The 66,507-nt window shown below is 45.2% G+C and overlaps 2 protein-coding genes across 4 annotated transcripts in view; one reads left to right on the plus strand and one right to left on the minus strand.

The window, feature by feature from the left end:
* GPRC5A (G protein-coupled receptor class C group 5 member A) overlaps positions 1–18,306 on the plus strand; it is a 21,707-nt gene extending 3,401 nt beyond the window's left edge. For both annotated transcript variants that reach the window (XM_012447701.2, XM_064377692.1), the window contains 3 exons: positions 13,547–14,475; positions 16,745–16,803; positions 17,106–18,306. In XM_012447701.2, coding sequence (XP_012303124.1) covers positions 13,554–14,475; positions 16,745–16,803; positions 17,106–17,198 — 1,074 coding nt within the window. In that variant the 5' untranslated portion in view covers positions 13,547–13,553 and the 3' untranslated portion in view covers positions 17,199–18,306. The remainder of the gene's footprint in view (positions 1–13,546; positions 14,476–16,744; positions 16,804–17,105) is intronic.
* Positions 18,307–47,035: 28,729 nt separating this feature from the next.
* Positions 47,036–60,134, minus strand: GPRC5D (G protein-coupled receptor class C group 5 member D). 2 transcript variants are annotated; one of them, XM_012447607.2, is made up of 5 exons: positions 60,086–60,134; positions 59,125–59,271; positions 56,214–57,153; positions 49,013–49,080; positions 47,036–47,308 (listed from the first exon to the last, which is right to left on the minus strand). In XM_012447607.2, the coding sequence occupies exons 3-5, from the start codon at positions 57,106–57,108 to the stop codon at positions 47,237–47,239; spliced, it is 1,035 nt and encodes a 344-aa protein (XP_012303030.2). In that variant the 5' UTR covers positions 57,109–57,153; positions 59,125–59,271; positions 60,086–60,134; the 3' UTR covers positions 47,036–47,236. The 2 variants fall into 2 exon arrangements, with proteins under 2 accessions (XP_012303030.2, XP_012303031.2); XM_012447608.2 differs by lacking the exon at positions 49,013–49,080 and having other exon boundaries at positions 47,269–47,308.
* Between the last annotated feature and the right edge of the window lie 6,373 nt (positions 60,135–66,507).

Below are 66,507 nucleotides of genomic sequence, written 5' to 3' on the forward strand. Positions count from 1 at the left end.
ATTGGAATAAGATATTTAAATGAAGGGATCTTTGAGAGTTTTAAGATAGTATACTAGCAGAGGACGTCACTTTATTTTCTTATTTTCTGGAAATTTTATTTCTTAGAATTCTGGGCATAAGAGATTTAGAACCATCTGAGTCACGGCACCAAAAAAAAAAAAATATTTAGAAACTTCACTCAAAATATTAAGCTTCATTTTAAAAAAATGATTTCCAGTATTTCATTTTATATTTACATTAATCAAATCTACATGCTTTGTGTAGAAGAAGAGGAAGATGGTAATAATCCCAGGGAACTACCTGGAAGTGCAGAAATCAGGATGAACATTGCAGTTATACTTGTTTTGATCTGTCTGTGATGACTTATTTTCTCTGATTATTACATAGAAACTCAATTCAGTGATGTTATTCAGATGTTATTCATAAGTTATTGCTATGATTAATCACTTTTTTTTTTGAGATGGAGTCTCCCTCTGTCGCCCAGGCTGGAGTGCAATGGCGAGGTCTTGGCTCACTGCAACCTCTGCCTCCTGGGTTCAATGATTCTTCGGCCTCAGCCTCCCAAGTAGCTGGGATTACAGGCACCCGACACCATGCCCAGCAAATTTTGCATTTTTAGTAGAGATGGGGTTTCTCCATGTTGGTCAGGCTGGTCTTGAACTCCTGACCTCAGATGATCTGCCTGCTTCGGACTCCCAAAGTGCTGGGATTACAGGCATGAGCCACCACACCCAGCTGATTAATCACGTTTATGTCATCAGAATTGGGATGGCTACCCAGAATAGGTGATCCTGGAGATTTCCTTGTAGATGCTTTGTATTTATACTAATCCTTTATCAAGGGCAGAGGGATTTCTGTGGGATTTCTCCCTTAGAAGAACTCAGCCTGAGTAGAAATATGAGGATTAGGATCAGCACATATTCATCTTCAAAAAATGTTCCTCCCCATTACTCACACTTGCTAATAAATAACTTGCTTTGGGCAAATATTCAGCACTCAGTCTTAGTCTAAAGCATTTGCTCAGCAACTACTGTGTAGACTATAGAATAGAGGAGATACCAACAAATAGAAGATTTGTCCTATGTTCTTAAGAAGGTCGTTATCTGATAGGCAGCTCAGCACTGATATTAATTTGTAATATATAACACAGATATGGAAAAACTTGAGTGCCAAGAAATATTTAATTGTAAAAACTATGAAGAGATCAACACATTTAGAGTGCAATAGGATTAAGTACAGGTGCGATGGCTCACACCTGTAATCCTAGCACTTTGGGAGGCCGAGGCGGGAGGATCCCTTGAGCCCGGGCATTTGAGACCAGCTTGGCCAATATAGCAAAACCCTGCCTCTACTAAAAATACAAAAAGTAGCCAGGTGTGGTGGTGCACTCTTGTAATCCAAGCTACTCAGGAGGTTGAGACCCAAGAATTGCTTGAACCTGGGAGGCGAGGCTGCAGTGAGCTGAGATTGTGCCATTGCACTCCAGCCCGGGTGACAGAGCAAGACTTTGTCTTAAAAAAAAAAAAAGCTATAGGATTAATAGTAATAATAATAATAATAATTGCCGGGTGCGGTGGCTCATGCCTGTAATCCCAGCATTTTGGGAGGCTGGCTGAGGCGGGCGGATCACGAGGTCAAGAGATTGAGACCATTCTGACCAACGTGATGAAACCCTGACACTACTTAAAATACAAAAATTAGCTGGGCATGGTGGCGCGTGCCTGTAGTCCCAGCTACTGGGGAGGCTGAGGCAGGAGAATTGCTTGAACCCGGGAGGTGGAGGTTGCAGTGATTCAAGATCATGCCGTTGCACTCCAGCCTGGTGACAGAGTGAGACTATGTCTCAAAAACAAAACAAAACAAAAGGCCTGGCTCAGTGGCTAACACCTGTAATCCCAGCACTTTGGAGGCTGAGGTGGGTGGATCACCAGAGGTTGGGAGTTCGAGACCAGCCTGACCAACATGGAGAAACCCCATCTCTACTAAAAATACAAAAATTAGCTGGGTGTGGTGGCGGGCTCCTGTAATCCCAGCTACTCTGGAAGCTGAGGCAGGAGAATTGCTTGAACCCAGGAGTCGGAGGTTGCAGTGAGCCGAGATCACACCACTGTACTCCAGCCTGGGTGACAGAGTGAGACTCCATCTAAAAAAAAAAAAAAAAATTAAAAAACTCATGATAGAAGTTAAATCTTGGGCAAAGTTTTGCAGAAATATGTTAAGCAGATCATAAATAGGAGGGAGAGGATCTTTCTGGTTAGGAGAATAATTCATGCGTTGGGGTAAAGAGCATGAGAAGACCTTAGATGAACCCAAATTCCATAGAGGTGGAGAGGGGAGTTAAGAAGGAAGGAGGAGCGAGGTGGGAGGACCAGTTGGAGAAAGGCCCTTGAAGCTCAAATTGAGGCTGGATCTGTCTGTCATGGAGAAAGGCCCTTGAAGCTCAAATTGAGGCTGGATCTGTCATGACAGACAAAAAGGAGCAAATACAGTTTTTTTTGGTTGAGAACAAGTCTCACTTTGTCACCCAGGCTGGAGCCCAGTGGCGTGATCTCAGCTCACTGCAACCTCCGCCTCCTGCAAGCGATTCTCATGCTTCAGCCTCCTGAGTAGCTGGGACTACAGGTGTGTGCCACCATGCCCAGCTAATTTTTGTATTTTTAGTAGAGATGGTTTCACCATGTTGGCCAGGTTGGTCTCAATCTCTTGACCTTAGGTGATCCACCCGCCTTGGCCTCCCAAAGTGCTGAGATCACAGATATGAGCCACCACGCCCGGCTGATCATTCTTTTTAACCTCTTTTGTGGACTCCTACCTAGCTGAGCTGGTGCTCTGCATGGTTTTCTCCTTGGCTTCCTGTGTGATCTTGTCTCCTCTCAAGGATTCAGATACCACCTCTAGGTGATGACTGCCAGTCTGTGCTTACAGCACAAACCTCTCTTGAGCACCAACCCATATGCCCAAGGTGCAGAGACAGCACAACCCAGTGTCAAGGAGCGTGGCTTTTAAGAGCCATGTAATCTTGGGCGAGTTTTGTAATTTCTCTGTGCCTCATTTCCTCAGCTGTTAAAAGGAGGCATAATAATAGGATTGTTGTGAGGAGTAAATGAAACCACGAATGGCTCGTGCCTGTATCCCAGCACTTTGGGAGACCGAGGCAGGCGGATCACCTGAGCCTCAGGAGTTCAAGCACAGCCTGGGCAACATAGCGAGACGCCACCTCTACAAAAAATACAAAAAGTAGTCAGGTGTGGCGGTGTGCACCTGTCTGTCCCAGCTACTCAGGAGCCTGAGGCAGGAGGATCACCTGAGCCCGGGAAGTCGAAGCTGCTGTGAGCTGTGATTATGCCATTGCATCACTCCAGCCTGGGTGACAGAGAGACCTTGTCTGTCTCAAAAAAAAAAAAAAAAAAAAAAAGAGGGATAAAAAAAGAAAAGAAACCATGTATGGCTCGGAGTACACTCTCAGGAGGACTTGGCTCTTTTGGCTCTTATTATTCCTGGAGCTCCACTTGCAGGTTGCAAATTTATCCAAGACCCAACAAAGCTAAACTTAGCATCTGTCCTTGCAAGCCTGAATTTCTAGGCTGTGGCAATGGTACCACTCAGTTGCCTAAGCCAGAAATCTGGGAGTTAACCTGGGCTTCTCCATTCCCCAAGCCCTGTCTCTTCTACCTTCATAAAAATCTCCTATCATTTCCTGTTCATCTTTCATGCCTCGTCTCCCTGCTCACTTCTCTAAAGCATTAAAAACATTTAAAAAAAACCCCACTAGGTAGAATGGGTCACTGTTTTCCATGCATCCTCAGCATTCCTGGTGTATTCCTCACCCTCTTCATTGTATGTCAGTGTGATAATTATTCCTCCCAAGGGCAGTGGCCACACTTTTATTTTTATTGATTTATTTAATTAATTTTTGGTTGAGAGAGAGAGTCTCACTCTGTTGTCCAGGCTGGAGGGCAGTGGCATGATCGTAGCTCATTGCAGCCTCGAGTTCCTGGGCTCATGCAATCCTCTTGCTTCACCCTCTGGGTAGGTGGATCACAGGTGTGTGCCAGCACACCTGGCTAATTTTTAATTTTTTTTGTACAGCTGGGGGCTCACTTTGCTGCCCAGATTGGTTTCAAACTCCTGGGCTCAAGTGGTCCTCCCATCTCGGCCTCTCAAAGTACTGGGATTATAAGCGTAAGCTACCGCGCCTGGCCAGGGTTGCTTGTTTTGGAGACTTCTCAGCAAGGCAATGCTTGACTATAAGGTGGATTGAATGGAGAGAGCTGGGGTTGGGGGAAAAGCTCTAGCGATGATGACAGTGATTTAGAAATAAAAAGGAGGACTGAATTATGATTGTGACTACTCATAAACAGCTGTTCTTCTGACCATGTGACACTGAACATGTACCTTCCTCTGAGTCAGGTTTCTCACCTATAAAGTGGATTGTAGGAAGTTAAATGAGATAATCGGTGTAAAGTATTATAAATGAGAGAATATGTGTAAAAACATATAATGACGCAGCATAGTGCCTGACTCATAATAGGACTCAGGAGGTGACAGTGGCTGTCATTATTCTTATTCATTATTACATCGTGACTGTTGTTATTACTACTGATTGAATGTAGGAATTCGAGAATAGAGAGAAAATGAAGACGCTTGAAAGTCACACATTTTCAGGGCTGGGCTGGTGTGAAGACACATTTTGATAGAATGAGAGAAATCTCATAGGAAGGAAGACAAAATCAGTTTGTCTTTGCAAAGTTCAGGGTCTCAGGTGATTCATTCTCAGATGCTCTGGGAAAGGCTGCATAGAATCAGCATGGGCAACCTTCCAGGCCTAGGCATAAGCAACTCTAGACACTTTTCCCATCTCTCTGGTTGTGAAGAGGAGTCTCGGGTCAGAAACCCAAGGTGGGAGACTCATCACATGTTGATGTTTGTCCCTGCACAGTGGTCAGTGCTGTGTCAGACAAGGCCACGTCCAGGGTCAGCACTGCTCCAGGAGCCTCTGGCTTTGTCCTTCAGGTGGGCAGTCCCCTGGTGTGCCTCTTCTTCAGGCCCTTCAACCTCACCTCCAGCCCTGGCTTTGAGTTTGGATAGGAGTTTGTGACACATACTCTTAATGACATGAGATGGGGCAAGAATGAGGGTGAGGGGTAGAAAGAAAGAGATCTGGAAGTTGTGTGCATGAAGCTCCCCAGATGGGTGAACAGCGGAGCTGAACATGAGCTCAGACCACCTAGTTCAGCAGTGTGTCCTGCATTTTATAGATGAGAGGAGGCTTTGAGAGGTCAGGTAACTTACGTCCACACAGCCTCTAAGCTGAAACCCCTTCTCCCTAAAGGGGAGGAGGAACAGAGGGCTTGGAGTTGAGCCCAAGAAGTGACCTCCCCCTCCTCCCCTCCTCCTTCTTCCTCTTGTCCTTATTCTTCCTTTGCCTCTCCCTCCCTCCCACTGCTTTTTCTTTCTTTTTTTTTTTTTTCTGAGACAGAGTCTCACTGCCGCCCAGGCTGGGGTGCAGTGGCGTTATCTTGGCTCACTACAACCTCTGCCTCCTGGATTCAAGTGATTCTCATGCATCAGCCTCCCTGAGTAGCTGGGATTACAGGTGTGCACCACCATGCCTGGCTAATTTTTGTGTTTTTAGTAGAGACGGGGTTTCACCATGTTGGCCAGGTTGGTCTCGAACTCCTGACCTCAAGTAATCTGCCCGCCTCGGCTTCCCAAAGTTCTGGGATTGCAGGCGTGAGCCACCGCACCCAGCTCCACTGGTTGATTAAACCTTTCTTTCATACCTAGACTCATTCCAAAAGGGTTTAAGACAGCACCAAGTGATTCCAGGGTCTCAGCTGTGGGCATCCTTGTATTATTGGATGGCTGTGTGTTAACTGTTAGCAGCTGGAAGAAGTGAAGAGGGTCTCATCCTCATCCTCAAAGTCCTTTGTTCATGCCCGAGGCCAGAGGCTACTCATGTTGAAACATTACCATCTTCCTCCGAAGTGCAGGGTTTAGTCACTGAGTACTGGGTGGAGCACATGTCTGGATCCCAGTTAATCCCTCCCTGCTTACCAGAAAAACCTCAGGATCCATGCTCTCCTGGGAGCCACCTGCCGCCAATAAGATAGGAGCAGGGTTCAGACGTGGCTAGGCGCTCCTAATCTCAGACCCAAAGTGCAATTTTTGGCAGCCCGCATGAGAAGGAGGGTGGGAGGAAGGGTGGGTAGAACTAAGGATAGCAGCCTGGGGGCTTGCGAGGAAACCAGGCACAGCCCACCCTACCCTATGTCATGAGCAGCCCGTCCTGCTCATGACTTCCCCTTACCCCACGCACTGGGCACCATTCTCTTGCTGCCTCATCCATTCTGGTTAGGCATTTACTGAGCATCAGGTGCTAGGCAAGTGGCTGGAGAGAGAAAATGTTTAATGACTCAGTCTCTGCCTGCACAGAGCCTTTGAGTCTAGAGGCAGACAGACTTACTGACAGGCTGGATTGTGTAATAAGTGCTACGGAAGGAAAAGCTGAGAGTGAGTGGGAATTTATGAGATGCGTGTCTCATCAGACTTGGGCATAAAAAAAAAGAAAAGAAAAAACCACCCTGGAGGAAAGGACCTTTACGTCAAGTGAAGGGGTGGGGTCCAGTTGGTTTTTTTTTTTTTTTTTTTGAAGACGGAATTTCGCTTTTGTTGCCCAAGCTGGAGTGCAATGGTGCGATCTCAGCTCACTGCAATCTCCGCCTCCCAGAGGTTCAAGTGATTCTCCTGCCTCAGCCTCCTGAGTAGCTTGGATTACAGTTTGTGCGCCACCATGCCTGGCTAATTTTGTATTTTTAGTAGAGATGTGGTTTCTCCATGTTGGTCAGGTTGGTCTTGAACTCCCGACCTCAGGTGATCCGCCCGCCTCGGCCTCCCAAAGTGCTAGGATTACAGGCGTGAGCCACTGTGCCTGGAGGTCTTTATAGGAGCAAGTTCTTTGTTGATGGGACTCTAGATCTCCCTTCCCTTGACTTTGGTTACAAATAACGTCTGAACCACTGCAAGTCTCATTCTCTTTTCTCCTCACTGCTCCAGCCCTTGCTCCTCTCCCAGGCTGTTTCTCTACCTCTGACAGTTCACATTCCCAAACGCTGATCACTTCTCTTGTCCCTCTCAAACGCTGCTTTCTAGAAATCCTTTTCGGTTTTTCAGAAACCTGTCCTTCTCTTCCAGTGTCTTTCCCTTGCCTGGGTCATTCTCTGGGCAACTTGGCACCCTATCAGTGCAGACTTGCTTATTAATAACTCCAGTGAGTTTTATTTTCCTCTGACTAAATTTAAAGTACTCAGAACACTTGTTGAGCAATCCCTATCAGGCTAGGGAAGGGGTAGGGGAGGCCAACAGAGGTGAATTAAGAATGATAATTCCAAACTAATTAGTCATCCAGATTTAAAAAATTTACTAAGAAGGCTTTTTTATAAAAAGACAATTGTGAGAGAATTTGGAAATAGGAATCCTAATTAGATAGTTGATAGTAAAGGATTCTTGTTAGTTATGAAAGTATGGTTAAGAAGGAGTTTTTTTCTTTTAGAGAAACATTCTAGGCTGGACATGGGGGCTCACACCTGTAATCCCAGCACTTTGGGTGGCTGAAGGGCAAGGATCCTTTGAAGTCAGGAGTTCAAGACCAGCCTGGGCAACATAGCAAGACTCCATCTCTACAAAAAATAAAGATTAAAAAATTAGCCAGGTGTGGTGGCATGCACCTATACTTTCAGCTTCTTGGGGGGGCTGAGGTAGGAAGTTACCTTGAGCCCAGGAAGTCAAGGCTCCAGTGAGCCACGATCACACCACTGCACTCCACTGTGGAAGACAGAGCGAGAACCTATCTTGAAAAGAAAAAAAAAATACACGTACTATTTATAGATAAAATTATATGATGTCTGGGACTTGCTTAAACATAGGGAGTGGGGTAGGGAATACAGATGAAGCAAAATTGGCCATACAGTAATAACTTTTGAAATGAAGTGATGGATAGATGAGACACCATTATAAAACTTTCTATAATGACAACATTAGTAAGTTATTTATTTATTTATTTTTATTTATTTATTTTTTTTGGAGATGGAGTTTCGCTCTTGTTACCCAGGCTGGAGTGCAATGGCGCGATCTCGGCTCACCGCAACCTCCGCCTCCTGGGTTCAGGCAATTCTCCTGCCTCAGCCTCCTGAGTAGCTGGGGTTACAGGCACGTGCCACCATGCCCAGCTAATTTTTTTGTATTTTTAGTAGAGACGGAGTTTCACCATGTTGACCAGGATGGTCTCGATCTCTTGACCTCGTGATCCACCCGCCTCGGCCTCCCAAAGTGCTGGGATTACAGGAGTAAGTTATTTTTTTAATTTTTGTTCTTTTTTTTTTAAAATTTTTTTCAAAGATGGGGTTTCACCATATTGGTCAGGCTGGTTTCGAACTCCTGACCTCAGGTGATTCGCCCACCTCAGCCTCCCAAAGTGCTGGGATTACAGGTCTGAGCCACCGTGCCCGGCTTTAATTTTTAATATAAAAAAAAATAGAGACAGGGTCTTGCTCTGTCTCGCAGGCTGAATTGCAGTAATATGATTATAGCTTACTGCAGCCTGAAAATCCTGGGCTCAAGCAATCCTCCTCCCTTAGCCTCGAATAGCTGGGACTACAAGTGTGCACCACCACACCTGGCTACTTTTAAAATTTTAATTTTTCTAGAGACAGTGGTCTTACCATCTTGCCCAGGCTGGTCTTGAATTGGGCTCAAGCAATCAGCCCACTTCAGCCTCCCAAAGTGCTAGGATTAAAGGCATGTGCCACTGCACCTGGCCTAAATGTTTTAAAGGCACTTCAAGAACTGTTTCTCTATCCCTCTTGCATGATTGGGAGGTGGGAGGTGGAGGTGAAATTTGGGGAAATTGGTATTTTCTTTTCTTTTTTTTTTTTTGAGACGGAGTCTTGCTCTGTCACCCAGGCTGGAGTGCAGTGGTGCATCTCAGTTCACTGTAACCTCCGTCTCTCAGGTTCAAGCCATTCTCCTGCCTCAGCCTCTTGATTAGCTTGGTTTACAGGCACATGCCACCACGCCCAGCTAATTTTTATATTTTTAGTAGAGACGGGGTTTCACCATATTGGTCAGGCTGGTCTTGAACTTCTGACCTTGTGATCCGCCTATTTTGGCCTCCCAAAGTGCTGGGATTATAGGCGTGAGCCACTGTGCCCAGCCGTTGTTTTCTCCTCTTCACATCCACTGCCATTGTTCTTGTTTGATCCTGGTCTGTGGGTGCTAGAAGGCCCCTCCTGCACATCTACACAGGAAGAGAAGCCTGTAGGTTCTAGATAGGGGCTCTGCCTTAACGCCTGTCTGTTCAGTACCAGAACGGTCCTTGAGGCAAACACCTCATCAATCTCTGTCAAGATTTAGAGTCATCAGGTTCAAAGTCCTTCATTAACGATCAGGTAATTATGATAACAACTACCTGTCCACAAACAGCAATACCTTGATGGGTGGGGAAGGAGCAATTGGCAGGGAGGGGCAGGGAGAGTGAGAGAATAAAGGGAAGAGGGAAATACCTTTCCTGTGAGACCACGCCTGGTGATTAATCTGCCCCCGAGGTGTGGAGAGAGGAAATGAAGTGCCCAGGGCCTGGGTTCCTTTCCCAAAGCCCTTGAATGAGACAGGGTCTTCCTCTTCCACATTCATACTGTAGCCTGGGAAAGCCCTCATACCTCCCCTTACTCATGTCAAAGAGGGACATTTGTAGGCAAGGAGGATCAGACTTGGGTGCTTGGATTGCAGGGGCTGCCTATATCTGAACCTCATTTGCCTTTTTCTTCCTGTTTCTCATTCTGCACTGCCCTGCAGAGGTGAAGCATAACCCATTCTTTGTGCTCTGCTTGTGATAGGAGATGGCTGTGGTGTAGACTCCAGGAGGGCAGAGTGTGCAGGTGACAGATCCACTGTGGGGAAGGCGGTGGGAGGCCCATGGCCATAGTGACAGGTGCCATCCATCTCTCTCTTCTACTGTAGTAGGGAATGTGTCTGCTTCCCCCTTTACCATTGAGTGCCTAAAGCAGTGAGCAGCACATAGTGATGCTTGGTAAATATTTGTTGAATGAATGACTATATAAAATAAAGTTGGCCAGGCACGGTGCCTCACGCCTGTAATCCCAGCACTTTGGGAGGCTGAGGAGGGTGGATCATGAGGTCAGGAGTTCAAGACCAGCCTAGCCAACATGGTGAAACCCCATCTCTACTAATAATACAAAAAAAAAAATATTAGCTGGACATGGTGGTGCATGCCTATAATCCCTGCTACTCAGGAGGCTGAGGCAGGAGAATTGCTTGGACTCAGGAGGTGGAGGTTGCAGTGAGCCGAGATTGAGCCACTGCACTCCAGCACGGGATACAGAGTGAGACTCCATCTCCCCCACCAATAAATAAATAAATATATAAATAAATAAAGCTAAGCTTGGAGAGGCAAACTTTATTAAAATTCAGGAAAATTGATTTAAGCTATATCTGGTCTCACCTTAAACACTACACTATTACTATAAGCTATATCCGGTGTCATTTTAACACACTACACTAACACTATAATATTGTGATTATATAGTCACATGATATTCATACACATCATAAATATGTATGCTTATGTATAGCATATATATATATTACATATATATATATATATATACATGTATACAATCTTTTCCTACTTGCTATATGAATTAAATAATTTTGGTAAGATGACTATCTCTTCTAACAGAAAAAATAATTTTGTGTATTTTTTTTTTGAGATGGAGTCTTGCTCTGTCTCCCAGGCTGGAGTGCAGTGGCATAATCTCTGCTCACTGCACCTCTGCTTCGTGGGTTCAAGCAATTCTCCTGCCTCAGCCTCCCGAGTAGCTGGGATTACAGGAGCACACCGCCACACCTAATTTTTATATTTTTAGTAGAGATGGGGTTTCGCCATGTTGGTTGGGCTGGTCTCAAACTCCTGACCTCAGGGGATCCGCCCGCCTCGACCTCCAAGAAGATTGCTTTTTCCAAGCTGTTTTTTCTGCTCTGAGGAAACAGGCAGAATTCAGCGGATGCTTTGCACCTTTTCCTGCTTCCCAACCCCAGTCCTTCCTCTTGTTTTGGATTTCTTGCTGCATCATCTCTGTCCCTCTTTAGGGCTAGAGGTGACCTCTGGGAGCCTTCCCTTCCTCTAACTCTGGCCTCTTTCCTGCCACACTGTGGTTCTCTTCTAGTCCATTCAAAACTTTTTACTGCCATGTGAACAATCCCACTGGGAAACGAAAAACTCAAGAAAAAAAATTCCATGCCCGAAAAGCATGGAACACAACAAAAAGAATAGTGTAGAAGACACTTAAATAAGCCTTAAAATAAGTGGAATGAAACTGTTGAGAAACTGGACTAGCCCTTCCCTTCCTTCTTTAAAAAAATAAAGAAGAGAAACTGGACTGTCGCTACGTCTAGCCCTGTCGAATCTCAACATCTTGTTCCACGTTGACTTTGAAAATGCCGTGTGTTTTGAGGAAATGGGGACATTCCTTTCTCTTTTCCAGTTTCCCAATTTATCTTCCCACTTGTGCCCTGAATCCTGAGGATTTAGATTTCCTAGGGATACAGGCAAAGAACTGGGTCTAAAATTCACACGGAGGTTGTAGGAGCAGAGAAAGAAGCCTTTCTCCTGACAGATTAAGGACAGATATGTGGGAAGTAAACTGTTATACAGCCGGTGGATTCCTGATTATCCGAATGAGTAATAATCCACTCGCTTTGTGGAGGGTCCATCACCTGGGATCTCGTATCCTCCTGGCGCTCAACTAGGAGAGTGGAACCAGGGTCATAAAGAGGCATCTGTGAGGGGAGGGGTAGGGAGAGAGAAAAAGAGGGAGAGAAGGATATCTCAGATCACGTTTTAAGGGCAACCTGAGAGGAGGCACCTAGAGTACTTGAGAGCCTGGGTCCTGGCGCCAGACACCCTGGATTCAGATCCTGGCTTTACCATTTCCTGGTTGTATGATGTTGGGCATGTAACTTGACTTCTCTCTGCCTCAGTTTTCTCATCTGTAAAATAGGGATAATAATTTTACCTCATAGGGTTGCGATGAAATTAACGTAAGTAACGTATACATAAAGTGATTAGAAGTAAAAATTCAAGGCTGGGCGGGGTGACTCACACCTGTAATCCCAGCACTTTGAGAGGCTGAGGCAGGAAGATCCCTTGAGCCCAGGAATTTGAGACCAGCCTGGGCAACGTGGTGAAACTCCATCTCTACAAAAAAAATAAAAATTAGCCAGGTGTGGTGGCGAAGGCCTATAGTCCCAGCTACTCAGGAGGCTGAGGTGGGGGGAGAATGACTTGAGCCTGGGAGGTGTCAGTTGCAGTGAGTCGAGATCGTGCCACTCCAGCCTGGGTGACAGAGTGAGACTCTGTCCCTCTTCCCCAAAAAGAAGTAAAAATTGGAGCCATACTAAAAATGAACATGTTAGCTATGAAGATTGCTTTTTGTTGGATTACCTGCTGTTTATGTGCCATCCAGGACTTTCTTCTTTACAGTAGCCAATTTCCAGCCGGTTATGACAGGCAAGATGCCTTCCACCACTTTTCGGAATTAGTGGAGCCATCTTTACAAATCTTAAGGAGCGGGGCAGAATCATTCTAATATGAGACCAGAGAGCCAAGGAAGAGGACCCAGCCACGGGCTCAGAAGGGAAAAATCTTCTGTGGGAAAATCTACCATCCAGATAACTCCTCTCATCCATGAGAGAATAGGATGCTTACAAATGATAACTGGATCAGGCCCAAAGATAGAGGCTGCTAAATTATGATTAAAGTGTTAACTTCAAGCTTAGATAGTTCTGTGTTCACTAGTTGCTAAGAAAACACTAGCAAAAAAATATCAGGCACCCTGGCAGGTTACTTGTAATATGTACATATATGTATTTCAAGAGACAGCGTCTTGCTCTGTTGCCCAGGCTGGGGTGCAGTGATGTGATCATAGCTCACTGATCCTTGAACTCCTGGGCTTAAGCGATCTTCCCGCCTCAGACTTTTGAGTAGCTGGGACTACAGGTGTGTGCCACCATGCCTGGCTAATTTTTTTTTATATGAAGATGGAGTCTTGCTATGTTGTCCAGTCTGGTCTCAAACTTCTGAGAACAAATGATCCTCCTGCCTCGGCCTCCCAAAGTGCTGGGATTATAGGCATGAGCCAACATGCCCAGTCCTGTGAAATTTTTTGCAATTAGGCTCCAAAATACCTCTTCAGAGTGTTAGGTTCTCTAGCTTTAAGGTAAATATTAATATAGTTAATTCTGGGGGAAGGGACATATGAGATTTCTTCCTGTTCTTCATCAGGTTTTAGAATTTACTAAGGGAGGTAGGGGACAGTTAGTAGCTTTACTTAGTGTAGTAAGCTCAAAGGCAAAACTCTGGCGAAACATGCAAAACTGGTTTCCTAATCCTTTTTTAGTCTTCTGTGTCTAAGGACTGCGTCAGGAGATTCACCACCTTCTCCCCACCCCAACATTGCTTTTCTGCAGGTCCAGAATGTCTGCAACAGCCCCTGATGGTTGCCGCAACAGCCTGGACTCCAGGTACTACAGACTCTGTGATAAGGCTGAAGCCTGGGGCATCGTCCTGGAAACAGTGGCTGCAGCCGGGGTTGTGACCTCGGTGGCCTTCATGCTTGCTCTCCTGATCCTCATTGGCAAGGTGCAGGACTCCAACAAGCGAAAGATGCTCCCTACTCAGTTTCTCTTCCTCCTGGGTGTGTTGGGCGTCTTTGGCCTCACCTTTGCCTTCATCATCAGACTGGACGGGAGCACGGGGCCCACACGCTTCTTCCTCTTTGGGATCCTCTTTTCCATCTGCTTCTCGTGCCTCCTAGCCCATGCTCTCAATCTGACCAAGCTCGTCCGTGGGAGGAGGCCCCTCTCCCTGCTGGTGATTCTGGGTCTGGCCGTGGGCTTCAGCCTGGTCCAGGATGTCATCGCTATTGAATACGTTGTCCTGACCATGAACAGGACCAACGTCAATGTCTTTTCTGAGCTTTCCGCTCCTTATCGCAATGAAGACTTTGTCCTCCTGCTCATCTACGTCCTCTTCTTGATGGCGCTGACCTTCCTCACGTCCTCCTTCACCTTCTGTGGTTCCTTCGCGGGCTGGAAGAGACATGGGGCCCACATCTCCCTCACCATGCTCCTCTCCGTGGGCATCTGGGTGGCCTGGATCACTCTGCTCCTGCTTCCTGACTTTGACCGCCGGTGGGATGACACCATCCTCAGCTCTGCCTTGGCTGCCAATGGCTGGGTGTTCCTGTTGGCTTATGTCAGTCCCGAGTTCTGCGTGCTCACAAAGCAACGAAACCCCATGGATTACCCTGTTGATGATGCTTTCTGTAAACCTCAACTCATGAAGAAGAGCTATGGTGTGGAGAACAGAGCCTATTCTCAAGAGGAAATCACTCGAGGTATGGACACAGCCTGGCTGGGCAGAGAATCCCTTGTAGAAAGGTGGGGGAGAATCACAGGATATTATAACTGGAAGGAACGTGCAAAATTTTCCAGATTATACCCTTGATAGAATAGATGAAGTTCCCTAAGGCTCAGTTCTTGCTTAAAATCATCCAACCTGTTAGAGACAAGTAGAACCAGAAGCAGGTCTCTGGAGTCTTGACTGAGTACTCTGTACACTTGGTGTAGGCAGGGGAGAGCCCTCCTCACCTCCCCCTTCTTGTGATATGATTTCCAGTGGGTCAGAACACCTCAGAGGTTTCTGTGCATCAAAATAAGATGGAGCAAAGAAATGGAAAAGGGATAATGAGGCAAATTCCCAGTAATAAGTAGGTGAGGTTGTGTTTTTTGCAAAAGAGAACGAGACATTCCTTCCAGAAATATGTAGATTGCAGTGCCTAAAACCAAGCCATGATTTCCTGCACTGATCACAGAGCAGAGGAAGGAGAAAGCCCTTTTATCACAAACCAGCAGGAAATCTCCATCAAAGCAGTAAGGATTCTGGTTTAGTGCGAAGAACCACATTTTTTTTTGTGTGTGTTTCTGGGCCCATGGGAAGGAACAGATCATATTGGACATACAAGAATCAAATGATTCAGGCCAGGCACGGTGGCTTAGGCCTGCAATCCCAGCACTCTGGGAGGCTGCAGAGGGAGGATTGCTTAAGCCCAGAAGTTTGAGACCATTGGGCAAAATAACAGAAAAAAAAAAAAAAAGAATCAAATGATTTTGCTCTTGTCTGAAGTTGTGAGAAGCCAGGTATTGATTTCATAAGCAAAAGAGTCTAAACTGATGGCCAGAAAGTGCCCCTGCTCGTAGGGACCTATTCACTGGTCTCCAGGATTTATACTGACCTTTAAGTCTAATCACAGGAGGTGGGTGGTTTGAAGACAGGAATGAGGAACCTTCAAGCCTATGTTTTTAGCTCCAGCTAAAAATAGGTCTTTCCTCTGCTCTTAAGCCTGAGGTGGAAACTTCCTGGTGCTTCTCACCGTAGCTGTGGTCTCTGTCTAGGGCCCTTGGAAGTCTGAAGGGAGGGGGTGGAGGGGTGGAGGGGAGGAGGGGAGGAGAGGAGGAGGGGAGGAGGGGGTATTTTACCACGCAGTCCCTCCTGTCCGTTCCTATGGCTTCATGCTGTCACCTCACTCCTGGACTCTCTATTCTCATTCACTGACGAGTCTTCCTTCCTGCGTTTATTTTATGGGCCACTGTCAGCTTTCTCCCTTTAAATACGGCTCTGGCCTCCATGCTTTGCTGCTTACTTTCCTCCCTGGCTCCCCCCGATGCATCCCATCTCATCAAATCCTTCCTGAGCCCTGCCGCAGTTGGAACCAACGACCCCTGAAGCTTCACTCTCAGTCCAGACGAGCCAAGTCACGGTGCTTTCCTGCCTGTGCCTGAGCTCCAGGTGTGTCCTCTGCCTGGCGTGGCCATCTCCCTCTTCTGCCCTTCTCCAGGGTCCGGCATTCCCCAGCCTCCCCCAGTAATCGCTCCGCCCTGTGCATCCGTAGGACTTTGAATTGCTCTTATCAGGGTCTGTCTTATTGCATCGTTATTTATGTACCTGTCCTATGTTCCTTACGCTCCAGCGTCAGCTGCAAGGAGGGATCATTCTGGTTAATCTTTGGGTGTTTAACAATCTCTTACATAAAGATGTTTAAGTGTTTGTTCAGCAAATTGGGCAGGGAAATTTGATGGGAAATAAATGAATTCTTTGAATTGCATTCTTGATAATTGCATGTGTTTATCCTTCTGTTCCCAAGCCTCTGATTTTCTCCCAATACACAGAAAACAGTTGCTCATCAATCCTGCCTCTTCCCAAAGAAAATGATACAAATATATACATATTTTCCTTGTCAGGCAGTTAAGGAAATAGGTAAATCCCCAGTGAGATTCACTCTAGGTACACCTCTGGCCAGATGTATATCTGAAAAGACTGGTTTCTATGACTTTTCAAATGTGCTTTTGAAGTGGTCCTAGGATGAGGTGGGGCTCTGGTGAAGTTCTGAAAAGTCATCGTAGTTATTCATTCATTCAACCAATATTGTGTTTGCTTTGTGCCTGGTCCTAGGCTTGAGGACCTAGTCTCTCCCTCCAAGAAACTTAAGGTTTGCTGGAGAGACAGGCAATTAAATGGGCAAGATGTCACACTGTGCTAAGTGATACAACGGGGTGAACGTAGGTGGGGGCCCCAGTGCTGTAATTTCTTCTCTCCCTCTGTTTCAGGTTTTGAAGAGACAGGGGACACACTCTATGCCCCCTATGCCACACATTTTCAGCTGCAGGTAATTGATGTTTTTCTCCTTCATCAATGGCATTAGTACCTCAGGAACACTAATCCTTTGGAAACAGATGATGTTACCATTCTGATGATCCCTAGATGGCCACCTGAAGGAATGATGGGTCTTCTTTCCTATAATCAGCCTCATGGGGTTAGGGGGGCAAGAGTGAGTGCTTGGCATAGAGAGGACTTGGGGGTGGGGGCGTTGGGAGAAGGGGAAGAGAATGACACTCCTGCCCAGACTGGAGATCTGTTGAAATGGCTGGGAACTGCAGTGGGTTTTACGGTATGGTTTTTCCTTTTCAGAGTCGGCCTCCCCAAAAGGAATTCTCCATCCCACGGGCCCACACTCGGTCGAGCCCTTACAATGACTATGAAGGAAGGAAAGAGGGCAGCTAACTCTGTCCTGAAGAGTAGGACGAACGCAGTCAGGCGGCAGGCCCAGCGGGAGCTCAAAGAGATGTGGGCGAAATCTTGAGTCTTCTGAGAAAACTGTACAAAACGCTACAGAACAGCTTGCCTCCCTCCCAGCCTCAACCACGATTCTTCCATGCTGGGGTGATGTGCGCTAGTAAGACTCCAGTTCCTAGCGGCGCTGTAGTTTTTTTTTTTTTTTTTTGTCTCATCCTTAGGATACTTCTTTTAATTGGGAGTCTCAGGCAACTCAAGTTTAGACCCTTACTTTTTGTTTGTTTTTTGAAACAGGCTCTGGCTCTGTCACGCAGGCTGGAGTGCAGTGGTGCCATCACAGCCCGCTGCAGCCTTGACCTCCTGTGCTCAAGCAATCCTCCCATCTCTGCCTCCCAAAGTGCTGGGAATACAGGCGTGAGCCACAGCTCCCAGCCTAGCCCCTTACTCTTGCTGTTACTTTCCATGCACCAAAGGTCTGGTCATCTGAGTGCACACGGGCTCACGTGCCTCTAACTTACAGTGGGTTTTGTGAGGATTGCTTGGCCCGGAGCAGACCTGCACATCTGAGCAAGAACAGCAAAGGCCTCTCTCAGCCCACTGGCCTGAATCTACACTGGAAGCCAACTTGCTAGCACCCCCACTCCCCAACCCTTTTTGCCTGGGTAGGAGAGGCTAAAGATCACCCTAAATTTACTCACCTCTGATGCTGCTTCATGTCGGGCCTCAGCAGCTCCCCAGCACCAATTCACAGGTCACCCCTCTCTATTTGCACCGTCCCCAAACTCACTGTCAACTCCAAGACCTAATCTCCCCGTACGCCCTGCCAGGAGTTCTTCTTTCAGACCTCACCAGCACGGGCCCAGCTGCTCCTTGTCAGGAGAATTTGCAGATGAGTCTCACTCTAAACTCCTGGCGCTGATTCTTCTCCCAGCTCCTTGCACCCCAGCCTCTGTAAACAGATTTACTGTATTCACGGCTGCATTCTGGAACTGGGCATGGTCTCCTAAAGGAGGAGTGTTCATTGTGTAATAAGTTATTCACCTGGATATGCAATAAAGTTGTGCTGGCCACTCTTTCTTGGGGGCGGCAGCAGTTACCAGCAGTGGGCATTAGATGCTGGGGGAGAGGACACGGGCTGCCCCATGGGCTTCATTTTGGAGCTGAAGTTCAAGGTTCACTTCCTTTGTGTTTGTACTTGACCCCTCTCCATGTGTCTTTCCTTCTGCTGCCTCTAAAACAAGTGCGTTTCCCCTAATTTTTGAGGCCGTCAATGATGAGAGAGCCAGGATCATCACGGGGCCTGAGGCTTCACTCCAGGAAGGCAGAGGAGTGGCAACCTCGGAAGGGGGTTTGGCAGCCCAGGAAAGGCAGGGAGGAGACCTCAAAGCCAGTTTCATGTTTCACCCAAGGTCTAGTCGTGGAAGAGGACAAATCCACATCCCCTATTTGACAGAATTAGTTCACAAATGTCTCAGCAAAGACGTGATACCTAACCACGCTAACTGACTTAATCCAAGAAACAGCTCTATAGGGCAGAGCAATGGGAAATCTCTCTTTGGTTATGGAAAAAAAAAAATCCCTCCATGTAGAAACAGAATGACACGTAAAAATGTGTAGCTAAGTCAGGGAGTTGCCTCCTAAGAGCCTGATACTCTGCTTCTCATCAAAAGGAACAACCAGAGTGGGACAGTGGCGAGGGCGGCGGAGGTGAACGGATCATGTGCTGAGTTAGGGATCTTCATATGCCACAGAGGTTTGGTTGGTAGGTTTTGCACTAAGATTAGCCAAGCTTTGTACCAAAAAGGGGAAAGGACACATAGTGACACAGATTCTCCGGTCTTTCCCAGGAGGTGTGACCTAATGAGGTTTGTTGTGAGAAGAAAGTAATGTGGTTTCATGTATGTTATCTGTCACAGGTGAGGGACTCAAGAAATGCATATTCTCTCCCCTTCTTTTCTTTCTTTCTTTTCTTTTTTTTTTTTTTTTTTGAGATAGAGTCTTGCTCTGTCGCCCAGGCTGGAGTGCAGTGGCGCGATCTCAGTTCACTGCAACCTCCGCCTCCTGGGTTCAAGCAATTCTCCTGCCTCATCTTCCTGAGTAGCTGGGATTACAGGCATGTGCCACCACGCCCGGCTAATTTTTGTATTTTTAATAGAGACGAGGTTTTACCAAGTTAGCCAGGCTGGTCTGGAACATCTGACCTCAAGTGATCTGCCCGCCTTGGCCTCCCAAAGTGCTGGGATTACAGGCGGGAACCACCATGCCCTGCTTCCCTTCCCTCTTTTCTTTCCTTCTCTGGTCTTCATCCTACCAACCAAGCAACAGGGGAGGAGTGAAAGATAAAATCACAAAATTCTCTGGATCGGCTTTCTTTTTTAGTTTTTTTTGAGACAGGGTCTAGCTCTGTGGCCCAGGCTGGGGTGCAGTGGTACAATCACAGCTCCCTGCAGCCTCAATCTCCTATGCGTGAGTGTCCTCTCACCTCAGTCTCTTGAGTAGCTGGGATCACAGACATGTACCACCACACTCGGCTAATTTTATTTTTTCAGAGATCATGTGTGGTTTAATTGTGGGAGGGCAAGGAGCACAGGGTGTCAAGAACAGCATTTTCACCAAATTTGTGTAAAAATGAAACAGGATCTACGCATGGGTCTTCACACGGATAGTCAAAGTAAGTTTTAAAATCTGAGCAGTAATTTGAATCACTTCTTGAAAAACAAACACAAAAAATGTATTTTTTGTAGAGATGAGGGTCTTGCTATATTGCCCAGGCTGGTCTTGAACTCAAGAGATTCTCCTGCCTCAGCCTCCCACAAGTGCTGGGATTACAGGTGTGAGATAAAGTGCCTGGCCTTTCTTTTTAGGGAAGAGGATCTGTGGGAGCTTTTATCCCCATGGCTGCCTTCCTCAATCAACCTCTTCCAAAGTCAGGGAGGATCCAGAAATGGCATGATCTCTGGACCCCCGCCTTTTTTTTTCAACCTTCCCCTTTTTTTTTTTGAGACAGAGTCTTGCTCTGTTGCTCAGGTTGGAGTGCAGTGGTGTGATCTTGGCTTACTGCAACCTCTGCCTCCAGGGCTGAAGCGATTCTTCTGCCTCAGCCTCCTGAGTAGCTAGGAGTACAGATGTGCGCCACCATGCCCAGCTAATTTTTGTATTTTTAGTAGAGATGGGGTTTTACCATGTTGGCCAGGCCGGTCTTGAACCTGACCTTGTAATCCACCAGACTTGGCCTCCCAAAGTGCTGGGATTACAGGCATGAGCCACCATGCCTGGCCCTGTTGTTTCCCTTCTAAAAAAACACAGTGGTCTCTGGAGTCTGCACAAGCAGGCCAGCTCTGCACTGAATGCCTGTTCTTGCCAGGTGGCAGAAGGGTGCTGTTCATTTGAGCAGTACCTGTCACCCCTTCTCCCCCTGCTGTGGCTGTTAACTCATCTTCAGGTCACACACCTTCTGCACATGAATAAACTCTTTTTAAAAATTATTATTGCCTGGTGCGGTGGCTCATGCCTGTAATCCCAGCGCTTTGGGAGGCCGAGGTGGGTGGATCATGAGGTCAGGAGTTTGAGACCAGCCTGGCCAGTATGGTGAAACCCCTTCTCTACTAAAAATACAAAAAGCTGGGTGCGGTGGCAGGCACCTGTAATCCCAGCTACTTGGGAGGCTGAGGCAGAAGAATCGCTTGAACTTGGGAGGTGGAGGTTGCAGTGAGCTGAGACCATGCCATTGCACTCCAGCCTGGCGACAGAGCAAGACTCTATCTCAAAAAAAAAAAAAAAAAAATTACTATTTTTTTTTTTACTCCTTCTTTTCTTTGGAGAGGGTACCACAGGTTAGCTCTTCTGTTTAATACGGACCTCTCAGGGCCTGGAGGCTTTGGCATCTGAGAATCATACTGGCGAAGAAGATTCCGAAGCTGTTCTCTATAAACGTCTCCATCTCCACCTGGGCTGAAATGGAATGTGCAAATGTAGCCCAGCCTGGTCCTTGGGTGTTGTCAGTTGATTGATAGCTGGGAGCCAAAGTGGCATCTCCTTTGACCTAAACGGGTGATGATGAAATAAAACTCAACAGTCTTTCTCTCACCTTTCATTGTCAGTTGCGAAATAGACCCTGTCTCTGCCTCTCATTTTAGGCGGAGGCTGTCCAAGGCGGCCATACCCCATGCTACCACTAGATGGCGGTGACACCTCAGGTATCAACCCTCAGGGCCTCGGCGCCTTGCAAAGGCAGCCCCCTAAAGCCGCTTTCCTGTGCGGGGCACCAAGCGGCGAGAGGCAAATGCGTCCCATTTTAAGAGGCTTGTATTTATGAAGTCCCACTGTCTTTAAAGAATTGCTCTCCATCTCCTTTGGCAGAGGTCCTTTGCCCTTTGTCTGATTTCTGTGAAACCTTCCAAGGTATTTCCAGTCCATTTGCATGCGCTCTGGCATCGTTACGAAGAACGGTCTCATTGCTGTTGTTTTTAATGTCGACCAGTATTTATGTGTTGAGAACACTGGCTGTTTGTCAGGAAAAGTGTGCCAAAACAAAGAGTACGGCCCGGCCCTGGAAATGCAGCAGCGAAACACATTTTCCCCCATGCATTCATTCTGAACTTCCTTCCTTCATTTCTAGACCTGTCATTACTGCTGAGAACTGGACTGTGCCCAGGCGACCTTTTCCTTCCTTGCCCTCCTGTGGCTGTCAGGGTCTGCAGGTTTGCCACCGTCCTGGCCCCAATGTGAAACATGGGATTATTTCAGAATTGGGAGGTGGCAGCTTCAGAAAAAAATCCTTCTCGGGTGTTGACGGCTGAGATCCAAGAACTGGGAAATCCACCTCCGGTTTGTAGATTGCCCTCTTTGGAAATTCTGTGGCCCAACCTTGTAGCTGTTTTCTGGAATTCCTTCTATACGAGGCAGACAGTGCTGTGCCTTTCTTGACTTCAGGATGTTTTAAGGATGCTGGTGGAACTGTGTATGGGTGCCTGACCCTGATTTCTGCAACCTCCAGATTTCATTCTTGACTCTTCAAAGTAGAACAGTTCAGTGTCAGCCAGGCGCGGTGGCTCACGCCTGTAATCCCAGCAATTTGGGAGGCTGAGGTGGGTGGATCACGAGGTCAGAGGTACGAGACCAGCCTGACTAACATGGTGAAACCCCGTCTCTACTGAAAAATACAGAAATTAGCCGGGCGTGGTGGTGCGCACCTGTAATACCAGCTACTTTGGAGGCTGAGGCAGGAGAATTGCTTGAACCCGGGAGGTGGAGGTTGCAGTGAGCTGAGAGCGTGCCATTGCATTCCAGCCTGGGTGACTCCGTCTCAAAAAAAAAAAAAAAAGGACAGTTCAGTGCCAAAAATTTTAGAGTTTGAGAAGTCCACAGAAATCCTCTGGTTGGTGCCTTCACAGCCTTCATTTTACAGAGGAACTCAGGCCTAATGGAATTAATGTAACCAGGAGCAGGGTTTTGGTTTTCTGTTCTTTCTGCCATCAGTACCTCTGTATTCAATTCTAGACACTTTTGCCAGAGAAGTCTTTGAGTAGAGAATCCTACTCAAATTTCACTCTATATTTTAAGCATTCCTCTCCTTTTCCTTTGCCTCCCCCGTTGCCTTTTCTTCCCCTAATTTCTTCTTTGGTCATCTCCTCTCCCTGCTGCATGTAAGCCATGGGAAAGGGACGGGAGGACAGCTTCTGGTAAACACAGGTCCCTCTTCCACATCAAATGAACATTGTTTCCTGGGACGGAAGCCCTTCAAAGGAGGGATTGCGAAGCAAGGCAAAGAGTTCTGTCTTCATTTCCCCGCCCCCGTGAGATAGGACTGATGGAGAGCGTGATGGGCAACACTGCTTAATGGATACCTTTCTACGTCATTTCAATTTTTAGTCCTTGTGACTGTATTTCCTAATCAGAGACAATAATATTTTAAATAAAACAACACTTAAGAAGTCCGAGACAGGTGGTAAAATTTGTTGTTTTCAAGCACCACCTTTTGATATAATTAGTTTCATATCATAATATATTCAAGGTTTCAACTGGTTCTTACATGCTCCCCTTTACGGAGATTTTCTTTTTCTAAAAAAAAAATTTAAATTTTTAAAATGTAATCTTTTTCTTTTGAGATAGGGTCTTGCTCTGTCACCCAGCCTGGAGTGTAGTGGTGTAATCATGGCTCACTGCAGCCGCGACCTCCTGGGCTCAGGTATTCCTGACCTTCTGAGTACTGGCTGGGAGCACAGGTGCACACCACTACACATGGCTAATTAAAAAAAAAATTGTAGAGACAGGGTCTTCCTCAGTTGCCCAGGCTGGTCTTGAAGTCCTGGGCTCAAGCAATTCTCCTGCCTCTGCCTCCCAAAGTGTTGGGATTGGAAGCATGAGCCACCACCCTCAGCTTGAGATTTTATTTTCCATTCATCTTTTGACTCATCTCAGAATTGGCCAGATTCAGCCAGTCTCATTTATTTATTTATTTTTGAGATGAAGTGTCACTCTGTTGCCCAAGCTGGAGTGCAGTGGCTCAATCTCAGCTCACTTCAACCTCCAGCTCCTGGGTTCAAGTGATTCTCCTGCCTCAGCCTCTTGAGAAGCTGGGATTACAGGCACTTGCCACTATGCCTGGTTAATTTTTGTATTTTTAGTAGAGACGGGGTTTCACTATGTTGGCCAGGCTGGTCTTGAACTCCTGACCTTGTGATCTGCCCGCCTCGGCCTCCCAGAGTGCTGAGATTACAGGGATTACAGGTGTGAGCCACCACGCCCAGCCTCCAGCCAGTCTTATAAGAAAGTGCAGGATCCCGTAAACTGTTAATTCTTTATTTTTATTGGTTTTTAAAGACAGGATCTTGCTCTGTTGCCTAGGCTGAAGTGCAGTAATGTGATCTTGGCTAACTGTAACCTCCATTTCCTGAGCTCAAGCAATCCTCCCACTTAGCCCACTGAGTAGCTGGGACTAGAAGTGTGCGCCACCACGCTTGGCTAATTTTTGAGATTTTTTTTCATAGAGACAGGATCTCATACTGCCCAGGCTGGTCTTGAACTCCTGGGCTCAAGCAATCCTCCCACCGTGGCCTCTCACACCTGGGACTGCAGGTGTGAGTCACCATGCCCCAACCAACAGTGCATTCTTATTCACTTGTTTGTGTTGCTGATTCCTTCAACTTCCCCGAGGCCCATAATGAGCCCAAAACCCACACCTGTATCCCTTCTTTCTCTTTGCATGGAATTCTGGCTGCCTTCAGGGAGCATGTGCCGCACCTGGGAGAGCCCTCCCTCCCCGGGCACCTTCTGGGAGCAGGTGCAGAGGTAGTCCTTGGACAGCTCCCCCAGATAACTTATGTTTGTAACCTCAGCCAAGATACTTGCCCTGAGCTCAGTGATTCAATCCAAATCCAAGCCAATCATGGTCCTCAGCAGAAAAGATGGCATTTTAATGAAAATTTGGTTGCTTCATGTGCCACACCAAATACCCTGGTTCCAGTTGCTTCTAGTGCAACTCCCTTCTATATGATGATCTGTCAATCCTGCTGGGTTTGTATCACCTCAACTCAGAAAACTCCTCTGACAAACCCATGTAGCCATGCTGTGAGCTCTGGGACATGGTCGTAGGGGCTAGCACCATGCTTCGTGATTACGTAAAGCTACTGCCTTTCTCTTTCTAAGAAGAAATGCTTCCAGATCAACTTTTTTTTTTCTTATCCACAAGGAATTGAAAGAGAAAAAGCATGTGTCAATTTTTAACATGATATATTTATGAACAATAGAAAAAGGCAGAGATCTTGATAACAGAGTTAGGAGGAGTCATAACTCAAACATTCAAGAAGAGATCCTTTACTAGATGGAAGTCTCTAGGGATGTGCCACAGCACTCTATCTTTGCCTCTGTTTGGATAACGTTTTCTTCAATCACTTGGATAAGGACAAAGCACATTTATCAAGTTTTGCACGTGACACAAAATTAGGAAAGACTGAATAATAAAACCAGAATACAAATATGTTTCAAGAAGCTGGAATAAAGACCCCCAAGCCAAGAATTTACCTTAATAGAGGTAAATATATTCATGCCCTCAAAGTAAATTACATAAATGCAGATTGGAAAGACTTGGTTTGACCGTAGTTTTTATGAGAAAGACCTTGTAGTTTGAGGCGTCTAGAAAACTGAGAAGAACCAGCGATGAGATGACAGCCAGAAAGTCAAAGCCATTGTAGGCAGCACTGACGCAGCTGTGAAGTCCAAATCAAGGCACGTGCTGTTCCCACGAGGCCCACATCAGAGCATAAAATCTACATCTGTGTGGCTCACGCTAGTGGAGGAGCTTCAACAGAGAAGCTATTTTTAGAATTTCATGACATACAGAATGGCCGATGGGACTGGAGCTAGTTCATCCGGAGAGGAGGAGATGTTGCAGGGGCATGAACGTCACCATCACTAACACTTACTGTGTGCTTACTCCGTGCCAGGCTCTGTTTTAAGTGCTTTATGTAATTTTGAGACAGAATTTTGCTCTTGCTACCCAGGCTGGAGTGCAGTGGCACGATCTTGGCTCACTGCAACCTCTGCCTCCTGGATTCAAGCGATTCTCCCACCTCAGCCTCTTGAGTAGCTGGGATTACAGGTGCACGCCACCATGCCCAGCTAATTTTTGTATTTTTAGTAGAGACAGGGTTTTGCCATGTTGGCCAGGCTGGTCTTGAACTCCTGACCTCAGGTGATCTGCCCTCCTCAGCCTCAAAGTGCTGGGATTACAGGCGTGAGCCACCGTGCTTGGCCTAAGTGCTTTAGTTGTATAATATAATTCAATATGTATAAAAGCCTCATGAGATGGCTAGGTGCAGTGGCTCACACCTGTAATCCCAGCACTTTGGGAGGCTGAGGCGGGCAGATCATGAGGCCAAGAAATCAAGACCATCCTGGCCAACATGGTGAAACCCTGTCTCTACTAAAAATACAGAATTTAGCATGGTGGCACGCGCCTGTAGTTCCAGCTACTCCGGAGGCTGAGACAAAAGAATCGCTTGGCCCCGGGAGGCAGAGGTTGCAGTGAACCGAGATTGCGCCACTGCACTCCAGCCGAGCAACGTAAGGAGACTCCATCTCAAAACAACAACAACGACAACAACAAACAAAAAACCCTCATGAGTTATTACTATTGTCATCCCCTTTTTATTTAACACCTGCAGACACTGAAGCACCCAGGGGCTAAGTAACACCCAAGACGACGCAGCTGCCAAGTGATGGGCTGGGAGCCAGGGCAGGGTGGGCTGACTCCGGATTCCTCGTCCATAACTCCCCGCTCCCTCCCAACCATCTTTAATAATCACGGCCTACAGGTGGCTCTGCAGTTAGACATTTTAGGGAAGCAGATTCCAGAAGAGCTTCCTGCAAAATAGCAGGTCCTCTCTTGGCTGGTGATGTTCAAGCTCAATGAACTAATCAGTTCAATCCAATGACATCCAATATTAACACTTATTAAAAGGTGAGGACACATCCCTCCACTCTGCTGGGGACAACACGGGGAATTTGGTCTGGAGCAAGGCCTTAGATAAGCTTGAAGCATCTTTTTTTTTTTTTTTTTTTTTTGAGACGGAGTCTCACTCTGTCACCCAGGATGGAGTGCAGTGGTGTGATCTTGGCTCACTGCAACCTCTGCCTCCCAGGTTCAAGCGATTCTCCTGCCTCAGCCTCCCGAGTAGCTGAGATTACAGGCACATGCCACCATACCTGGCTAATTTTTGTATTTTTAATAGAGATGGAGTTTCACCATGTTGGTCAGGCTGGCCTCGAACTCTTGACTTCGTGATCCACCCACCTTGGCCTCCCAAAGTGCTGGGATTAAAGATGTGAGCCACTGTACTTGGCTGAAGCATCTCATAACTCTTAGGGTTTGGACTTTTATTGACTGAGTTGTTATCCTCATATTTGAATCTAAGAGCCATGGAAGGCTCTTAGATTGTTAGTTTTACTGGACAGTTTTCTTTCCCTATGCCTCCAACCCAAACGACTCCTTTACCCTTCGGGTGAAAATGGAAATGGTCTTCACTCTTGGAATAGGCCCTCACCTTTTAGCAAGTGTTATGATTGGGTGTGGATTACAATCAGTTCTGTGTGTTGCAGGACAACCCCCTTGTTCAGAGCCTCGCTTTAGAATGGAGGCTGCCATGGGAATAGCACTCAGGCTGTGTTAATATGACGTTATTGTGGACACGGCGATAATGTAAAATCCTTTGCAAAGGCACTTGAATTTTGTAAACACCACTGTGTCCCCCCACCTCAGATACATGTAGTCAGTGTCTGAAATATTTCCTGATTTAGTTTAGACAAAAGCTACTGTCTTTTTAAGTAAAAAAAAAGCAAACTAGTCCCTGTTGTCTTTGAGGCTGATTAATTGCACAAGAAAGAACCCCATGATTCGTGTCACTCAGCAAAATCAAAAAGGCTTGTGTGTTGAACTTGGGGAGCATGAGTTTAGTCATCCGAATCACAAGCTCATGACCTCTGGATACGTGGGAGCCAGAATGAGGGTCCAAGGGAGGATCTGACTGTACTGAACTAGAGGGAGGGAGAGGAAGGGGTGGGGGACCAGGGCTTCATTGGGAAGAAAGGTCAGAGTGAGGGGTAGGGGATGGGGAGTGATAAGTAGGTGGAAGAGCTGTAAAATCAGAGGCCTGGCAAAGTAATGCAGATAAAAAAATGTTACAGTGAAGTTAAAATTAGGGACTTAAGAATCAGGAATTCAGGGAAATATTGTTAGAATTCCCAAAGGGTCACAACCTGTCTGTGAAATTGGGCAGATAGGTTTGACCTCCTCATAGAACGTCCTTCGAGTTTCTCCTCTGTGAGGTGAGGAGGAGCGGCCTCCTAAAAGCTCAGAACACAGCATGCTCAGAGGAGGTTCTTTTGATTATGTTGGCAGTCCCCTCCCCGCCCAAATGCCCTGGCTAGGTCCTCTGTCCCTTCCTGTCTCTGACAAACCTGGTGGCAGTGCCAAGAACAATGAATTGGCACCTGTATATTTTCCCCCATGTCATCAGGGCTGGCGTGCGTGCGTGTGTGTTGCATTTAACTTTAAAAGAAAACTAGAATTTAGGAAGAAAAATGGCTGTTTATATATTCTGCATAATGGAGAAGTCTTTCTTTCCCTCCCTCCCTCCCTGTCTCTCTCTCTCTTCCCCTCCCTCCCTGACTCCTTCTCTCTCTCTCTCTCCTCTTTCTTTCTTTCTTTCTCTTTCTCTCTCTCTTTTTTTTTTTTTTTACAGGATCTTGCCCAGGCTGGGCAATCTTCCTGCCTTAGCCTCTGGAGCAGCTTGGACTACAGGTGTGCCCCATCACACTCAGCTTTTTTTGATTTTTTGTAGAGATGGGGGTCTTGGGGCTGGGTATGGTGGCTCACACCTGTAATCCCAGCACTTTGGGAGGCTGAGGCGGGTGGCTCACCTGAGGTCAGGAGTTTGAGACCAGCCTGACCAACATGGTGAAACTCTGTCTTTAAAACAAATAAAAAAATAAAAAAGAGATGAGGGTCTCATTATGTTGCCCAGGCTGATCTTGAACTCCCAAGCTCAAGCAGTCCTCCTGCCTTGGCCTCCCAAAGTGCTGAGATTACAGGTGAGCCACCATGCCTGGCTGTGGAGATGCTTTCATGCTCCCCAGAGATCTTCAGGGGTCAGTGAGAATCTCAGAAATTCTTGGTATGTGTGGGGTATCTGCTGATGGCTGGGTGTACACACACAGCCACACATCCACCCACATCCATGTCCACCTCCGTATACACAAATTGGCTGTAAGCATAAGGTATGGGGAGTCATTTCCACACGGGAGATGAAACCAGTGCCCTTACATCCTATCACTGTGTGTGTATGTGCACATTGTCATGCCAAATCAAACACATTTCATTCCAATCAGTAGCACAACAAGTTGTCAATTGTGTAGCTGAAAAGCAGTGCATGTCACCAACTGTCCCTAACTCACAGCGAGTGATCCATCCCTGTGACCTTGATTTTCATGATCTTTCATTTTTATTTCCTTTTTATCTTTTGTAGAGATGGGTTCTCACTATGTTGCCCAGGCTGATCTCGAACTCCTAGGCTCAAGCAGTTATCCTGCCTTGGCCTCCCAAGTAGCTGGGACTACAGGCTGGCCCAAACCCAAATACAAGCAGACAGTTTTTTTGTTTTGTTTTTTGGAGACGAAATCTTGCCGTATTGACCAGGCTGGAGTGCAGTGGGCGCCATCTCATCTCACTGCAACCTCCACCTTCCAGGATCAAGAGATTCTCTTGCCTCAGCCTCCTGAGTAGCTGCGATTACAGGCTCAGGTCACCACGCCGGCTAATTTTGTATTTTTGGTAGAGATGGGGTTTCATCATGTTGGCCAGGCTGGTCTCGAACTCCTGACTTCAAAAGATTTGCTGGCCTCGGCCTCCCAAAGTGTTGGGATAACAGGCGTGAGCTACTGTGCCTGGCCAGAGCAGGCAGTTTAATGCCAGGCTCCCATAGTGCTAAGTCTTCAGAGTACTGAAATTTTGAATTTAGGTTTATTTGTTGGTTTGTGTGTTTTTCTCTCACTATCATATAGGCTTTAGAAGGACAGAAATGTGTTGTTTTTCCCAGTATTCCCTGAGCCTAGGACAGTGCCTGTACACATGGGTCAAATGAATAAACTTTTTGGGAGAAGGGTATTTTTTTTTTTTTGTCACAGGCTAATTAGAATGATGGCCTTTCACTCAGAGAACACGACTTTCAGATTCCTCTCTTGTCTGTTCTGGTGTCTTGAATGCCAGTTTGTAGTCAAATAATTTTGATGAATTTCAGCTGATCAACCATCAGATTTTTGTGTGGTTTCCTTATAAGAACACTTAAATCCAGTGTGATAAAAGCAACTTACAAGTCAGAGGCTTGGAAGAAAGGAAAGGAATTTTTTACTTCTTGGGCTGAATACATTTCATCACATCCCAATTTATTTCCCTGAGGCTTTTCTTTGTCAAGCTTGGGAAAGTGCGGTTTCCTAGGAGAACCACACAGGATCAAACTTTAAATATGAGAAAAGAGAAAAGCATACCCCAAAGCAAAGCAAAACAAAAAAAACAACAAAAAATAATAAGAGAAGCATTTTAGATGGATTTTTCCCCAAACATCAATTGCATTGTTTTCCAAGTGCATTTCTTTTCTTTCTTTCTTTTTTTTTTGGGACAGAGTTTCACTCTGTCGCCCAGGCTGAGTGCAGTGGTGTGATTTCTGCTCACTGCAACCTCTGCCTCCTGGGTTCAAGCAATTCCCCCGCCTTAGCCTTCCAAGTAGCTGCAGGCGCCCACCACCATGCCCAGCTAATTTTGTATTTTTAGTAGAGACAGGGTTTCACCATGTTGGCTAGACTGGTCTCAAACTCCTGACCTCAAGAGATCCACCCGCCTCGGCCTCCCAAAGTGCTGGGATTACAGGCATGAACCACCAGCCTGGCAGAAAGTGCATTTCTTTTCTAAACTGACTTGAACCAAAATGGATGAACAAGGACCCTTCAGGTGATATAAACCAAACTGGAAACAGATGAAAATGCCAGCAAATAGGCTCAGGGAGAATTTAACTTCCTGAATTTTCAGCCATAAGCTGCTTTTGGCAATGTTTTCTCTTACAAAAACAGGGTGAGCGCGTCCTGGATGGAGGCTGGGTGGAAGCCCCGGGTCAGTGCAGATGCGGAACGGTGACATCGGGTGGGCTGAGACGATACCCCCAAGACGTGAGGGGTGAAGAAGAAGATGAAAAGTGAAAGCTGAATATTCCCAGGGGCAGGAATAATTCGTAAACGCTTTCCATTGATTCTGCCCTCTCAAGCCAGTCACTTTCTGCCTTTTTGGACCAAATCGGGAAAGCCTGGCCAGTCCTCTGCAAACCAGACCAGGAGCCTTTCCTCGTCAACACAGCAGCGCTTCCTAAACTTATACTGTGTTAAAAAATCACATGGGAATTTAAAAAAAATGCAGTGTCTCGAGGCCTTCTGGAGGTTCTGATTTAGTCGGCCTGGGTCAGGGTCCGAGAATTTGTATCTGGAGCAAGTATCTGAGCGATACTTCTGCTTGGACAGGGTTGGGACGAGGCGTCGGCGGGTCAGCCGCGTTGTCTTTTTGCAGATCCACCCATCTTCCATGCAGGCTCCGACAGCTCCTTCCCGACCTGGAAACCCAAATCTGCAGGAAGAATCTCAGGGTGTTCTCTCGGCTTATTCATTCAGAGCTGTCTTGTGCGGTTCTGCAAATAGTACTCAGATTCATTCCCCCTCCGCGTAGGGATCTTGCTGGAGATGCTAGGGTTAACGGTGGGACTGCATATGGAAACAGAGGCATGGGGGCAGCTTCGTTGGAGATGGGACAGCCTGCTCCGCTGCGAGGCCCACTGAGGCGCTCTGCTTATGCAGACCATGCAACCTCATCTCCCTGCCCCACTGCCACCTCCGCCTTGCATTTCACTCTGCTTCTGTTGGAACTCCACAACCTCATCTTCAGCTGCCTAGGTATGTTACAGTAGGTAGCTGTTAGGTATGGGCAGGGCCGAAGAGGTTCCCCCCCAGTACCAGGAACCTCAGGTGATCATCAGGTGATGGTCAGGTGGCTGTTAGTCTGTCACTCACCTTTAGCCTTTTCTGACCTGCATACCTGGGTCAATGCAGTCAGTTGACTAGTTTGGGTTTTTTGCACTGCACAAAGGCACCGGGCTGAGATGGCTGGGGTGGGGTTGGAATTCAGCCTCACTGCTGGCCAAGCCCTGGACCCTGGCCCTCAGGACGCATCCTTTGGAGTGGGGGCACATTTTCAAATTCATCTACTCAGAGGGAGCACATGTTTCTAACTCACACAGAGACTCCTTGTGTGTGACTGTTCTGAGTATGTAATTAGTAATAGTAATTGGTCACAGCCGGTGCCAGGGAAAGGCAGGCTCCCAGTACACAGAAAACAGCAGCAGCTTCCCGATAAGATCTTAGGAGTTGGGCGAGTGGGCTCAAGCATGAGCACTGAGAGGCAGAATGGCAGAGTTTAACTGGTATGTGACGACCTAGGGACATTCGACTGATAAAGGAGGAACGCCTCACATTAGCGTGTGTACAACTCCGGCAAGCATACAAACACACTGCGCATGCTCCCCTCCCAGGGGCTGGCAGGCCACAGCGCGTGCGAACAGTCCACACCAAGGGAGGAATCAAGGGAGAAGGGACAAGACTCCGGCAGCATGCCAGGGTATAAAACCCTACGTCAAAGGTCAGACTGTGCACTCGATCTCTCAAGTCGCCCAGCTGGCCTTATTTCCTTTCATTCCTGCTCTAAAGCTTTTAAACAAACTTTCCTTCCTGCTCTAATACTTGCCTCCGTCTCTCCTTCTGCCTTACCACAATATATATATATTTTAATTAATGCCGGCCGGGTGCGATGACTCACGCCTGTAATCCCAACATTTTGGGAGGCTGAGGTGGGCGAACCATGAGGTCAGGAGATCAAGACCATTCTGGCTAGCATGGTGAAACTCCACTTCTACTACAAATACAAAAATTAGCCAGGTGTAGTAGCGTGCGGCTGTAATCCCAGCTACTTAGGAGGCTGAGGCTGGAGAATCACTTGAACCTGAGAGGCGGAGGTTGCAGTGAACCGAGATCGTGCCACTGAACTCCAGCCTGGGCGACAGAGTGAGACTCCGACTCAAAAAAAAAAAAAAAAAAATGCCATAAAGCTCATGATAAATAATACATCAACATTTTATAAAACCGGGCTGTCTGGCTTGTTTTACGACTCTAGGTTATTGCATGAGAGGAGCCGTTTCCGACCAGCTTCCGATCTTGGGCTTGTGTGGCTGCCGTGTCCCTGCCATGGGTCTCTGAGGGTTGACAGTGAGGTACAAACAGATTGGGCAATGAAGAGCTTTATATGGACACACACACACACACACACACACACACTCACAGTTTGTATTTTGAGAGGGAAGAAAAAAAGATGAAAGGAAGGGCTTACAAAACTTTTTTTGAGATAGCATCTTGCTCTGTCGCCCAGGCTGAAGTGCAGTGGCACCATCATGGCTACTGCTGCCTCCACCTCTCAGGCCCCATCGATTTTCCCACCTCAGCCTCCCACGTAGTTGGAACACATACTCAGAACAGCCACACACAGCGAGTCTCTGTGTGAGTTAGAAACATGTGCCCTCTCTGAGTGGATGAATTTGAAAATGTGCCCCCTACTCTCAAAGGATACGGCCTCAGGCCAGGGTCCAGGGCTTGGCCAGCAGTGAGGCTGGATTCCAGCCCCACCCAACCATCTCAGCCGGGTGCTTTTGTGCAGTGCAAAAAACCCAAACTAGTCAACTGACTGTGCTGGCCCAGGTATGCGGGTCAGAAAAGTCTGTCTGAAGGTGAGGCTGCAAGGAAAACCAAGGCTCCTTCAGTGAGCTACACGGCCTCCTTATGAGGGAGCAGAGATAGACAACAGGAGAAGCAGGGGAGAGGCTGGATCTGCCCGCACAGGACTTCCATCCCAAAAGGAAGAATCTAGGCGTGGTCTGCGTGTGAAGAGCATTGGAAGGAGAGGCCTGATCATCAGTAAGCGCTGCTGTGCCAAGCCCTCTTGGAGCCCGAGGCAGAAGGAAACATGTGCGTTCCTATGTGCACTTATCAAAATACCCTCCCATGCTCTGAACCAAGTGGTGTGTGCCACCATGCTTGGGTACTTTTAAAAAATTAAAAAAATATTTGAGACAGGGTCTTGCTTTGTTACCAGGCTGGAGTGCAGTGGTGCTGATCACTGCTCACTGCAGCCCCGACCTCCTGGGCTCAAGCAATCCTCCTGCCTCAGCTGCCTGAGTAGCTAGGTTCACATGTACATGCCACCACACTCAGCTAATTTTTTTGATTTTTAGTAGAGATGAGGTCTTGCTATGTTGTCCAGGCAGATTTTGAACTCCTGGATTCAAGCAATCCTCTGTCTTGGCCTCCCAAAGTACTGGGATTACAGGCATGAGCCACCATGCCCAGCCTCTTCGCTATTTTTATTGCATAAATTGTTTTTTTTTTTGGTAGAGATGGGGGTCTTGTTATATTGCCCAGGCTGGTCTTGAACTCCTGAGCTTAAGTATTCCTGCTGCCTTGGCCTCTGAAAGTGTTGGAAGTACAAGTGTGGACCACTGTACCTGGCCTTTTTATACTTATTTCTGTTTTAAAAGAGAGAAGATGGAAGGAAGTTTTATATATATATTTATTTTTTACTTATTTTTATTTTTTTGAGGTGGAGTCTTGCTCTGTTGCCCAGGTTTCAATGCATTGGTGTGATCTTGACTTACTGGAACCTCCGCCTCCCAGGTTCAAGTGATTCTTCTGCCTCAGCCTCCCGAGTGGCTGAGATTACAGGTACATGCCACCTTGCCTGGCTAATGTTTTTGTATTTAGTAGAGACAGGGTTTCACCACATTGGCCAGGCTGGTCTCATACTTCTGACCTCAAGTGATCTACCCGCCTCCGCCTCCCAAAGTGCTGGGATTATAGGTGTGAACCACTGCGCCTGGGCGAGGCTTTATATTTTTTGATTGGAGACTTTTAAATTAGCTTTTTCCACTTGGTTCAAAGCATGGGAGGGTATTTTGATAAGTGCACATAGGAACGCACACATTTCCTTCTGCCTCGGGCTCCAAGAGGGCTTGGCACAGCAGTGCTCACTGATGATCAGGCCTCTCCTTCCAATGCTCTTCACATGCAGACCACGTCTAGATTCTTCCTTTTGGGATGGAAGCCCTGTGTGGGCAGATCCAGCCTCTCCCCTGCTTCTCCCTTTGTCTACCTCTGCTCCAGCATAAGGAGGCCGTGTAGCTTGCTGAATGAGCCTTGGTTTTCCTTGCAGCTTCACCTTCAGACAGACTTTTCTGACCCGCATACCTGGGCCAGTACAGTCAGTTGACTAGTTTTTTTTTTTTTTTTTTTTTTGAGATGGAATATCACTCTGTCACCCAGGCTGGAGTGCAGTGGCATGATCTCAGCTCACTGTAACCTTCACCTCCGGGATTCAAGCGATTCTCCTGCCTTAGCCTCCTGAGTAGCGGGGATTACAGGCATGCACCACCATGCCTGGCTGATTTTTGTATTTTTAGTACAGACCGTGTTAGTCTGGCTGGTCTCAAACTCCTGACCTTGTGATCTGCCCGCCTCAGCCTCCCAAAGTGCTGGGATTACAGGTGTGAGCCACTGCACTCAGCCTAGTTTGGGTTTTCTGCACTGCACAAAGACACCGGGCTGAGATGGCTGGGGTGGGGTTGGAATCCAGCCTCACTGCTGGCCAAGCCCTGGACCCTAGCCTGAGGCCTCATTCTTTGGAGCGGGGGCACATTTTCAAATTCATCCACTCAGAGCGGGCACATGTTTCTAACTCACACAGAGACTCCTTGTGCGTGACTGTTCTGAGTATCACTCCTGACATCATCTGCTCAGTGAATTTCTACCCCCCACCACCCCCGTGTAAGACAGAGCTTGAGCTTTTGACCTCCTCTGTGAAGTCTGTTTTGTCCTCAGTCTCTTAGATAGAATTACTTTTTGCCTGGGAGACAGAAGTTTCTAAGTGCTTACTCTTGAGTTCTGTACTTACTTTGTGGTAGACTAGTGGCAAAGACATAGAATGTACTACGTGTCTGTAAGCATGACATGTCTAATCTAACAGCTACATAGGGTAGGGCTTAACCAAGTTATTAGCACACTTACTCTTTAACAAGAAAGCCGACCAGGCCCAGGTCTGGAGGCCACACTTTGTGGGCTCCACCTTAGACCAGCCCTCTGCTGCCCATGGGGTGACCTTCTACATGCCTTTATGATGGAAGCAAGCTGCCTCTGTGAATTGTAATTATGTGGACAAGCGCGGAGCCACATGGCTGGCAGAGCAGTCTGGCATGCATCAGTCAAGGGCAGGGCAGTTCTTCTTTGATCTAAGAATGTCTTTGAAGAACACTAGAATAACCGATGGTAAAGTAAAATGTTCAGGCAAGTAACTCCTTGCTTTACCTCAGGATACCAAATAACTGGTTCAGTGGGTATGCCAGCCAGGACGGGCTGGGCTAGCCGAGGTAACAAACAGCCCCAAGTCTCGGTGGCTGTGGGAAGTAGAAAAGTTCCTTTTTACAGTTTCCTTTCTTGTTGAAGGATAAGTGTGCTGGCCGGGTGCGGTGGCTCACGCCTGTAATCCTGGCACTTCGGGAGGCCGAGGTGGGTGGATCACCTGAGGTCGGGAGTTTGAGACCAGCCTGACCAACATGGAGAAACCCCATCTCTACTAAAAATACAAAATTAGCTGGGCGTGGTGGCGCACACCTGTAATCCCAGCTACTTGGGAGGCTGAGGCAGAAGAATTGCTTGAACCTGGGAGGCAGAGGTTGCGGTGAGCTGAGATCGCGCCATTACACTCCAGCCTGGGCAACAAGCACGATACTCTAACTCAAAAAAAAAAAAAAAGAGTAAGTGTGCTAATAACTTTGTTAAGCCCTATCGTATGTGGCTGTTAAACATGCCATGCTTACAGGCACATAGTACATTCTGTCCTTGTACTTTAGCCAAAATATCTGTGCTGAACATGCTCACAGGCATGTCCCAGCTCTCCATTGCTTTTACCTGTTTCGAAAAGTTTTAAGCTGTTAGCCAATCAGGTTTTAGTTTAGATTCTGAGGTCTGGCTCCAGCCAGTGGAAATCAGACACAGCAGTAAGGACGACCCAAATGCATAAGGAATAAATTTGTGTGTATTCTCTTTGTTCGTTGTACTCTCGTGGCAAAACGGCTAGCGAGAATACCCTTCCTGCAGCCCTGGAAGTAAAAATTCCGTTGCTGAAAAATCCTTTGTCTCAGTGCTCATTTTTCTTTGGGGCACCGAGCATCTATTTCCAACAACAACAAAGGTTTATTTCTTTCATAAACTGCATGTTCATCATGGAACCCAGATGAATGCAGCAGTTGCTATGTGGAATATTGCTTACCACCATGGGAGGAAGAAAAAAGCGCACAAAGACCTTGCATCAGTTAATTGCTTTGGTCCCTAAGCGATTTGGAAGTGACATCATTTCTGCTCACAACTTATAGGGCAGAATTAGCATCATCGTCCCCCACAACCTCGAAAGGGGCAAAAGTGCAAACTGGCGGGGTACCCAGAAGACAAGAGAGTTTGGAAATATTTGGAAAACAGCACTTATGACTACCACGGTGACGCTTTTCATAAAGTTGATGGATTTTCCTAATTTTCCAGATAGCCAGCCCTACTAGTTGTTTCGGTGTCTAGAAAAATGAGTTGTCAACAGCAGGATGGCAATAACAACTGCAGCTAAAACTAAAAGCACAGTCTGTTTTGAAAATCGTGCAGAGACATCTCTGCCGGTAAATAAAGATTCTCATGGGGTACGTGTCTATTTTATGTTACAGAGGTAGCTCAGATTATGCTGTAAAAAACAGCAGAGTGATAATGGCCCAAAGGCAGCTTATTAGGTGAGAGTCTTAGCATCTTAGTAAAATATATATTATAATATATATACATATGTATGTGTGTGTGCATATTTCTTCTTTTTTTTTTTTCTAAGGCGGAGTCTCACCCTGTCACCCAGGCTGGAGTACAATGGTGCAATCTCGGCTCACTGCAACCTCCACCTCCTGGGTTCAAGCAATTCTCCTGCCTCAGCCTGCCAAGTAGCTGGGATTACAGGTGCGCGCCACCATGCCCAGCTAATTTTTTGTGTCTTTAGTATAGAAGGGGTTTCACCATGCCAGCCAGGCTTTGTCTCGAACTCCTGACCTTGTGATCCGTGCACCTCAGTCTCCCAAGGTGCTAGGATTACAGGCAAGAGCCACTGCATCCAGCTGTGTATGTATATTTCATAATTGAAAAGCATTGACTAATCCATCCAATGGATAAATTGGATGGTGGATGCGAAAATTATTTGTAAATTATAAAGTGCAATAAAGTAGAAAGCACTATTTAAAAAAATTACTGTTACCCTAAAAGATCTGGCATCTCATCAAAGGGTCATCACTGGACCCTTATGATCTAATCTAAGATCTTGTTCTGCTTTAGGTATATACCCATTTCTTTTCATTTGCTTTTAAAACAAAACTCTAATTATAGCAGCACTACAGCAAACATTCTTTTTTTTTGAGATGGTGTCTCGATCTTTTGCCCAGGCTGGAATGAAGTGGTGGGATCTCGGCTCACTGCAACCTCTGCACTCCAGGTTCAAGCGATTCTCCTGCCTCAGCCTCCCCCCATCATCACGCCTGGCTAATTTTTGTATTTTTAGTAGAGATGGGGGTTTTGCCATGTTGGCCAGGCTGGCTTTGAACTCCTGGCCTCAGGTGATCTACCCTCTTTGGCCTCCCAAAGTGCTAGGATTACAGGCATGAGCCGCTGTGCCTGGCCAGCAAACATTCTTTTACTTTGACCAGCTATATATACTTAAAACAAAATTGAAAAACTCAGTTTTTCTAGAGATAAATTGCCCTGGGAATAATGCCACTGAATTAAATATTGAGAAATTTATTAAAAATTAGTTGCAGATGAACTCTACACAAGTTTCTTCTACATACAAATAAAGCCCACGTGGAAACTACAGCAAAGCCTTCCATTTATAGCAGATACTTGAAAAGTTCAGCCCCCTCAGTACATGTAGGTGGGTCTTGTTTTAGGAAGACGTGCAAATTTTCAAATTCTTAAAACAGAATAATTAAGGGGTGACTTGCATATTAAAAAGTTATTTTAGGCTTGGTGTGGCATCTCATGCCTATAATCTCAGCACTTTAGGAGGCCGAGGTGGGAGGATTGCTTGAGGCCAAGAATTCAAGACCAGCCTGGGCGACAGAACGAGACCCTGTCTCTTAAAAAAATTTGCCAGGCGTGGCGGTGTGCACCTATAGGTAGTCCCAGCTACTCAAGAGGCTGAGGTGGGAGGATGCTCGAGCCTAGGAGTTCTAGGCTGCAGTGAGCTATGATTGCATCACTGCACTATATCCAGTGTGACACAGTGAGGCCCTGTCTTTAAAAAATATATAAATAAAATAGAAAGCAATTTAAGCTGAGCACAGTGGCATGTGCCTGTAGTCCCAGCTACTCGGGAGGCTGAGGTGGGAGGATCGCTTGAGCCCAGGAGTTCTGGGCTGTAGTGCGCTATGCCGATCAGGTGTCTGCACTAAGTTCGGCATCAATATGGTGACCTCCCGGGAGCAGGGAACCACCAGGTTGCCTAAGGAGGAGTGATCCGGCCCAGGTTGGAAATGGAGCAGGTCAAAACTCCCGTGCTGATCAGTAGTGGAATCGTGCCTGTGAATAGCCACTGCACTCCAGCCTGGGCAACATAGTGAGACCCTGTCTCTTAAAAAAAAAAGAAAAAAAAAAAGAAAGTAATTTAAAAAGCATAATGTGCTCCCTTAGTGCATTTATATCATATAAAGAACATGTGAGTGAGTGAAAAATTATGTCAGTTCTACAAGTTGAAATATATATGCAATTCTATGGATAGCTTCCTCTGTATGTATGTTATAGCATATCCACTGTCATCTCACAATTAGTGGGGAGTAATAGATTTGGGGCAACTGAAAGTCCTACAATTTAGTTTATTTTGAATCCTATGGTGACATAGTTACCTCAAGAACTGTATCATTTGCCAAGCCTAGACTTGATTTAACTAGATGCTAAATATGATTCAAGTTCTAATAGCTCCAGTGTCTTTAGAAAAATTCAGAAAAGGTATTCAGTGGCACTTCCAAAGTGCACTTGGCAGCTCTGTTAGTGACGATTCAGGTGAATACTAGAAATCATCCTTGTGCTTGCCTCTGATCCAACAGTTTGATTACTGCTGTCCAGAAGACCACCATGATGGCTAAAAGGCTGAAAGAAGAACTTTAGTGGTGGTACTGCTTTGCAAGCTTGGAAGAGAAAGTGTCCAGTGTGGATCAAAGGTGCTCTCTCTTCAAAGAGCGGGAGGATCATCAGGTTTTATGCCTCACAGGATCTGTGTTACACAATAGAGTCATACATTCAGCAGATTTGGGAGAAAAGCTGTACATATTTATGAAGGAGGCCTAGCAATGGGTAACTATATATGCAACATACATCTCATGTGCACTTTGGGGTGGGGTTTTAGCATGAAAACAAGGTAGAATTTGGCTCTTTATGTCAAAAGGTGAATTTTATGACACAAAGACAGTTTGTGTGCAGCCTTTACAAGCTGGCTGAAACTGGCAAGGTCTGCAGTTGTTTGTCAGAGAAGAGAGTGTTTGTGAGGCTGATCCTCTGTCCAACAGAGTTGTAGTGGTCTGGGTTGTAAGCCAGAGTTGGGGTAATCTGCCTCATAGCTCCTATTGTTAGAGAGTTTAGTGAAAATGCAGTTTTGCTTGTAGAAGTTTAGAAATTTGCCCTGCCACCTGGGCCCCGAATCCTTGGCCTCTAGGTAACACTTTGGTTTCTTTACCCTTAGGGTCCATTTTAGTTGATAAAAGGGTGTCTATTTTGGTCTCATAGGTCACATCATCACAGTAATCCAGTCACATGGATCTTCTTGAGACATTCCTGAAGGCAGTTCCAGGAAAGCTGTTCTAATAATATTTTAACAATGGCAGCAATTTTGTGCCTCCCGATGTAATGACTTTGAAGTCCTTTAAATAAATAAGTTCTGATATATGTTACCTGACAAACTTAACATCATAGGTAGTGATTATCTGGGGTCAATGGCGCAGGTGGTAAAGGAATTTACGAAGACAGTTGTATGTAAAGGAAGGCAGATTTATTGAGAAGGAATGAAAATACTTTGCAAGGTTGCAATGGTCAGCACAGCAGAGAAGGGTCTGTCTGCGGAGAGGTAGGGGCTGGAGGGAAGTTTTATAGGGTTGTGCTGGAGGGGGCTGTGTGCAGAAGGGGGTTCCGTAGCAGGTCATTGTGCCAGCCGAGGGTTGTTTGTGATTAGTTCTCTCTCAGAACAAGCATTCATTCATTGATGTTCCCCACCTGGGCCCCCCACCCCCAGCTGGGGCCCCTTCCTTGTTATTTACTTATCAGGACTCCACACTTAATTCTAAATATGCTATCTTTGATGAAGTGTGGCAGATATGATCTCTTAAAGGCCTGAGCCCTTAAGACATTTTTAAGAGCTCCAGGAAAAAGTCTGCCTTTATTCAGATGTCAGGTGCATCTTCTCAGAGGTCTAGGTCTCCCTATGGCCGCTGTTTAGCATTGATTGAAAAGCACCTCCCCAAGTGCAAAATATGACACTTTGGACCAAGGAAAGTGGAAAGCTCTTTTCTAGTTTCATTCTCATTAATCACATTCTTTTAAAATAGGTGATTATGCTTATTCTGAGGAGGATGCCACAGCCACAGAGGTATCTGGTTTATATCATTCTGCCATAACTTTGGTTGGGCTTAGTCTATGACAGCCCTGTGTCCTAGATCATCAGAGAAAGTTTCCAGGAAAAGCTAGATTGAATTGACTGTGGAAGAAGAAAACAAAGAAGAAGGCACGAAGCTGACTGATATAAAATACATATTACTATAAGCCTTTTAAGTTTATGGGATGATCATGAAATTTAATATGGAGGGAAATAAATCTTTGATGTTCTTTTAATCCAGAAAATACTAATATCATCAAGAGGAATGATAAATTAACTTTACCCAGACAAGTATTTTGTTAGCAGAATGCTTTAAAAAGCTGAGCTAACTGGCTACATTATACCAGACAGGACAGGCATTTTAAAATAAAATTTTTAATTGATACCTTTTCTTTTGGATAAGATAAATAAAATCAGAGGGATACTATCTAAAATATTTAAGATGCAAGATGAAATGAGCCACTCAGAAAAAAATTAAAAGTAAAATATTTTAGAGAATATGTACCTTTCAAATTATGTAACCCATTACATACAAGTAAATAAGTTTAGATGGCTGGGTGTAGTGGCTCACGTCTATAATCCCAGCACTTTAGGAAGCTGAGGCAGGAGGATTGCTTGAGCCCAGGAGTTAAAGGCTGGGCAACATGGTGAAATTTCATCTCCATTTTTTTTTTTTTAAGACAGAGTCTTGCTCTGTTGCCCAGGCTGGAGTGCAGTGGTGCGATCTCAGCTTACTGCAACCTCCGCCTCCTGGGTTCAGGTGATTCTCCTGTTTCAGCCTCCTGAGTAGCTGGGATTACAGGTGCCTGCCACCACACCTGGCTAATTTTTTTGTATTTTTAGTAGAGGCGAGGTTTCATCATCTTGGCCAGGGTGGTCTTGAACTTCTGACCTCATGATCAACCCGCCTTGGCCTCCCAAAATGCTGGGATTATAGGTGTGAGCCACTGTGCTCGGCCATCTCATCTCTATTAACAACAAAAAAAAGTAAATGAGTTTAGATCTTCAATAATACTTGTCAAATTGAGTACAATACGCTAACCATAAATAGCTTTATATTTTATTATTATTTTTTAATTTTTAGCTAGGGTCTCACTGTCACCCAGGCTGGAGTGCAGTGGCATGATCATAGCTCACTGTAGCCTTGAACAACTGGGATCAGGGGATCCTCCTGCCTCCCAAGTACCTGGGAAAATCATTTTTTTTTTAAAGCAGGTTCCTCATGGTTCTCTACTTAGAGTAGTTCACAGTTTTTTACTTTATGTGAATTGCTGCATAAACTTGAAATAAATTTTATTGTATTTTCATAAAATATTCTATAGGCTAGGTACAGTGGCTCATTCCTGTAATCCCAGTGCTTTGGGAGGCCAGAATGGGTAGATCGCTTGAGACCAGCCTGGGCAACATAGCAAAACCCCGTCTCTACAAAAAATACAAAAATTAGCTGGGTGTGGTGGGGCACACCTGTAGTCCCAGCTACTTGGGAGGCTGAGGTGGGAGGATGGCTTGAGCCACTGCACTCCAGCCTGGGTGATAGAGTGAGATCTTGTCTTAAAAAAAAAAAGTATTCTTTAATTTTATAAAATTGTATTTTTGTATTTTTCAGGATGAATTTCTCCTGTATCGGTTACTCATGGTGCATGCTCCCCAGAGAACACTTCTGTCTCCACAGCTTCCCACAGAGGAAGCAGGCAGATGTGACCAAGTTCTGTCCCGTATGACCAAGCGAGGCACAGCTGAGTGGACCAGTGGTGGGTGCTGGACCCAAGGGCAGTCAATCCACAGGCTGATACAGCCTAAGAGAAGGGCTGAATGATGACATGGGAGATCATCAGTCAGCTGCTTGTGGGCAGATAAAAGAAAATACCCACCAAAGGAAGCAGAGAAAGTGTAGAAGTGACTGCGGGAGACAGCAAGCCCCTCTCAGTGTCTGTGTTCACTCTCTATCAGGCCAGCTGAGTGGCTGTACTGTGTATCCTGAGGAAGTTTTGTTTCCCTGTCTTATGTAACTTTAAAGTAAAACTCCATTCCTGAAACAGTTTGAATGAGACACTTGGAACCCACAACCCCCCAAATCTAAACTAATACATAGTCTAAAATTAGATAAAATTGTGGTATAAATATCAGAGGCAGTTTGGTAAAATGGGTTCAATTTTAACCTTCATCAATTTTAGAAAAACATTTTGGGAGACAATATTAGGCCCTTGTACATGGCTTCAGTGAGTTTCTAAAAATTTGTCAGCCAACTCTATAGAAACATCTCCCGCTTGCAAAACAAAACAAAATTGGCTGGGCGTGGTGGCTCATGCCTGTAATCCTAGCATTTATATAAGTCCCTGCTGCCAAGAGAGGCTGAGGTGCACAGATCATGAGGTCAAGAGATCGAGACCATCCTGGCTAACATGGTGAAACCCCATCTCTACTAATAATACAAAAATTAGCTGGGCATGGTGGCGTGTGCCTGTAGTCCCAGCTATTCGGGAGGCTGAGGCAGGAGAATCCCTTGAACACCAGAGGTGGAGGTTGCAGTGAGCCAAGATCACGCCACTGCACTCCAGCCTGGCAACAGAGTGAGACTCTGTCTCAAAAAAACAAAACAAAACAAAATTATGTTGAAGGTATCATTATTATGATTATTGGGATAAACACCAGGAGGATCTGTCATAATCGTTTTCTTTCAGAACAGGTGGAAGTTTGCAAGGCTTGTTTCTACCTTTCAAATTAGGGTCTTCACATGGATGCCACCTAATCTATAGGCCAGAGCATTGCTTAATGCTTAAACAATTTTTCTCTGTTTTTCATTATCAATAAGGCAGAAGGTCAAACACTTTGGTCATTTACTAGGTCCTGGGTTGTGCTGACAACATTGCTTATGGTACAGATTTTGAAAAAGAGCAGCTAATTTTAGTGCAGCAGGGACATACATAAAAATGTTGGAATAGGCTGGGCGTGGTGGCTCATGCTGTAATCCCAGCACTTTGGGAGGCCAAGATGGGTAGATCACTTGAGGTCAGGTGTTCAAGACCAGCCTGGCCAATATGATGAAACCTCATCTCATATTTAAAAAAAAAAAACAAAAGTTAGCTGGGTGTGGTGGTGCATGCCTGTAATTCCAGCTACTCAGGAGGCCAAGGCAGTAGAATCGCTTGAACCCAGGAGGCCGAGGTTGCAGTGAGCCAGGATCGCACCATTACAACCCAGACTGGGTGACAGAGTGAGACTCCGACTCAAATGAAAAAAAAAAGTTGGAATGGAACATTGTGTAGAGATGAGCACTGGATAGGGGTTTGGAAAACTGGATTCTGGTCTTCGTTCTACTGCTAACAAGCCCTGTTATACTGGGCAAGTCCCTTCTCTCTATCTGTAAAACAAAGGAGCTGTGTTGCTGAAATTCTCTGCATTGTATATTTTCCCCGACAAAAATGCAAGCTCTGCCAAAGCAGTGTTGTATGCTTTGTCTGGGGCTGAGTCCTAGAATGGTTCCTGGTAACTTGCAGATGCTCAGGAAATATTTATTGCTATGGAACAACTTATGCTGTCCATTGGCCATTAAAAAGGCTCTCTTGCATGTATAGAGCCTTAGTTATTTTTCAAAATGCTTTCATTTAGCAGGCACTCAACACTCATGGGTCTGAGTATTCATTTGTTCTCATGGGGAACACACCTTACTTGCGCATACAAAAATATGGGCATGGAGGAGCCTCGTGGACGGGGAGGAGGACTGGCCTAGGAGTCAGAAAATCTGGCTCACCACTAATGAGTGTGTGGCTTTGGGTAAGTCATTCTGTTCTCCAAAGTTCTATTCTCTCATCTGCAAGGTGGCAGGGCTGAATCAGACCCCAGGACCCTTCTGGAGGCATACCTCTGACTCTTGTCCTCTTATTCTTGTAATAGATAACAAATGAGTATTAAGGGCAGATGAAAGAATGGAGAAGAATGTGGGGCTGATGAGGAACAAAGGCAAGACAATTAGCGCAGAGACACCAGCTCATTAGAAACCTCAAGACGGGCAGACTATGCTCTTTATGTTCATGTAAAATCCTTTATGAGCATCTACTGGGGTGGCTCTTCCTTTGCTATTACTGGCTCAGCAAAGCAGGTCATGCCCTCAACCATGCTGCCCAAGTAGCTGTCACAGGGAGGTGGCACCAGGAGAGAAAGCCTGCCAGCTTGCAAGTCCATGGCAATGTCATGTTCTTTAAACCGCCCAATTGTGATCCTGAGGATTTGGCTTTAACTTCGTAGGCAATTCTGGCTTATCGTATTTTGAGTTCCTTTATGGGCCGGGCGCGGTGGCTCACGCCTGTAATCCCAGCACTTTGGGAGGCCGAGGCGGGCGGATCACAAGGTCAAGAGATGGAGACCGTCCTGGCCAACATGATGAAATCCCATCTCTATCAAAATACAAAAATTAGCTGGGCGTGGTGGCGCACACCTGTACTCGGGAAGGCTGAAGCAGGAGAACTGCTTGAACCCGGAAGGCGGGGGTTGCAGTGAGCCAAGATTGCACCACTGCACTCCAGCCTGGCACCTGGCGACAGAGCAAGACTCCGTCTCAAAAAAAAAAAAAAAGAATTCCTTTATAAAAAATTACTAGATACTTCACACTCATTAGGATGGCCACTGTAAACCAGAAACAAAATGCCCCAGGAAATAACAATGTTGGCGAGGATGTGGAGGAAGTGGAATTGTTTGTGCATTGTTGATAAAAATGTAAAATACTCTAGCCATTGTGGAAAATGGTATGGAGGTTCCTCAAAAAATTAAAAATAGAATTATCATATGATCCAGCAATCCCACTTCTGGGTATACACCAAAATAACTGAAAGCAGGATTTCAAAGAGATTTTTACACACCTATGTTCATTGCAGCACTATTCACAATAGCCAAGAGGTGAAAGCAACCCCAAATATCCGTTGACAGATAGATAAAGAAAATGTGGTATAGACATACAATGGAATATTGTTCAGCCTGGAAAAGGAGATCCTGTGACATGCTACAACATGTGACGTGGACCTTGAGGACATTACGCCAGGAAAAATAAGCCAGTCACAAAAAGACAAATACCGTATGATTCTATTACGTAAGGTATCTAAAATAGTCAAATTCTTAAAAGTAGAATGGTGGTGGTCAGGAGCTGGAGGGAGTTGTTCAATAGATTGAGAATTTCAGTTCTGCAAAATGAAAAAGTTCTAGAACATTCACAGCAGTGTGAATATGATGAACACTACTTAACTGTACACTTAAACATGGTTGAGATGGTAAAGTTTATGTTATGTGTTTTTCAGCACAATTTAAAAATTGACCAGCCACAGAATCCAATGGTAAGCTACTACTAACCTTGCTGTCACATTAGAATGCCCTTCATTTCTTCAGACAGGGTCTTTCAGTTCTGTGAATAAGAGGCACCAATTTCTTTCCAGCATTGCTAAGAAAGGGAATTTTGCAGTTACACGAATGAAGAAAGAGACACAGTCAAGGTAGGGTGGCCAGCAAGATTGTAATTATGCTCGAAAAGGTGGTCTTCTGGTGGAGGGTCCAGGAGGATGGAGGGTCAGGAAACAGCAGGAGGGATGTGCTGACTCTTCGTTGGCAGTGTGACTCTGTGGGACCCGGTGGCCTATCAGGGCTCTGCTACCCCGGATGGTCTGCTGGGTTTTCTCTACTCATGTTTCCTGTAGATTTATACTCCTGCATCTTGCTGGGGGCTCAGTTTAGCCCGTGGGATGAAACACTCTTGTGTGGGATCAACAGTCTGGAAAGGAAGAAAAGCCATGATCAACTTTTTGAGCAACTAAAGGGATGCTATGCTCCAAATTTATGTTTTTATTTATTTATTTATTTGAGATGGAGTCTCATCCTGTCACCCAGACTGGAGTGCAGTGGTGCAATCTCAGCTCACTGCAACCTCTGCCTCAGGGGTTTAAGCGATTCTCCTGCTTCCACTTCCTGAGTAGCTGGGATTACAGGCATGTGCCACCACGCCTGGCTAATTTTTTGTGTCTTTAGTAGAGACAGGGTTTCACCATGTTGGCCAGCCTGGTCTCAAACTCCTGACCTTGTGATTCGCCCGCCTCTGCCTCCCAAAGTGCTGAGATTACAGGCGTAAGCCACCACGCCTGGCCTGTTTTTGTTTTTTGAAACGCTGTCACCCAGGCTGGAGTGCAGTGGTGCGATCTGGGCTCACTACAACCTCTGCCTCGCAGATCCAAGCAATTCTCCTGCTTCAGCGTCCTCAGTAACTGGGATTACAGGTGTGCACCACCATGCCCGGTTAATTTTGTACTTTTAGTAGAGATGGGGTTTCACCATTTTGGCCAGGCTGGTCTTGAACACCTGCCCTCAAGTGATCCACCCACCTCGGCCTTCCAAAGTGCTGGAATTACAGGCATGAGCCACTGTGCTCAGCCCGAAAGTTATTTTTGAAGTATTATTACCTCACCTTCATTTAATTCTTTGTCAATAACAAAAGAAGAAAAGTAGTGAGCCTACCTATGCCAGGCTACTCCCTAGCCATGAACAAGAATCTTTTTGCAAGCAAGGTTGAATAGCTGATCACTGGAAATTGAAATGAATCCAGGAAACTCTTGCAGGGGATAATAAAGATGTTTTCATTATGTAAATGCCCTCCTGAAGGTTGATTAAAGCACATGATATAGCTGTGGGCTGGTCCATGTGTCATTCTCGGAAAAGGCGAAGTCTCAGATAACATACCAGAGGGATTAGCTCAGTTAGAGGCCTCGTAAATTAATTGAACAACTGATCTGCGTGTGACTTTCATGCTGGAGTTTTAGTTACTTTTGATCCTTATAATGTAAGAATTGTGTCCCAATGTGATATTTTTGGCTGTTTAGATTTGTATGTCTTCAAGTCTTCACAGCCTAAATGTGAATTACCCCCGAACTACTCAGCAATGCTCCCTCTGTTTTTGCCTGAAATGATTACAATTTGTTCATCCATCTGGGCATCCAGATGATGGTGACAGATCCTGCCCAGTTCTTAGGGCAGCCTGGGCTGCTGGAGAGAGACAGCGACCCAGAGAGGCAGTCAGTGGGACTCAGGTGATAGGTTCAGACAACTGCTACTAAAAGCAAACCTGGCACTCAGACATATTTGCAATCCTCTACTGTCCTGAGGCAAAATTTGGTGAGCCTGCTCCTCTTCACTTTCGCACAAAAACTTCAAGCTGCCCTTTCTTTCCAGGGACAGGCAGTTGCATCAGAATGCTGCTATATTGTTGCTGGCAGTGAAGACTGGGAGGGTTTGGGTGAAGGCTGTCTTGTGCCACCTGGTCTGGCTTAAATCTGGGTGGCTCAAGCTCCACATGCCTTTAGGGATGCTCCTGCCCTGCCTCTCTGCTCTCAGGTCAGTAAAACCATTAGAAACAAAGCCTGAGGCTGTCCTGAGGAAGGAGTGCTTGCTAGATCCCTCCTGGGTGAATGTAGGTGAGTACATTTACCTGCGGCTGAATGGGAGTACCATATGAAGTTAATGCTACATCCTCCTCAGCTCCATCACTGTCTCGGGCTGAAAGCCAAAGGAGGGAAGGGCTGGGTTAGTGTCTGAGAGTCACGTAGAAACAGCACATGAGGACTACAGGAAAACTCCATGGCTTGCAAACAGGCTCTTCACTCTTTAAAAGGAATTCTCAGGCTGGAAGCGGTGGCTCATGCCTGTAATTCCAGCACTTTGAAAGGCCAAAATGGGCGGATCACTTGAGGTCAGGAGTTTGAGACTAGCCTGGCCAACATGGTGAAACCTTGTCTCTACTAAAAATACAAAAACCAGCCCAGCATGGTGGCGTGTGCCTGTAATCCCAGCTACTTGGGGGGCTGAGGTAGGAGAATTGCTTGAACCCAGGAGGCAGAGATTGTGGTGAACCAAGAGCGTGCCACTGTACTCTAGCCTGGGCGACACAGTGAGACTAAATAAATAAATAAGAGGAATTCTCAGTTGTGGCTGTTATTGAAAAAGTTTATAATTTAACGGAGTGCATTTAAAGTTGATGTGGCAAGCATGGGTAGCGTCTGAGTGCTTAGGAGAAGCACACTGGTGTTGGAAGAGCACTAGCTCCGGGTCAGTTCTTGCTCTCTCAGTGTTACCTGTGTGACCTTGGACATCTCATTCTTTTCAACAGACCCTTTAGGCTTGATTCTCTACAAGCTTGAATTCAATTTTTAAAAATTTTAGGCCGGGGTCAGTGGCTCACACCTGTAATCCCAGAACTTTGGGAGGCTGAGGTGAGCGGATCACGAAGTCAAGAGATCGAGACCATCCTGGCCAACCTGGTTAAACTTCATCTCTACTAAAAAGACAAAAATTAGCCGGGCATGGTGGCACGTGCCTGTGGTCCCAGCTACTTGGGAGGCTGAGGTGGAAGAATCGCTTGAACCCAGGAGGCAGCGGTTGCAGTGAGCCGAGACTGGGCCACTGCACTCCAGCTTGGCGACAGAGCAAGACTCTGTCTCAAAAAAAAAAAAAATTAAAAATTTTCCCAGGCTGATCTTAAACCCCTGGCCTTAAACCTCCCACCTTGGCCTCCCAAAGTGCTGGGATTACAGGTCTGAGCCACCACATATGGCCTGAATTCAATTTTTAAGATCGGGTATAATAAAAGAGATCACTTGAGACAATTCTGTATTGTTGTAGGATAATGACAGACATAGGTATTTGTTTAATGGCTGTCTCCTCAACCAGACTATAAGCTCTGTGAAGACAGGAGCTGTGCCTGTCTCTAAGACCAGGCACTTGCTGGATACCTAGTTGTTTTTTGATGATCATAGACATAACCATGTCAGTAGTGTTCACACTTAGGGGTTTCATGTTGAGTGGATGGACCCTGGAGAAGGACCGCTTGGCTCTCTCACTTGTGTTACCTACCCAGGGCCAAGTTCCTTAACCTTTTGTTACCTTTGTTTCCTGATGGAAATAAAAGAGGAATAATGACAGTCATAACAGTAAGTCTATCTCATAGGACTGTTTTGAAGATTATATAAAAATATTATATAAAGTCCTTGGAACGGGGCATGCTATATAGAAAACACTCATGAGCTATCCTTTGTATATGATTATTGGTGGTAGTGCTGCTGTTAGAATAGATGCTCTGACATCCTCTTCTTAGTGGCATTTTTTTTTTTAAAGCAGTTGGATGCTGTGATACATGAAATTCTTTCCTTCGGGCTGGGTGCGGTGGCTCACGCCTGTAATCCCAGCACTTTGGGAGGCCGAGGTGGGTGGATCACGAGGTCAAGAGATCGAGACCATCCTGGTCAACAAGGTGAAACCCCATCTCTACTAAAAATACAAAAATTAGCTGGGCATGGTGGCACGTGCCTGTAGTCCCAGCTACTCGGGAAGCTGAGGTAGGAGAATTGCCTGAACCCAGGAGGCGGAGGTTGCGGTGAGCCGAGATAGCGCCATTGCACTCCAGCCTGGGTAACAAGAGCGAAACTCCGCCTCAAAAAAAAAAAAAAAAAAAAAAAAAAGAAAAGAAAAGAAATTCTTTCCTTCATGGTAGAATAAACCAAATCCTTAGCTCAACTTTGCTCCTTGTGTCATAACAAGGCTCCTTCACACTCAATCTCTTGGGAACCAGCTTTCATCCAACATTCTCATCAAACCAGGTCATCAGTTAGAAAAGCCTAAGTCTTCCAGCTCTAGCTATAGCTCATGAGTTTACAAAAAGGCTGAGTGGCTTTTTTACACTAAATCTGCACCTGTGTGATAGGAAGTCTGAGTTGAGTAAGACCTTCCATTTATCTGTGGAGGAGGCAGGGAGGGACGAAATGAGCAGCATTTAAAGATGAGGACTCTGAGGCTCCTAGGGCTTGAGGACCTTGGTTTGGTCTTAAAGTTGGTAAGAAGCAGAATCTTGAAGCCTGGGCACATGAGGCCCGATTTTGCACTCTTTCCACTGCCCCTCGTTGTCCAGTTATGCTCTGGCTCCCTGAATTTGTTTTTTTTTAATTATAATTTAATTTTTTTTGGAGTGTGCAGTGGCACAATCATAGCTCACTGCAACCTTGAACTCCTGGGCTCTAGTGATCCTCCCCTCTCAGCCTCCTGAGTAGCTGGGAGCACAGGCGTGCACCACCACATCCAGCTAAGCTCGCCGAATCTTTATGAATGTCATCATCCTTGACTATCTGTCCTCAGACCAAACAAATCCTGCCTATGACCCCACTGTTTTCTTCCCTGCTTTAAGCTAGTTCTCTCTCTGTGATCTGTAACTTGAGAATGACAAAAAAGAACTTTCCGTGCACGAAAGAACAAACAAAAATGACACCACCTGGGACCTTTTAAGTTGGATTTTCCCTGGTAAGGTGAGTGTGCCTTGAAGAAAAAATGTTGAGAATCGTCCAAAAGGGCTATATTTGGCAAAAGTTGGAGTTTGCTAGGGAAACAACCAGAAGGGCTGATGTTTGCAGAAACAGTGTTCTCTTGGTCCATCTTGTTTTATACTTGTTGACTCATTTTTACATTATGTAGACTCTGATTATCTAATATTTTCAAAAAGAATCTTAAGAGCTTTGTCTGTAAGCATCCAAACACTGGATGGAAAAACACCCAGAGTAATGTGACACTTTCTTTTCTTTTTTTCTTTTTGAGATGGAGTTTCATTCTCGTTGCCCAGGCTGGAGTGCAATGTGTAATCTCAGCTCACTGCAACCTCCACCTCCCATATTCAAGCAATTCTCCTGCCTCAGCCTCCCAAGTAGCTGGGACTACAGGTGCCTGCCACTATGCCTGGCTAATTTTTTGTAATTTTAGTAGAGACGGGTTTCACCATGTTGGCCAGGCCTGTCTTGAACTCCTGACTTCAGGTGATCCACCCGCCTCGCCCTCCTAAAGTACTGGGACCATGCCTGGCAGACACTTTCAAATACAGATGGGTCTTGCTGTTAGCAAATTTGATATAACAATATTCTAATTAGTCTAAAACAGATAAGGCAGGCAATAATTAGAAGAATTTTCCTCCTCATAAAGCAATTCATAGCTGATATTCTATCATATTTAAGATTTCTGCAAATTATATCACGTTTAAGATTCTCAAAAGACCTACTGTTCTATTCTATTTATTTATTTTGGAGATTAGTTATCATTTATTCAGGAAGAGAAATATTCCAAAACTTACCAACTCCAAATTAAATATAAAACAAGCATTATATCCATCAACTAATCTAATTAATGAAGACTATGTTAAAAAAAAAACCACAGAAACCATAATCCCAGGTGCATGTAAATGAAGTAGTTAAACATCAAAATAATTTCAGAATTACATCTCTATTTTTATTTTGCATTTTAATTGCTTCATTTACATGTACACACATTCTTTGCCCTAATCTTTTTGTTGAAGTTTCCTGTGCCTAACAATATGTTGAGCATGTTAAATTTCAATCAAATGCTGTGAGCATGTATCTATATTTTTGGCTCAAGATTTTGGTTGAAGCCAACTGATTTTTCAAAGTCCAATCAATATACAGCTTCTCAGGGACACACTTATTACACGGGGCAAATAATATTTATACCCATTTGTTTGGAGTCCTACAGTAACACGCTTGATTGCATTTTCGTTCTCCATCCAGATGTTTTTGTATCTTAAAATTAAGTCCATAAGCCATTTCAGAAGAATAAAGCCTAATCTTCTTTAGAAAGAATTCCAGGGAAATGAAATTCTTAATCCCCTTTGCTGATCTGTTTCTGTCCACCAATTCTTACTTTCATATTTAATCTAAATCTCTCATGCCTCTGAGTCCATTTCCACCCACTGTCTTTAGCTGGAGATGAAAAACAGGAAGACTGCCTCTTGGGGAGAGGTCTTCATACTTGTGAAATTTTCTTTCTTTCTTTCTTTCTTTCTTTTTTTTTTTTTTGAGACGGAGTCTCGCTCTGTTGCCCAGGCTGGAGTGCAGTGGCACAATCTCTGCTCACTGCAACCTCTGCCTCCCAGGTTCAAGTGATTCTCATGCCTCAGCCCTCCCCGAGTAGCTGGGATTACAGGCATGCACCACCATGCCCAACTAATTTTTGTATTTTTAGAGACAGGGTTTTACCATGTTGGACAGGCTTGTCTCTAACTCCTGACCTCAGGTGATTCACCCGTCTTGGCCTCCCAAAGTGCTAGGATTGCAGGAGTGAACCACTGTGCCCAGCCATGCTTGTGAAATTTTCAGCTAGGCACCCCTTTCTTACTCTCCTTTTAGCTGAATAATTCTGTTCTCATAACCCAGTGGTAAATCAAATAATTATGTGACTGGAATCACAGCTACAAACAGCATTAGTCAGAAGCGTCACAGCACAAATGCATGCCTCATGGACTCGAACAAAATGGGACAGAATTTCAAGAGAGAGCTTGGATAGTCTGACAAAGCACACAAAGCTTAAGAACGACCGTCTCATTCTCACTGTCTTCACCTTTCCACACACGTCTGATATTAAATCCTTTAATCATCTTTGTGGGGTTCTGCCGAGCCTCCCCAAGCTCCCCACACTTCTCGTTGGTGGATCGGTGGGTATCCCTGCTGGAAACTAACCAGTGCTGGGTACAGTGGCACGGTTGTTCCTGCTGCCCACACATCTGTTTATACAGTACCATGATTGTTTCTTAAGCAAACAAAAGCAAAGTCAGCAGTAAGTTGTTTCCCTACTATCAGCTCATGGCCTACGGTAACGCTTAGGACGTTTCAGGTTATTGTTATTATACTTCTCTAGCTCTTACCCATTTTGTATCTATTTGTATGTTTTTCCTAGCTAGGTGGAATCCTGCACTTTTAATTGAGTTTTAATTGTTCCCCTAAATTTTGATATTTGTACTTCTTCCAGGTACAAATATCAAAATTCTGATTTTACTTTCTGAGCTTAAGTTTCTGGTTATTTTGCCCAATCTTGGAGAGCAATCCTTCCTTCCTTCCTTCCTGCCTGCCTGCCTGCCTGCCTGCCTTCCTGACTTCCTGCCTTCCTGCCTTCCTGACTTTCTGCCTTCCTTCCTCCCTCCCTCCCTCCCTTCCTTTCTTCCCTCCTTCTCCTGAACTGAAGTGATCCACCTGCCTCAGCCTCCCAGAGTGCTGTGATTACAGATGTGAGCCACAGAGCCCAGCCAATCTATATGTTCTTTACAACACTATTGATTTTTTTTTCCACAAAATTTCAAGTTACATTGATCATGACTATCATTGGCAGACTATTTCCTGCTCAGAAATGGATTTTCTAACCTTGCTTGAGTAATAGGATACTCCTGGCCAAACCAGGAATCATCAGATTTTTGCAAGCCCTTGCTTTTCAACTAACACACTCCTTTGAACCCTTTCAGCACTTGCTGGTGTTTTGTGGGGTATGGAATATTGATCATTACAAATCTCAGTGTATTCTGGTTTATTGTGAAACTCTAAGAATTTTTTTCACTCTGACTTTTGTTTCCTGGAAACACAGCAGCAGCAACAAAAACAAACACAAGAAGTTTTATCTTCTGGTAAGAACTATGGGAAGTATTTTCAGGAAAGATTGACTGTGCAATTCTGCCACAAGCCTCGGCGATGTGATTATGCATCATCAACAAGCAATGAAAAACTTTTATAGGAAAAAATGTGTAGTGTCAATTTCCAACTTCTGGTCAACTGAACTGAAAAGAATTAATGGATGCATTTATCTGAACAGGATTTAATTTGAATGTGCAATTAGCCATAGATTACAGCTCAAAAAAAAGTGTATGTACTTAAAAGGAAGCTTATGTGAATTTTTTTTGAGCCTGGTGAGCATTATGTGTGCTATACAATATATAAAATAACATCATCATTGCACATTAGAAATAAAATGTGAGAAGTCAGATGCCTATTAAGACATAAACATTGATGTAAAACTATGATATTGGGTTTTGGATAATAGCCCAGATGTTTCAGAAAAGGAATTAATGCGTTTTGACATGCTTCCAGATAACTGAAATTAGCCACTATTTCCCCCAGGTCGTTGGGGTCCAAGCATCCTTGTTGCCATGGATAATGTGTTTTATTCCTTAACAGCATGTAGTCAGGTGGCTTGGATAAAAATATGACCCAGAAAGCATTATGAAAATGTCACATAAGCAAGTTAGTTTCTTTCTCCTAATGGTCACACATCTGAGTCTTTACTTAGAATTAGGATGTAATGGCTCTTCCTCTCGCTTTTTGTAAACCTTGAAGGATTTTAAACAGTAAATGGTTTGAAAAGTTGAAATCCAGAAGTGATTGGGCTTTATGGCTTTAATGAGGTTATGACTCCTATGAATCAGTTTTAGATTATGTTTGGGCAAATCAGCTTTGAGACAAATTTTTTAATGTCCATCACTGCTGCCAGCATTGGCTTTTGCACTTGACGGCCAACACATCTGGACTTAGCATTAGATGTCATGCAAAATCTCATGGTCCAGGCCTAATTTAGGGCTGGTTAACTCATTTAATAGTGGATGTCTTTTGATAGCCAGTAAGAACATTCAGAGTCACACCCTCTTTATTTACGGCCTTTGATTCATTTATGTCTTGGTCTCTCCCCATAAAGCTCTATGTTTTGGAAGAACTCATTTTCCATAAAAATTTAACCTTGATTCTGAGAGTGTGCATCTCCATACTTGAACTATGAAGCCACCCATCCCAAATCTGATCTGCTCCCTGAATCCCCTAGGAAGGTACCTCTGGAGAGCTCCTGGTTCTCCACTCGGAAGCTGTGTTGGTAGGCTGCAACAGGACAGGCATTGCCTTGTAAAGGGCACTCCTGCCTGCACGATCTGTAGAGAATGCAGAGCTCAGGGACGATGTACAGCAGCAGGAAAACCCATGCGTTGGTGACCAGGCCAATGCAGATGACCGGGTCATCCCACTGGGGCTGTCGCTGGAACTGTGGGTTGCCTCTCAGGAGCATGGAGATCCACACCATCCAGATGATGATGGAGAAGAGGACAGTGACAAAGATGAGCCTTCCATGCTGCTTCCAGTTCTCACACGGGCCACAGAAGGTGGCTTTGGAGACGAAGAATGTGAGGGCCATCAGGAAGAGGACATAGACCAGGAGTACAACAAAGTCCACATTGAGCTGGCAGGGTGTCATATGCATAAACGTCATGCCTCTGGTCATGATGAGAGTCACATACTCAATGGCAATAATGATCTGCAACAGACTGCAACCAATGGCAATGCACAGAATTGTCGTCCAGGAGAAGGAGATGCGACCTCGAACCAGCTTCACTAGGTTGGAGGCATGGGCTAAGAGACACGAGAAACAGAGAGCAAAGAGAACCCCAAAGAGAAAGTAGCGAACGGGGGCAGTTTGTTGATTGCACTGGATGATGAAGGCAAAAGCAAGTCCAAAGAGCCCCAGCACACTCAGGAGGAAGAGGAGCTGGGTGGGGAGCACATTCCACTGGCTGCAGTCTTGGATCTTTCGCATGAGGAAGAGAAATGCCAAGAGTAGCAGAATTGTGACCACGATGCCAAGTATTGCTAGGGACTCTAGGATGATGCCCCACGGCCCCTCCGTGTCACAGAGAAGAAAATAGTCTCCAGTGGGCTCGATGCAGTCCTTGTACATGGTGACTTATAGGTGTGGACCTCACGAGAATGGTTTTCTGATGCCCTGCAAAAAAAGGATGAGACAAATTGACAGCTCTGCATCTCTTAGGTTGGTGCAAAAGTAATTGCGGTTTTTGCAATTAAAAGTAATGACAAGAATGGCAGGCACGGTGGCTCACTCCTGTTATCCCAGCACTTTGGAAGGCCGAGGCGGGCAGATCACTTGAGGTCAGCAGTTCAAGACCAGCCTAGCCAACATGGTGAAACCCTATCATCTCTGCTAAAAATATAAAGCATAGCCGGGTGTGGTGGTGCACGCTTATAATCTTAGCTACTCAGGAGGCTGAGGCAGGAGAATTGCGTGAACCCAGGAGACTAACATTGCATTGAGCCGAGATCACCCCACTACACTCCAGCCTGAGTGACAGAGTTAGACTCTGTCTTAAAAAACAAAAAATAATGCAAGGGTATGGTGGCTCACACTTGTAATTCCAGCACTGTAGGAAGCCGAGGTGGGTGGATCACTTGAGGTCAGGAGTCCAAAACCAGCCTGGCCAGCATGGTGAAACCCCATCTCTGCTAAAAATACTTAAAAAAATTGGCCAGGCACGATGGCACGTGCCTGTAGTCACAGCTACTTAGGAAGCTGAGACAAGAGAATCGTTTGAACCTGGGAGGCAGAAGTTGCAGTGAGCTGAGATCGCGCCACTGCACCCCAGCCTTAGGGACAGAGTGAGACCCTGTCTTAAAACAAAAAACACAAAACACAAACAAACAAAAAAAGGTGATGGCAAGAACGGCAACTACATTTGCACCAACCTAATACCTACAAGAATGCCTACTGGGTGGTCCATGCAGGGCACTGTAATGTCTCATTCTGAAATGAGGACACCTGGGCATATGAAATAAATATCTTTACCAAAATTGTCCCTAGGACACTGTCCAGAGCCTGAGTTACATTTTGTTGGACTCCGGATACTTATCTAAATGCTAAGCTTCCCTACAGGGAAAAAATTCAGAGATATATGCAAACATAGTCTAAGGGGATGGGAAATGCCATCATAGTACATTACCCCGAATTTATAAGAGTTTTATATAGGATGCCAGTAAAGGAAATGAGAAAGGCAATCTAAACCCCTCAAAACTATCTTAGCTTCATCCTGCTCGGAAAAGCTGAACAGACTTCACTTGATAATATGTCCATTTGTGTATCCCAATTTCCAAGGCTTTTTGAAAGCTAACACAAAATCTTTTTCATAAAAGCAGCTGTGTGACAATGTTTGCATGATTGATGGAATTTGGTTATATCAGGCTCCAGAACAAGGACTGCCAACATTAAGGGATCATTGGATCATTCTAGACACTGATGCACTGCATGAAGGAGACAGGCAGATGAATTACTGGGAATAAAATTTCCCAGTAATTTTAATGACTGTTCCTTCTTTCAGTTCAAGTCAATACAGTGCAACAGGTTGTAGTTAAACACCTATTATTTGTTCATCAAAGAATCGTACAAAATGGTCCCTTTCTTTAAATACCTTTTTGAACAGTTTAGTACCAAAGTCCATGTCTTGATTGAGGCAGCCGACGAAAAAGATCCCACAGCCTGGCATGGTGGCTCACGCCTGTAATCCCAGCACTTTGGGAGGCTCAGGCGGGTGGATCATGAGATCAAGAGATCGAGACCATCTTGGCCAACATGGTGAAACCCCATCTCTACTAAAAACACAAAAATTATCTGGGCATGGTGGCATGCGTCTGTAGTCCCAGCTACTCAGGAGGCTGAGGCTGGAGAACCACTTGAACCTGGGAGGCAGAGGTTGCAGTGAGCCGAGATTGCGCCACTCTACTCCAGCCTGGTGACAGAGCTAGATTCCATCTAAAAAAAAAATCCCACATATTCATTTGAAAAAAAAAAAAAATTCATTGCAATTGAATACCCCTTAGTTCTACTTCCCTTCAGTTATCCCCAGACCAGATGGCTGGAGTGACCCCGGTTACAGCTGAGGGCATGGCCCCCCTGATTCCGACTTACCTTCTCCGTGTCCACTCCAGAAGCTGAGGCTGTGGTGTTGGTGAGGTTGTAACTGCCAATGAGTAAGAAAGAGCCAACCTCAGCTTCTTTAATCTCTCCCTAGATGGGCGGAAGAACCGTAGGCTCTCACCGAGGTTCCTGCAATCTCTATAAAAAGAACCGGAAGGACAAAAAGACACACCTACTCCAGTTTCACAGCAACTTTTCTACAGAGATTTCCTTGGTGAGAACAGTTCTTTTTCTTTCTACTGCTGACCAGAGGCACCTTGGCCTTAGGGAGCGGGTGTAAATCTGAAATTGAGGGGAAATCTAGGAAAGACGGTTTCCTCCCTGTGTTTTCCAACACATTCAGGGAAGCTACATAAGGCCCTCAGGTGACTCACACCAGGATACTTCGTCCTTCTTCTGACCTATTCCCTAAAAAGCCATCTCTGGAGACTTTCCCACATCTTGATTTTTGTTGTTGTTGTTGAGATGGAGTCTCGCTTTGTCACCCAAGCTGCAGTACTATGAGGCGATCTCAGTTCACTGTGAACTCTGCCTCCCGGATTCAAGCGATTCTCCTGCCTCAGCCTCCCGAGTAGCTGGGACTACAGGCATGTGCCACCACATTTTGTATTTTTAGTAGAGATGAGAGTTTCACTATGTTGGCCAGGCTGGTCTCGATCTCCTGACCTCATGATCCTCCCTCCTTGTCCTCCTAAAGTGCTAGGATTACAAGCGTGAGCCAACATGCCTGGCCCTTATATCTTGATTTTCATTCAAAAGAGCATCCATTCAACAAAGTACAGGTAATGAGGGTTTCACTAAGGAAGGGTGGTTTTGCCTACTACTGGCATTAAAATGGCCAGTGGCAGGCAAAACCGTGAGTCGGGAAATTTGTCTTCTCTACTAATCTCTTTTCCTTTCTTTTGAAAATCCTTTCTCAGGCCCAGGCTTCCCACAGTGGGTGAACTCTTACCTGCACCAGCCAGCCCTAGTATTGCCCGAGGCTTTGGCTGTAATTTTCCTCCATCCTTCCTCTCCTCCTTGTTCTGGGTCTCATTCCATGGGGCATTTCTAGGTCCTGAGATGAAGAACTGACAATTAAAAGTCACTGGCTGTTACTGGAGTACCATATTCCTTTTCTCGTATGGTGACACAAAATACAACACAGCACTGTGTCCAGCCTACACCTGCCAACCAACTCTGCCACCTCCGAGTTAATCCTTGATCCTTTTCCTGAATATATGTTTTTTTTTTTTTGAGATGGAGTCTCGCTCTGTCACTGCATCCTCCATCTCCTAGATTCAAGTGATTCTCCTGCCTCAGCCTCTCAAGTAGCTGGGATTACGTGCATGCCACCATGCTTGGCTAGTTTTTTATATTTTTGGTAGAGACAGGGTTTTACCATGTTGGCCAGGCTGATCTTGAACTCCTGACCTCAAGTGATCCACCTGCCTCTGCCTCCCAAAGTGCTGGGATTACAGGCATGGGCCACTGCACCCGGCCCCTGAATATATGTATTTTGACAGAGGATTGCTGAAGACCTCGAATCAGTGCTTGTTTAATCTAGTTTCAAGGCATTCGTGATCTGGCTCTGCCTTTCTTGTTCACCCGTACTTCCTTCACGTCTCCAGGATCTGTGATTTGGCTCACTTAGTTTTCCCACTGCGTTACAAAAAAAATAAGTTCCTATCTGCTCATCTTCTCTTAGATGCTGTCCCTGTCCCAAACTGCCTTTTGCTTGATTCCCATGTATCCTGTTTTTGACCCAAATGCTTTCCCTCCCTGTAGGATTTTGTTCATCTTATCTCCTCTACGACTCTTCCTGCCCTCCCTCATCATTCTAGCCCTTGCTAATCACCTTCCACCAGGAACTGTATAAGACTTGGGGTCTATTCTATTCAAAATTACAGAACCCCTGTTTTCTGCCTATTAGTTAACTTATGAATACATATTAAGTAACAATGAATTGAAATAAATGAATAATAAATAAGAAGTGTCTCCATTTATCTTATTTGAATTAATCTCATCTCCTGATTGAATTTGTAGCTGCCTGGGTGTCAGGTTGCACATTTTCCGTCCCCATAGTGCCTGCTCCCATGTGGACAACCTCCTAGGTGATGGATGGTTTGATTAATGGAATGATTCTAAAGATAAAATTCCAGACCCTTCAGAAGGTCCCTTATAGCGGTATGTTTTTTCAACAGATGTGTATTTATGGAAAGCACCTGCAAATAAGTCAGAGACTAACAAACCCTTCACAAAATCATTCTGAAGTGGTGTTCTATCTTTAGAGATTCCTTAACTTCAGGAAGCCATTTTCTCCTATGAGAGAAGAAAATTCGAGGGATGAAAGTGCCCCCCTTCACCTGCTCTGGGTGTAACAGCAGTCTTTCTGAAGCTGTGAAGGCTAACATTTACATGAGGGGTAAAGGGATTTTCTGGATGATGAAATATGACATCCATGAGCATCCACTCCAAGAATCTAGTGAGTGGTTAAACTGCTGTCAGCAGGATCACAGGAGGATTTTCCATTTAATTCTTCCAGGAGCACTGTTTAGTTGATCTGGCACCTCCCACCCCATTCCTGATGCTTAGTCATGGTTGTTATTCCTCCTCCTTGTGATGTTTTGGTTTCTGGTCTGCTTGTCTTCTAAGGAGATTCCTCTTGAGCTCCTGGTGGCTTGAGGCCAGTGGATTTATGGGTTAATGACCACAAAGCCCTTTGAGCACCTTAGATAAAAGGCTGTGTCCCAGGTAGTAATTATTGTTATTTTAAAATCTAGCGTTATAGAATTGACCCATCTGCAGCTAGGCCTTAAGGATATGAGGGGCCTTTTTACCTGCACACATGCAAATGACTCACAGCTCATTTCTTTTGGCTTCTATGCCAAATCACATCAGAACAAACAGCTCAGATATGGCTTTGATTAATCAAAATACACCGATTGCAATGAGTCCAATAAAAATGGAAATAAAACAGTCAGGACACCAAACGCCTTATGTCAAACACCTATTTATGTTGTTTCCTTCTCACAGAAACAGAGCTGGAGGGAATGTTAAAGGTTACCTAGCCTAACCCCTATTAATAATTAATAATAAGGAAGCCAATGTTACAACATGAGGAATTTAATAATAAGGAAGCAGAGGCCCAGAGATGAAGGGATGTGCTTACCATATGGAATGCTGAAGATGACAGCCAAGGTTTTTTGTCTCCTGGCCATATTCTTGCTGTTGTACCAGGCAGCTTCTCCTGACTCTTCCCACCTTATAAGGACAGGCTTTTAGAGAGACGTGAGCCCTTAAGCATGATTTGACCAGAATGAAAAAAAAAAAAAAGAATGTGAAAGCGCCTCACATATTCTTCATCCTGCAGCTATCATGACTGGCCATGTGAGGACAGGCTGTGTGGGACAGAATGCATCGGTCAGGAGTAGCTCGTTTGTTTTTTTGCTCACTGGCATCTCCAGCGCTGGCTTCACCAGGGTGTAACCAGTGCAGTTGTATGGGGAACCCCATTCAGAATGGCCCCGTGCTTGGAATCTGCTACCCTGTGGTTGCCATATTCAAACTGTTAATACTTGCATCTTTGAATTTGTGTTCGGTAAGTGAAGTGGGGCAGGGCACAGAAGCATGTGCTGAGGCTTGAGCCTTGACTCACACCCCATCCTGCCTTCCATGGCCTCCGCTCCTTCCTAAGACAGGTTCTTGGCCACCCACCCTGTGGGGTGGGTTGCCCGGCTAGCCTCCCCATTGCCGCTTCTGCTCTGTGACTACTGCCGTCCCTCACCTGGGTTCATCTGTCTGCTGTGGGTTGGAACAATGGGCCCTTAGAGAGAAGGAACTGACTTGTTCATTTCCAAGCAGGGTCGCATATTTTCTTTCTCTTTCTCTCTTTCCTTCCTTCCTTCCCTCCCTCCTTTCTTTCTTTTTGTTCTTTCTCTTTCTTTTTTTTCTTTCTTCTTTCTTTCCTTCTTTCTTTCTCTCTCTCTTTTCTCTTCCCTTCCCTTCTTTCCCTTCCCTTCCCTTCCTTTCCCTTCCCTTCCTTTCCCTTCCCTTCCCTTCCTTTCCCTTCCCTTCCTTTCCCTTCCCTTCCTTTCCCTTCCCTTCCCTCTTTTCTTTACTTTACTTTTCTTTTCTTTTCATAGAGTCTAGCTTTGTCTCTCAGGCTGGAGTGCCGTGGCATAATATCAGCTCACTGCAACCTCTGTCTCCTGAACCAAGCGATTCTCATGCCTCAGTCTCCTGAGTAGCTGGGATAACAGGTGTATGCTACCACACCTGGCTAATTTTTGTATTTTTAGTAGAGATGGGGTTTCACCATGTTGGCCAGGCTGGTCTTGATCTCCTAACCTGAAGTACCTCACCTGCCTTGACCTCTCAAAGTCCTGGGATTACAGGTGTGAGCCATTGCACCCAGCCTGGGCTGCATATTTTTGTTTTTGCATTTGGCTCCAGATATTATATCACTGGCCCTGGGTATGTTATTCAGTTTTCTGGTATTTGATGCATAGTTTGATCAGTTTTCTATCAGGATGTGAACATTGCACAGTTTAATTTTATATTGATGTAATGTGCAATTCATTGTGAAGTGCCATAGCAATTGATTAGCAAATTGTCCAGACTCTCAACTGAGTGTCACTTATGAGTATCAGGGTATTTTTTGGAATAGAAGTTATTCTACTTTTTTTTTTTCCAGTTTGTAGCTATTATAACACTTTAATTTAACTAGTATACATTCTCTTATACAGAGCTACTTTATTATTAGAAAAAAGCAGGTGATATAAAACATAGAGGTATATTCAAGTTCAGCTTGTTGACACCTGTACTATTACAGAATAATTAGAGGCAATTTTTTTTTTCAGATGGAGTCTGACTCTTGTCGCCCAGGTTGGAGTGCAATGGCAGAATTTCGACTCACTGCAACCTCCGCCTCCTGGATTCAAGTGAATCTCCTGCTTCAGCCTCCTGAGTAGCTGGTATTACAGGCGCCTGACACCACACCAAGCTAATTTTGTATTTTTAGTGGAGACGGGGTTTCTCCATGTTGGTCAGGCTGGTCTCGAACTCCTAACCTCAAGTGATCCACCTGTCTTGGCCTCTCAAAGTGCTAAGATTACAGGCGAGAGCCACCGCGCCTGGCCAAGAGGCAATGTTTTTTTTTTTTTTTTTTTTTTTTTTTTAACTGCAATTACAGTATGGCATAGATTTTTGATTCAATTTAATCACAACACCGATGTTGCAAATTGCCAACACTTTCAGTCAGATCAGCTATGACCGACAAGACAATTTTTATGAAGAATTTATTGTGCATCTGGAAGTATAAATTTGACAATATTGAGGAAAATGTTGACTCTAATAAAGTATGGTGGCTCACTCCTATAATCCCAGCACTTTGGGAGGTTGAGGCAGGCAGATTTCTTGAGGCCAGGAGTTCAAGACCAGACTGGGCAACATGGCAAAAACCCATCTTTACAAAATATACAAATATTAGCCAGGCATGGTGGTGCACACTTGTAGTCCCAGCTACTCAGGAGGCTGAGGTGGGAGGATCGCTTGAGCCCAGGGGGTTGAGGCTGCAGTGAGCCCAGATGGCACCACTGTCCTCCAGCCTGGGTGACACAGTGAGACCCTGTCTCAAACTCCCCCCACCAAAACCCAAAAGAGAATACTATTTTTTATTTTATTTTATTTGAGTTGCAATCTAAAATGGAAAAAATATATGCAAGACCTGATAGTGAAAATTATTTAAATGTGATTTATAAAATATGCAAGACTTAACAAAAATGACAGACTCAACATGTAATTTATAATAAAATTTTTATAATTGAAAGCTTAAAACCTTCAAAATAAAAAACATGCCTGGAAAGACAACACAATATCTTGTCAATAAGTCAAGAAAATGTTTCCAAAGGAAAAATACATATGATTATTAATAATTCATAAGTTGTCAACTACTATTAATGAAAGAGCCTTATAATCACCTACTTAGTAGTGTATTAGGGGCAAAAAAAGTGGGTCACTCAGCTGTCAAAAATTATTCTTCCAGGATGGATGAGATTTTTGATGATAAAATGATAAATCAGTTAATAAATTAAAAATTACACCTTTTAGTAACTCATAATGTCTCATCAAATCTATACTATTATAGAACAATAATAGGGAATGTTTTTAAATGTAATTACAGCCTGGTACAGATTTTGTGATTCAACTTAATGAAGAAAGCACTGATATTGCAAGTTGCCAACACTTTCAGTCAGATCAGATATGACCGACAAGACAATTTTTATGGAGAATTCGTTGTGTTGTTTAAATTTTATTTTATTTTATTTTTTTTTGAGATAGAGTTCTGCGCTTGTTGCCTGAGTTGGAGTGCAATGGCATGATGTCAGCTCACTACAACCTCCGCCTCTTGGGTTCAAGTGATTCTCCTGCCTCAGCCTCTCAATTAGCTGGGATTACAGGTGTGTGCCATGACACCCAACTAAGTTTTTTTGAATTTTTAATAGAGACTGGGTTTCACTGTGTTGGCCAGACTGGTCTCGAACTCCTGACCTCAGGTGATCCGCCTGCCTCAGCCTCCCAAAGTGCTGGGATTACAGTGTGAGCCACTGCGCCCAGCCTTAAATTTTATTTTACCCTCAACTGGATTAGATATAATCTCTCAGTTGGAAAAATATATTGCTTATTGAACATTATTATTTTTTTAATTTTTAGGTTTTATAGGTAAACTTGGGTCACAGGGTTTGTTATACAGATTATTTCACCACCCAGGTATTAAGCCCAGTACCCAGTAGTGATCTTTTCTGCTCCTCTCCCTCCTCCCACCCTCCCCGCTCAAGTAGACCCCAGTGTCTGTTGTTTCCTGCTTCGCGTTCATAAGCTCTTATCATTTAGCTCCCCATTATAAGTGAGAAGATGTGGTATTTGGTTTTCTGTTCCTGCATTAATTTGCTAAGAATAATGGCCTCCAGGTCCAGCTATGTTCCGGCAAAAGACACGAACTCATTTTATGTTATAGCTGCATAGTGTTCCATGGTGTATGTGTATCACATTTTCTTTATCTAATCTGTCATTGATGTGCATATGTTGATTCCATGTGTATGCTATTGTGAGGAGTGCTGCAGTGAACATTCATGTGCATGTGTCTTTATGGTAAAATGATGTATATTCCTTTGGGTATATAGCCAGCAATGGGATTGCTGGGCCCAATAGTAATTCTGTTTTTAGTTCTTTGAGGAATTGCCATACACTGAATATTATTTAAATTGAAAAAAAAAGTAAAATAATTGTAAGTGTGGACAACAAATAAAACCAGAAAATACGGCAGAATTAATAAATATTGTCAAAAAACAAACAGAAAAAAAAACTACTAACAGCCCTGGTTTATTCATCATG

Source organism: Aotus nancymaae, unplaced genomic scaffold (genome assembly GCF_030222135.1).
Source record: "Aotus nancymaae isolate 86718 unplaced genomic scaffold, 86718_ANA_hifiasm-v0.15.2.pri h1tg000016l, whole genome shotgun sequence".
Classification (NCBI taxonomy): Eukaryota; Metazoa; Chordata; class Mammalia; order Primates; family Aotidae; genus Aotus; species Aotus nancymaae.

Coding starts and splice junctions, on each gene's coding strand:
- GPRC5D (XM_012447607.2), bottom strand. CDS start 57,108: ATGTACAAGGACTGCATCGAGCCCACTGGAGACTATTTTCTTCTCTGT. Junction 49,081..56,213: donor GAACCAGGAGCTCTCCAGAG/GTACCTTCCTAG, acceptor TTTGGCTTTCAG/CCCGAGACAGTGATGGAGCT. Junction 47,309..49,012: donor GTACTCCCATTCAGCCGCAG/GTAAATGTACTC, acceptor CTTCCTTTCCAG/ACTGTTGATCCCACACAAGA.